This window comes from Protopterus annectens, chromosome 2.part1 (genome assembly GCF_019279795.1).
Source record: "Protopterus annectens isolate FY-2018-M chromosome 2.part1, PAN1.0, whole genome shotgun sequence".
NCBI classification, from domain to species: Eukaryota; Metazoa; Chordata; order Ceratodontiformes; family Protopteridae; genus Protopterus; species Protopterus annectens.
The window spans coordinates 852,965,457-853,037,545 of record NC_056729.1 but is presented as its reverse complement, the minus strand read 5'-3'; positions in this window follow the sequence as shown (position 1 = coordinate 853,037,545).

The window sequence follows — 72,089 nt, the reverse complement described above, 5'->3', positions numbered from 1 at the left end:
TAATTAAAGACATGACACATATATTTTGCTGCAATGTTGCAGATAATGCTGACTTACCATTAGGTCTTGTCTATGTATGGGTCAAAAAAGCCAAAAAACACAAATGTAGACTTCACACTTAAGGTCCAGCTTCAACAGCAAAAACAAATGATGCGGACCACCAGGCTGATAAAAAACAGACGTTTAATAAAATGCAGTAGATAATAAAATGCAGTAGGTTAGTGCTTTCAGATTTAAAAAACCCTTCTTCAGACAACATACAAAAGCTATGAACACCTTTTAAAATACATAACAGCCAAGCAAAGACTCAATAAAAAGCCCTCCACTTTTTTAAAAAAGGCTTGATAGGAATGACACCATTCAGGCCAGGTGCTCTATCAGCACCCTGATTGATTATCCATCTAGTTTCACTGCATTCTGTTATATTTTTCAAATTACCCCCCCCCCCTCCTCTTGGTTGGATGAATAACCTGCAAAACCATAAAAGAAAATACATGCCCAGGGTACTGCTTTACATGCTGATACAGGGCATTATGTATATTAGCTGTGCGTATAGCTGACATATGTTGTAACACACTGTCTTTCAATATACAGTTTGTTTTACTGACATAAAATGAACAACATTGCATACAGTCAGCCAAGTATATAATATTACTGGTCAAACAGTCAGCATATTGTTTCAATGAATAGTTCTTTCCAGACAGTGGATGGATGAATATGTTGTTATGTCTAATATCTTGACAAGCTTTGTAATGTCTACAGGGGAATGTCCCTTGTCACCCCATGACAGGTTTCCTAACTGCCTGTTGGTCTGTACAGAGCAAAGCCTTTAAATTCTTACTGAGTTATTAATGCCTTCACTCTCTCATCAGTTAACAAAATTTTCCAGTTTTGGCAAATAATGTCAAATATGCCCCCCACATTGTTACTATGGTTCAAAGTAACTCGAAGGGGCTGTCTGATTATATCAGTCTCCCTGTCATGCACCTGTACATTTCCAGAAAACCAGGGTTTTGCTTTGTTCAACCTCTCTTCTTTACTTTTATTAAATGCCCGCTGTATTATGTTCTGATTATATCCCCTTGCTTTTAAATTCAGCATAAATTCTGCAGACTTCTCTTTATATGTCTCATTATTAGTACATAATCTAGATGTTTGAAAATATTGTCCCTGAGCAATATTGTTAAATGTATATCTGGGGTGCATACTATCATAGGCTAGGAGAGCATTCCTTCAGCATTCCTTCCTATATAACAGTCTCAATCCATTGCTCTGTGTTTTTCATCACTCGGACATCTAAGAAATCTATAGTTGTATCTGAGAGTGAAATACTGAACCTCAAAAAATCAGTGGTGCTTTCCAGGTAGGTAACAAACTCATAAAGCTGTTCCTGTGTCCCTGTCCAAAGCAGGAAGACATCATCCACAAAATGGACATAGTAACTCAGGTACAAAAAAACAGAAGCAGCAAAACAAACTAAATAAATAAAAATGCTGGCAGGCAGAGTTTCACAGGCACAAATCACTCAGGTGATGATAAACCAAAGGTGTATTTAATGATAAAAATCCACAAGAAAAACAAATAAAATGTGAGCGCTTTCGTTAAACATGTGTTAACTTCATCAGGTACCCCCTTCATAAATGGTTTGCCTTGAATATTGCTTGATGCTCCCAATATGCCAACACTATGTTGGCATATGAGTTTGCGCAGGGGATGCCCATGGCCACCCCCCCTGCTCTGACGATAGAAGCAATTATGATATATAAAAATATTGTTGCTCAACACACAGTCTAACAGTAAACATACACTGTCAATATCAGTTTGATTCAAGATTTGTACTTGTTGCAAAAAGGCCTCAATGGCCATCAAGCCATATTCTTTTGTAATTACTGTGAACAAACTGTTTATATTCAGGGTTACTAACAAGTAATCCATACAGTCAGCATTGGGGCCTAAATGACTGTGTAAAGATTGCAAAAAATGAGATGTGTCCTTTAATATTCTAGGTGCAGAAACCAAACACTTTCTTAGATGAGCCTCTACCCATATAGAAGCATGTTCGGTAGCCCACCCTCTTCCAGATACATTTGGACACAATGGTGGGTTCCTGAGATCTTTATGTATTTTCGGTAAAACAGTTGAACAACAGGATGTTCAATCAATATAAACTTAAAAGTGTCTTCATTAATACGGTTGCTTAACCTTAAGTTGGAAAACTCATGCTTAACTTTACCAATAATCCTATTGATATCAACTGGTGTTAACTGTTGATAAGTATTTGAGTCTCTTAACAACAAAAGAACACTATTATGATATAATTCACTGTTCATGACTACAATCACCCCTCCCTTGTCAGCAGGTGTCCTTAATGCCTGACGTTGCTCCCAGTTCATGTTATGAAAAACATGCTTGTTTTTTGTGTTCAAAAACTTAAAAATATCATCTTCACAGACTTTTATAAAAGTTTCAGCCACTTGACTGACAGGGGGATTAAATGTGCTCGGTTGCCTAAGAGTACAGTCCCTAGGAACAGATTCTGCACCATAAATACATTTCAATTCAACATTTCTGGCAAACATTCTCAAGTCTAACACACAGTCACTAAAACTTTACCCTGTACTTGGAATGAATGTAAGTCCCTTACTCAAAACATAATTTTCAGCATCAGATAAAATATAATCAGAAATATTATATACATTACAGTCTCTATTGCCATTGGCAGTCACATGGATGTTTTTCGCCTCTTTGCATTGTGATTCAACGAACGACCTCTGTTCAGGTTCTCTTTCTTCTTCACAGGCACGACCGGCCTTAGGCATAGGCGAACTAGGCGGCCGCCTATGGCGCCGTACAGGTCGGCCTCAAAAGGGCACAATTTACAGACCGGAGTTCTGCTGTGACGACCCCTAACCGGGAAAAGCCGAAAGACAACAACAACATTTGTTTTTTAAAATTTCACCGCCGCCCATAGAGGCTAGCAATTGTACCCTCAAAAGGGCACAATTTGCAGACCGGAGTTCTGCTGTGACGACCCCTAACCGGGAAAAGCCGAAAGACAACTTCTAAGTTGGGAACTGCTGATTGAGGGCTCAGTGTCTGTTATTCTAAAAGCGTATTAGTTCTGGTTTAAGCACTTGGGCTTCAGCTTCAAGCCAGTTATTTTACATTAAGAAGGTTCGTGGTCTGCACTCTTGTGGGAGGAGAGGCTGGACTCTGCCCTTCTGAGCTGGGAATTTCTGGTTAAAGGCTTATAGTGCCTGCATATTTGAACTGTTTCTTACTGAAATTGGTACACCTTGTTTGCTGTAGCATAGACTAGATCCAGGCCTGCTGAATCTAGCTTTGTTTGTTTGCTTGTTATTTCCCTGAAACGCTAATTCCATCTAAAACGTGGCTTTTCAGCGCTTCTGTGGATCCCTAGTGATATCTGCATTGCTTACTGTACTTATTTCCTTGTTTCACTTGAAAGAAAGTTACTGTTTTTGCATTTAAGTTACCTGTAACACATTGCATTTAAGTTACCTGGCACTTGCTCACTAAAGCAATTATATAAGTCAGCACTAAAAAATTAAAAGCACTACACCCTCACAAACTCCCCTTGAGTACCTTGTTCCCCATTGGCCCTTTTTTTCAATTATAAAGGAATTTGCAATACTATTCTAGCATGTCCAAAGGTCAGTTGTCAATCTCCTCTCCAGTCCAGCTGGTGAATCTGGGAATCTTGAGGCAATGTTACAACTGCCTCATGTACACAGACAACCCTCTCCTCCTCCCAACAAATTCCAACACATGTGAGAGATGCAACCATATAGCCAAACTGGAGGTTAAGCTCTCTCAACTCAGTACTGGCGTAACCAGTCAGGAGGAGAAGGAAACCACACTCACTACAATTCCAGTCTCACATAGACCTACCACGACAGCAAACCAAACACATAAACACACAAAAACATACTCGGAGGCTCTAAATAAAAATGTGCCTAAGCAGCAGAGACCTCCAAAGCAGACACCCAAGAAACCGCTACCCCAAAACAAAACACGTGCAACACATAGCTCACAAAGCCAGTGTGCCGAACAGTCACAGCCCTTAAGGCTAAACAACACACCTGATACACTTGTAATAGGTGACTCTATCATCAAGCACACTGACGTCCTGCTCACCAGGCTGAACAAGGAGAAGGTCACGGTGAGCTGCCTATCGGGCGCTAGGATCCGCCACATAACACAAGCACTCAGGTCACTCCAAGGCAAGTACAAATATGACTCAGTCATTGTCCATGCTGGTGTGAATGACCTGAGATGTACCTCCCTGGACTACATGAAAAGAGACATAGAGGAGCTCTCTGAGCATGTAGCCCAGACCGGTATGACCCTTACCTTGAGTAGCATCTTACCCTCACCAAGAATGATGCCACAATATGAAGACAAGATGATCAATTTCGACAATTGGCTTAAGTATTGGTGTCATTCAAAGGGGATCCAATGCCTGTCAGCCTGGGATGACATGCTCGACAAGCCATGATGCTTCGCTAGGGATGGCTTGCACCTGTCACCCCTGGGCTTTCGGATATTGGCAAAGGCTCTTGCTACCCCCATAGTGCCTTTTTTAGGCAAGGCTCAAAAGACAAACCCACCTCCATAGGTACCACAAGGGATAAGAGACTAAGAGTAATGCTACTCAACGCCAGAAGTCTAAACCTCAAGATGCACGCACTCGAAACTCTCCTTAGCATGGAGAGCATCGATATCTGTGCAGCAACAGAAACCTGGTTCAAGGCTCCCGAGAGCACCCCAGCACTACCAGGTTATACCTCATACTATGCTTTTCGGCCCCAAAACTTGGACCGAACAACAAAAGGAGGGGGAGTATCAATATTCGTCAAAGATATCCACACCTCCAGGTTGGTGGCACAGCACGAAGCATCAGAGACTATCCATGTGCAACTAACAGTGGGTAAAACTGCTTTCCAGTTTATAGCCTGCTACAGACCACCCCCCCCAAACCCAGGAACCCCACTCGGCCTTCCTGAGAACACTGGAAAATATGAAGGTCTCTCCAAACACCATTATATTGGGCGACTTCAACTACCCAAACATAGACTGGGAGCATTACTCTAGCTCCAACACCCTAGCCCAAAGGTTACTAGAATTTATAAACTCAAATGCTATGGAACAACTTTTTACTACTCCCACAAGAGGGGAAAACATACTGGACCTGATCATCACCAACATGGGGACTCTATGCTCCAGACCAGAAGTGTATCCCTCACTGGTAAGATCAGACCATAAACTAATCTCACTGGATATTCACATCCCAACCCCACCCCCTGCCCAGAAAACCACAGTGAAAAACTTCTCTAAAGCAAATTTCACACTCCTCAAAACCGAGGTGGAATCCTTCAAAGCCCCCGGGCCTGTGGAAAATACAGCCCAGACCACAGAATCCTTTATAAATGCATTCTATGAACACCTTCAGGAATGCATGGATCATGCAATCCCAAATAAACCAAGACCCAATCCTCCAAAGGCAGACGTCCTGTCGGGTGGACCCCAGCCATAAACAAACTATGCAATAGAAGGAGGAAGCTACTACATGATAGAGCAAAATCAAAAAAAGGGAAGCCATCTCTGATCAGTATTAGCAAAAAACTACGGGCACTCATAAAATCATCTAAGGCCAGCTTTGAGAGAAAAATTGCACAGGACACTAAGGATAATCACAAGGCTTTCTTTAGTTATATTAGGAACCTGAGTGGGAATTCTCAGATATGCTCAGAATTAGTCCAAAATGACAAAAAATACACCGAACCCACAGACATTGCCAACATCCTAGCTGACAGATTCAGTGCAAACCCCCCCCACCAAAAGGGCAAATATCTATCCCAGCAGAGTGCTGCCCCCCCTGACATCTCAGATGCTCAGTTAAGAGCCGCCCTCTCCAAAGCAAAAAACACAGCATCAATGGGACCAGACGGTGTCCTGGGCTGCTTCCTACATGAACTCCAAGAAGAGCTAAACCCAAACATAAAACTACTGTTCAATCTCAGCCTTACTACAGGATATGTACCTAAAGAGTGGCGTACAGCAACAGTGGTCCCTCTCCACAAAGGTGGTGCCTCAACGGATCCTGGAAACTATCGCCCCATAAGCCTGACTAGCTTGGTCTGCAAAGCTATGGAAAGGATCATCATGGACCTCATAAATAAAGATATTGGGAACCTACAGACACTGGATCCTACCCAGTTCGGCTTTGTTAAGGGCAGATCCTGCCTCTTAAACCTGGTCGATTTCTTTGAAACAGTCACCAAGGCCATTGACGAGGGGAAGGTGGTCCACACAACTTACCTGGACCTCGCAAAAGCCTTCGATACAATATCCTACTCAGGCATTATAGATAAGCTCACCAGCTTAAATATAAACCCCTATGTCACTAGATGGGTTGCAAACTGGCTCAAGGACAGAACCCACATGGTTAGAATTGCTGGAGCCATGTCAGACTCCAAACCAGTTACAAGTGGCATCCCACAAGGCTCAGTCCTGGGACCTCTCTTGTTCGGTATATATTTCTTGGAGGTACACGCCAACACGGAAGGACTGTGGCTGACCAAGTTCACAGATGACTGCAAACTGGGCGCCATAATTGACTCTCCAGCCGACACAAGCATCCTCCAAACGGGCCTCATAGAAACAGACAACTGGTGCCAGAGCCATGGCCTCAAGCTAAACACCAAAAAGTGTATAGTCATCCCCTTTGGCAAAAACAAAGTGCCCACAAATTACCACATAGGTGGTAATCCATTAAGTACAGAAGAAGTCATTAGGGACCTGGGGACCCAAGTTGATAGCAATCTCTCATTTGACAACCACGTGGCCAAAGTGGTTAGAAAAACATTTTATATAGCCCACCTAATCATGAAGGGATTCACATCTAGATCAGGGGAGGTTATCGTGCCTCTTTACTCATCCCTCATCAGGCCCATAATTGAGTACAATGCCCCTTTTGGGATGTACCTTACCAGACACCTGCAGCAACTGGAAAGACCCCCAAAAGTACCTCACCAAGAGGATCAAAGGGCTCAAACAGATGTCATATGCTGCCCGGTTAAAGAAACTCCAGCTCTACTCAGTGGCAAACCGCCTGCTCAGAGGTGATCTGTGCCTGACATATAAAGCCATGTCCAACCCGGAATTAATGGACATGCTGTACCTCAGAAAATCCAAATCCCATCGAGCTACGCGTTCAAGAGACTTGAACCTCAGCACTGAAATAAATAGGACATGCTGGAGGGACAGATTCATAACCCAGAGGCTCCCTTCACTCTGGAATAAAATCCCAGTCCAGGTTAGGCAGAGTCCCTCATTGACTCTCTTCAAGAGGAATCTTGATGAGTGGATGGGAGATCGTAGGTTTACCCCAGGTATCACTTCTGTGTCACTGTTAGACAGAGGCACAGTATACTAACCTCGAAAAAGGGCATAGCAAAATTTATTTAAAATGGGTGGCGAAAGCCAAACACAATCTGGCTAGGCTTATAAATGCCCTAGGGCAGATAGCCTAGTATGAACCTATGAACCTATGAACAACAACAACAACAACATTTGTTTTTTTAAATTTCTCCGCCGCCCATAGAGGCTAGCAATTGCGCTCTCAAAAGGATGCAATTTATGGACCAGAGTTCTGCTGTGCTGACCCCTAACCAGGAAAAGCCTAAAGACAACAACATTTCTTTTTTAAACTGTGCTTGCTTGAGTGAAGCTCATGGCTAGTTACACTTATATGGACATGATGAAATGACTGGTCTCAGCAAGCTATTAAAAAAAAAACAGTGATAGTGCAATATTTGTTTGCAGCTGCTTGCTTTCACAGTTAATTGGTATGGAGTCATTGTTGCTCAGTGCATGTGCCTCACATATCGACTGTTTATTTCAAGATATGGAAAGTTTCAAAGAACTAAGAGAAAATTGCTTTTTGTTTCTCAGGGAACTAAACCAAGTCTAGAAAAGGGAACAATCGGTGTATGTTGAGTAAATGGTATGTACTGTGCTGCTATATGTTTTACTGCTGTATTTGACAACTCGGTCACCGCACGCACACTCATAACTCTATGTTTCAGGCAGAACTTTCACAAAATAAACAGCAAGTCATTTACAATGCTTGATGCTTGCTGTTGGTTATAGAATTTCTAAGTTTCTTGCAGAAGCCAGAAGATTTATTGATAGTGGTCTTCTCACACATTAACATATTATTACCTTGCTTCTACAACCAGCAAATTCTTAAAAAAAACAAAGGTTATTTTGAAGAGAATGCCACTGTCTTTCACTACAGAAAACATCCTTCCCACAACATTAATTTGTTTGACAGTGTACAACCTGTTGCTTCTTAACTATTGCTCATTTCTCTCAAATAAACTTTTTTGCATTTCCTTATGGCAGAAAGTCCTCTACTACAAGAAACTTAAACTCAATACCTGACCCTCCCTTGCATATAAAATTTTGATACTGAGTTTAAAAAACACATGTACATGCTATGGGGCTGTTAAAATAATGTACTTCAACAACCCCCCCCAAAATAAATTTTGGCTTTTTGTGCTGCATACTTCTTCAGGGGGAGGGAAGTTCAGTGCTGCTTATGCCATGTCTGTTTGTGTTAGTAGCAGAACAGGTAGAACACTTGCTTTTGCTGCAGAAGGCTGTGGGTTCTACTCCCACAGTATATAGATGGATTGCTAATACTCTAGTGTGTTGTACTTTTAAAGGGGGTGTATGCTGCAGTCCTAAGAATGTCTGCCTAGGCAGAGATACCTAGTAACTATGAACCTATTATCAGTTTGCCATCCATTCCCTATTGCAATATTACTAGTTTATCATTTTTTTTAATGTAACATAGGCAATTTATTCCTCAAGGGTAACAGTGGCACTTTATTTGTAGATGAAACAATGAAATATAAAGTTGTTTGCTAGCAGCAACCTCTTTGTTAGTTACAGATCTCTTTAATATGGAATTATTTAGATGACTTTTACTTCTGCAGAGGTTGTGCATATTTATGGATACTGGTGGACTGTAGAAGATTAAGTAGACTTTTATGATGGAAATGTTCTGAACTGGGCAGTTTTCTCATTATTGGTTCATGCATTTTGTTTCATTGCTTACTGGAAAAATGTTCAAAACAATAAATTTAACACACTAACAAGTTTGCTGTATTATATAAGGAATATAATTTAATACAATCAGGAAGGTGAATCAAAGAATGCATACATGTATGCATGGCCCTAAAAATGTGTTTGAAAACAGCCCAGAGGAAAGTCAAGGATCAAAATCATGGGCAAATTTTAAGCTTTACTCTTGTTACTAAAGCAATGGTTAAAGGTAAACAGTTCACACCACATTACCTTGACCTAGTCAAGCCTTTTGACACAATCCCCTACTCAGGTGTAGTACAAAAAATGAATAATGTCGGAGCAAACACTTGCATCACTAGCTGGATTGCCAACTTGCTCACAGGATGCAGGAGATCAAAATAGGGAAAGAGACCAGTCATTAATGGAGTCCCCCAGGGTTTGGTGCTGAGTCTTTTTCTGTTTGGCATATACATCTCAAAAGTAAAAGGAAATACCAAAGAGCTTTGGCCGGCTAAGTTTGAGATGACTGAAGAGCAGTTATTGAACCCCCAAATGACTTAACCATCATGCAGGAAGGTTTGTCTGAAATAGTAACTAGGGTCAAAATCATGACAATGCCCTCTGAGAACTGACCCAATTGTTTGGCATTTGGGAACTTGTGTGTACAGTGACCTAACTTTTGACCAACATGTGCCCAGAGTCATAAGAAAGCCTTTCTATATTGCACAGCTTATAAACAAATTGATTGTGACTAGATCTAGAGATGTTGTTGTCCCCCTTTACAAAGCTCTCATTAGGTCAATTATTTTGTATAATGCTGACTTTGGCATGTATCCGTCCAGACCCATGCAGCAACTGGAATACCTTCAGAAATACCTTACTAAAAGGATACAAGTCCTAAACAATAGGTCTTGTATGGACCACCTCAAAGATTTATTACTATACTCAGTATCCTACAGAGTGCCTAATACAGATGGACTATTTCTCATAAAATTTGTGGTTTTCTGGCAAATCACTGAGGATTTAAATAACTAAATGTCATCACCCTTCTTTTCCTTCAGAAAATGCATGCTAAGACAAATGCTGTTATTGCAGCAACTTTCTAAGTCTATAAGAACAATATTTATAATCTGCCCCTGTTTGGGGGCCTTTGTCTCCCCCATAATTTTTGCCTTTGTTCAGATTTCTTGTGCCAAGAGGATGAGAGGTATGGAAGCATGGTATGCAGTGCCCTAGTTGCTGATTATCTGGTGCATTTTAAGGGGGATAGGGGTTCTGCATTCCATAGTGTGCCCTCCTTTGTTTAGGATACCTAGTAACTATGAACTTGTTGGTTTCTCAGTCATCCTTTATTGCAATATTACCAGCTTACCATTTCTTTTCTTTAATTTAATGTAGGCAATTAATTCTTCAAGGGCAGCAGGCACTGAATTTGTAGATGAAATACTGAAATGTAAAGCTGTTTGCCAGTGACAGCCTTTTCATTAGTTACACATCATTAATGTAGAATTATTCAGATTAATTTTACTTCTGCAGATATTGTCCTTATTGACTGATAGTGGTGAGTTGTAATGACAGATGTTTGAGATGCCCTTTACGTTTAAAATATTCTGAAATGGGTAGTTTTTCATTATTGGTTCATACATTTTGTTTCATTACTTACTGGAAAAATGTTCACAACTACAAATTTAAAACACACCCCAACAAGTGTAAATGTTTCTATGTGCAACTAGCTGTTTTTTGTTTATCAAATGGCACACTGTGTTGTAAAATCTGAAAGCAGTGTTAGTAGCATAATTGCTTTTGGTGCAGAAGGCTGTGGATTCTACTCCCACACCATGTAGATGGAGTGTTGATATTGCATTGCCCATATGATTGTTGATTATTTGGTGCATTATAAGGGGGATAGGGGTTCTACACTCCTGAGTATGTCCGTTGTATGAGATGCCTAGTGACTATGAACTTGTTGGATATTTCCTATTGCAATATTGCCAGCTTACCAATTTTTAAATGTAATATAGGCAATTAATTCTTCAAGGGCAGCAGGCACTGAATTTGTAGATAAAACATTGATATGTGAAGTTGTTTTGCCAGTAGCAACCTCTTCATTAGTTACAGATTTCTTTAACGTGGAATTCAGATGATTTTACTTCTGCAGAGATTGTGTGCATGGAGTAATATTGGTGGATTGTGATGACAAAGTCTTGAGGGGTAGTTATGGGTTCATACATTTTGTTTCATTGCTTAAGAATGTTTAAAACTACAAATTTAAAACACTTTCTAACAAGTAGTGCTGTATTATACAAGGAATATAATGCAATGCAATCAGGAAGGTGAATCAAGGAACAAATGCACGTATGCATGGCCCTAAAAAATGTGTGCAAGAGATTCTGTTTTGAAAACAGCTCACAGGCAAACTTAATTCTTCACTGGCCAGATGCATTTTCCATTAATGTGGGTTTTCATGCCGTTTCAATGAATGTGAGTTTTTCTATTTCAATGAATGTAAGTTTCAAGGGCAGAGAAGTTTACTGCTTATGCCAAGTCTGTTTTTATTGTGAGACTGTATTGTTTAGCTGTGTTTGTGCTATTTTATTTTAATATCTGTAATCACTGTAGAAGCAAATAAGAGAACAGTATGCATGGTAACTGATGAGAAATAATCAAATAATGGAACACTGGAATGGCTGAGGAGGGGGCTGCTGCTGGGGGGGAGGGGGTTGCTGCAGAAGGGGCTGCACTGTTGGGGGGCAGTCTATTACCCTGCCTAGGGCCCCATCTGACTATGATCCGGCTCTGTTATTTAAAGTAGAAAATACTATGCAGAGGTAGTTGCAGTTAAAGATACCTTGTAATGTAGTTATTCTTCCAATGCATTTAAATATTTAAAGAAATGACTGGAGTGGCTTTCTTGGGGAGTGACCCTGTGGGTGTGGCTCAAATAGGGGTGTGTCATGACTATGGTGTGGGTGGGGCTTAAGGGGCACCAGAGCACTACTTCGCCTAGGGTGCCATTTCGGCTAAGGCCAGCCCTGTTCACAGGTACAGGTAAAATGTGAAAAGAGGAGCTCATGGTTTTTGTTCCAGCTCCCGGCACATTAGTACTGATTAACACCATCTGTGTGGTGTTAGAAGTCTCTTGTGGCATTGTCTGCTGCTGGTTAATCCCCTCCACAGTAAAGTCTTGCCTAGGTGTTGGGTCGACGTTTGATGACGTCATCACTTCCTTCCTGATCCCTCTATCAGCTTCATTGCCTCTTACACCTGAATTTAAGGTGGAATGTTCATTGGCCTGCTGATTAGATGTCACGGAAGTCTAATTCTGTGGAAGACATCCCTTGGCCATGTGAAAATATGCCCCTGCACAAAATCATTATAGTCTCTTGAATGTTTTTTTCATTTTAATATGTTGCAATTTGGAGTCATAAGCTGTCACCTACATAACAGGGAGTTAACAATTATGTTACACATCCAACATTCATGGCATATGTGATGAATACAAAAATAAAACACACCTGACAAGTCCTCCTGGGAAGATGGAGCAGAGGAATTGGAATAAACTTTAACTGTTGTAGGGAAACAATGTCACCATTATTAATCATATCATTGTCAGCATGGACCATTCCAACAGCAGTGAAACCTACAGTCAGTATTACATACACATACAACTTGTTTGTGTACTTGATGATGATGATCATCATCATCATGATGGAGTCTGTCCTATTAATGGGTAGAAGGACACAATATTAATAGAGGACAACAACAGGAATAACATCAGGAAAATGTTTGAAAGATAGGCAGTAGCATACTACTGACAGACTTCTGCTGTTGTGAGTTCATGTGTTGTACTGCAGATTCTGCAGTGGTAAGGTAAAGAGGAAGAAAACACAGTCATATCTGCAGGCAACTGAATACTGACAGGATGATATATATGTGACACAGTAGCAGGGGCTGCAAAAACTCATGTATATTGACCAAATGTTCCTGTGTAGAAATCCCGCAACAGTATTGTCATGTATCTCAGGTCTGCTACATGTTACTGCAACCTATAAACATGCTGTGCTGACAAACCTGTTCCGTCTGTAACTCTGTACTTGCACCTGCATGGTTTGGGCCACCAGGAAATGTACCTGTAGTATACAATGTTAGGGAAATATCAATATAACTGTAAATAGAAGTGGCATGACAAGTGGTTGAGGCAATAACAGGTAATGGTCACAGTAACACTGCATGGAGACACTCACCTGACATTTCCTGGTATTGTGCAGAAGTAGATGGATCTGAGAACATGAATGCAGACAACATTACACATGTTGGTTGCACTCTTCTGTCTGTATTGCAGTGATATGGCTACATGTCATTACACTTCCTTTGATCATCATCACCCTGTGTAGATCTCTGTGCACAATTCAATTCTGCTGCTGAAAATCAAAATTTACAATACATGAATATGCATGCAACAGCAATATGTGATGATTTTCTCTATAGTCATTCATATTATGCAAAGTAACACATACATGTTTGGCCTGGAACTCCTGCTTCTATCCCACCCCCAGGTATGCATCACTCCCCACTCGCCTTATGTAGGGATGCAAGAAAAATTGTGATCTTATCGGGGGTCAGTGGTGTGCTACCACTGGTAGCATCCCTCAATATTTCATACAGTCATAACTTGTTGGCTGCATGGAGGATCATGTCAGAGCACTGTCAGTGACAGGCCTCACGGAATCTGTTGTGAACTCCAAATGCATTAATCATGTTGGCCATGTCAGCCCACACTTCATGCCTAGATTCGTAGATGCTTTAGTCCCTGCCCATCCAAGCAGCCTCCATCCATGTTGTTACAGAGCATCTATTATAATCTCATTTTCCTATGGGATGAAATTGTCACCCTTAGATCTGTTTGCCATCTGAAAGACAGCAATATGCACATGTTCATATTCATGTGGAGGCCTACTTATGGAGATGATTATGTGGACAGCTTATGGCAGTGTAAACAGTATGCATTCCTGTGCAATGCAAAAGTCTATGAAACACTGACTGTCATATATAGTAATGTGACATATAAAAAATTACAACAATGCCTGCATACATAACTGTTGTAAAAGCAACGTAACGTCTGATATATTTAGAACCTGTCTGTGGGATTTGAACCCCTTGCACTGCATATCCATTGAATGCAGGTGCAAATGTAACAGCATCATGTCACATGAGCCACAATCTGCATGCATTTCACATGAAAGTACTACATAAACATATGTGTACAACAGAAATGTATGTTGCTGTAGCTGTAATGCAATTACAGCCTAAACAGAAAACTATTCAAACACAGCCTGTCATATGACATGTTATACATGATGACCTCAGATAAACACAATCATTCACTTCAGCACAGAGTATCTGTAAATTATCAACTGAACAACTTATGGAAAACATCAGAAAACCTCAGGATCCATAAGCAAACCACAGTTATTAAGGAATTTTTTTATACTGACCCATTAGTTATAAGACATATTTTAAGAATCATTAATGAATATAAGTATATATCCATGGCAACAAAGGCGATACATAGTACATACAGATACTGTTGGATACTGTTGGAATCCATAGGTACATACACCACAGAGAACAAAGAGTCACCAGCAAGCTTCAGGTACAAGCACTTATATTCCCCCTGCTGCTATCGGTGACAAGTGCAGTAACATCACTTTAGGATACTCATCTCCAATCCACAAGTCTTCTCCTTCACCTGTGCTCAGACACTGACTTACAACTCATTATGCAACTACAGGAATGTGACCCTAACTCAGGAAAGTGCCTTCTGTCAGCTATTCACTTTAGGATTCTCATTTCCAATCCACACGTGTTCTCTTTCACCTGTGTTCAGACGCTGACTCACAACTCATAATACAACAACAGGAATGCAACCCTAACTCTGGAAAGTACATTCTGTCCGCTGTGTATGTCTTTGCCCCTGTAATTCAGCTGTTAAGTTAACATTTTAATTTTAGTTTTGAGTTGAAGCTGAGAAGTGGCATGCACACTAGCTGGGACAATATCATTAGGCTCTTTTGCCGCTTCCTACACTATACTTTTGTCTTTTTTCTTTAATCTTTGAGTCAGAAAATAAAGTTGCTTGCTAACAACCTTTCTGTTCTAATAATTACTCTGCCAAACACTTTAGTTATTCCCATACAGTGCTTTAAAGTACATGCCTGCCCAATATTACACTTGGTCACTGACTGCTAATTAAGTAGGGAAGAAAAAAACATGAATTTACCTTTAGTTGGGTCACACTATAGTGTAATTGCAACACAGGAATTTTGGCACTGATCTGCTGTGATTTAGTATTTCTCTATTTACTCTCTTATTCCTGCGATTATCCCTAGACAGAGTGCAGCTAAAGTTGCGGCCCACCCCTCCCCTGCCCAACATCCAGATTGAATCTATTGATTGTAGCAGCCTGGCAGGCGTCATTTTTAAAATAATGTTTTAGATACTGTAGTTCCCAATGCATCCCTTGTGCAGTGTGCTTGCCATGTAAGTCTATATAGTGAATTGCATTTGTCTGTTTACTTAGGTGTTTTTTGTACTTATTTTACAATACTATGTGTAATTATCTCCAGTGAGTAATGTTAGATTTGTAAACAGCCAAGCTGACTGAGTGGTACAAGCACCTATATTCTCCCCTGCTGCTATCGATTACAAGTGTAGTAACTGTTTTTGTTAAATTACTTTAATGAGCTACATTTTTGAGTTATTTGCTGAAAACACCAATGGTTTAACTCTGTTCTCACACAGTTTTTATTTATTTAAGCCCGCTTAGTTCAAATGCTTGCTATACTGATCATTTAATGATAACATTTTATTGCCGAGTTCCTGCATTTACGGTTTTATCTCTAGAACTGTTAGACGTGTATTACTCTCTGTCTCTACATTTTAACATTCAGTTATTCTCATGTTGTTGTACAATCTAATTGTTTTAGTATATATCCTTTTTGCTGTTTTTCTGTAAAAGTCATACTTGTTACATTTTATTCTGTTGCATTGATACTCTGTTTCCCAACTTGGTTTCCTTAAAACACTGTACTGTAATTGTTCTTATACATTACTTAAGGTAGTTCTCCATTTAATCACAGGTATTCCCTCTAATCCCTTTTCTGTTCTACTCTTTTTCCTCTTACAGTCACTTTAGGATTCTCATCTCCAATCTAAAAGTGTTCCTCCTCACCTGTGCTCAGACGTTGACTCACAACTCATAATACAAGTACAGAAACACAACCTTAATTCGGGAAAGTACATTCTGTCCACTATGTATGTCTTTGCCCCTGTGATTCAGCTATTAAGTTAACATTTTAATTTCAGTTTGAGTTGAAGCTGAGGATTGGCATGCACACTAGCTGGGACAATATTGTTAGGTTCTCCATCCCCTTCCTCCACTATACTTTTGTCTTTTTTCTTTAATCTTTGAGCCAGTAAATTAAGTTGCTTGCTAACAGCCTTCCCATTCTAATAATTACTCTACCAAACACAACAGCTATTCCCATACAGTGCTTTAAGGTACATGCCTGCCAGATATTACACTTCGTCATTGACTGCTAATTGAGTAGGGAAGAAAAAAACACAGATTCAGCTCTAGTTGGTTCATGTTATAGTGTAATTGCAATACAGGAATTCTGGCACTGACCTGCTGTGATTTCGTTTTTCTGATAGTTTTCTGCAGTGTTTTGGTGGACAGGTTCTGCCTGCTCTATTCACCCTCAGTCTGCTCGAGCTCACTCCACTCTACTGCTCTAACCCCAATTCTCAACCACCCCCAATGCATCTAAACTTATTTCAAACTAACCACACCCACCAATTACTAATACCCAATCAGAATTGCTCCAAATAATCCACACCCATACAAACCCAGCCTATATCCTCTCACGTGTGCACCAAATTCCTTTCTACACCTTCCTCCTCTCATTATCCGGTTAATCTGGTACTAGTCACCAAACCTCACAACACTTCTCTACAAGTACTTATCATTCTAACTCACTCTACCTGCAACTGACTCCTTCCTCTCCTACCTAATGATAACTTCCCACTATCCCAAACACCTAAAGATGTTATCCTTATACACAATCTCCCTCACTATCCTTTCTGTAGCCAGTCACCTAACATCCTATTACAGTCAGTTATCCAGCACTTTCTCCTTTCATACCATTTCATTCCCTCATCTTCTCCACTCATTACCCATAAACTTTGAGAGATCACCTGACCTCTATAACACTACTCATAATAAGACACTTTTCATATAGATATGTATGTCTCTTTTTCACATCGTAAACTTTTCTCAAGTATAACAAACTCATAACAAAACTCTCAAAATTACTCTTATACTTTGCATAACATCTAAAACTCAGCGGTGATATTCACCCAAATCCTGGCCCAAAACTGATCTACAACAACCCATCAGCTCCCCTACACTACAGTGCTACAGAGCAATAATAACTTCCCCTAAAGGATCAAACCTACTACTCCTTAACATGAATCTCAGGAGCATAGTCAATAAGATACATGAACTTCACACCAGTCTTTCACACTACACCCACGCTGTCACAGTATTAAAAGACACCTGGCTGAAACCAGAAATAAACAGCAATGAAATTCTTCCTTCAAGTTATAACATACATAAGCTTGACAGAAAAACAAATGCATAGGTGGAATAACCATTATTTATAAAAAAAAAAATATATATCTCAAATTAGAACGTATAGAACCAAGCATCCCAGAATTCAACAATGATAAGATATTATTTAGAAAACTCAAAATGAACTCCAGTAAATACCTAACTATTATAGGTACTTATATTCCTCCTGGCAATAACCTCACTATAATTAAGGAAATTCTCCACTGAACATCCTTAATGTTTCTGCAAGAAACAATCATAATGGGTGACTATAACACTGATTGGTTCCCTTGCAACTCTGATAATCCCACTAATTTCATTAACCTGCATGGCTTTACCTAGGTTATACAATCTACTACCAGAGTAGACAAAACCACCAAAAGGCAGTCTATTCTAGAATGGATCTTAACAAACAAACCATCTCACACTTTCCACTCAGACTGTCTCCCTGACAGCATCAGTGACCACCTCCTAATATACCTACTTAGATAGCATCTTCACCCACCCACCCCCACCCCCAGAATTACTACCTACCATCAAATTCATAACAAAAAATACTTTTAACACTCAAACCCTCATCTCCATCCTGCAACTCTGTAACTGGACCCCACTTAAAACATTACCCCTCGATACCACCATGGATTAGCACCATGAAGAACTATAAGAGTAAATCAAACTATGGTCCTTGTCTAACAAAAGACAATAAAAAACTATTTAAACTAAGAGATAAAGGCTGGAGACACTGGCATACCAACAAAACTCAAGTCAACCTAGATCACTACCAACAGCTTTGAAACAAAGCCAAAACCCAGATCAAACTAAACAAAAAAAAAAAGTACTATAGTGATATTCAACAAAAACACCATAACAACCCACAAAAATTATGGTCTACCATAAAAAAAAAAAAAAAACTTCAGCCTGGCCAACCATCAGCACCAACCCCATCAGCCACTACCAATAAAGACAGTATAGTTACACAATTCAACACATTCTTTACAAATTCTATATTATCACTTTCTAAGAACTACAGCAATGCTCCTCTAACTATCCCAATACTTCCCAAGGAAACTAATGACACCTTCTCCTTCAAACCTATGCAAACCAACACCAGAAAAAAAATTGGTCTGCAAACTAAAACCCACAACTCTTGCAGCTAGCAACTTACATACAGAATTCCTTAAATTAGCAGCTAATGTCATCTTCTACTCTACCTCCATTCTGATTAACCACTCTGTCTCAGAACACTACATTCCCTTAACTTGGAAAATATCATACATCATCCCACTACATAAGGGAGTGAACTCTTCTGAGCTCTCCAACTACAAACCCATAGCAATTTTATCTCCCATATAGAAAAATGTATTCACACCCAGCTCATGAATTACCTCTTATCTAACAATTTCCTGTCTAATGCACAGCTTGGCTTCCACCCCAATCATAGTACCACAACTTCCCTTCTAAGTTTTACTAATACAGTCATCCATTACAGAAATGAAGGAAAACTAGTATCTTCCATCTTCTTGGACCTTCTAAAGCTTTCAACACTGTCTCCCACCAGAAACTCCTCACTGAACTCTCCACCCTAAAACTCAATCACTCATCTCTTGCATGGTTCCATAACTATCTAACTAGTCATCAACAAGCTGTCAAATTGCAACAAGAGCTCTCATCTCTTTTGTCTGTCACCATGGGTGTCCCCCAGGGCTCAATTCTAGGTCCTGTTCTTTTCAGTATTTTCACCAATAAACTTCATACTGCTACCCATATTGCCTCCATTGTTCAGTACACAAATGACTTTACAGTGATCTGCACTGCACCCACACTACAACAACTCAAAGTAAAGACACTCAGCTGTGGAATCCTGGATCTCAAACTCACAACTGATTCTTAATCTAAGCAAAACTAAACTTATACTCTTTAACCCCAGTAAATCCATAGACTCCCCATCTTCATTTCATATATATTCCTCCAACAATACCATAATAGCTACAGTATCCCAAACAAAACTGGTGTTCTAATTGGCAATAATATAAATTCTGACAAACACCTATCTCAAAGTATCAAAAAGACACATATAAAACTAGGTACACTATTTAGAATCAAACCATTCCTCACTAACACTACAAGACAGGCAATTGCCAGAACCCATCTACTCTCTACTCTGCTATATGCCTCCCTAATTTTTACCAATCTAAAGAAAACAGACTTAGCGAAACTTGAAGTTTCCTACAATAAAATAGCTAAATTTGCAACAAACTCCCCAAACAGATCCCACCACTGCTCTGCCCTACAACAGTTTAACTGGTTAGAATTACCCCACTACTTAACCTACACCCAGTACATTACTACCCATAGACTGATGCACCAACCAGATAAATCCCCTGCTCTCCAAAATCTACTCCAACTCTAAACCAACCTTTGAGTCCTCCATTCCTCAAATACATCACTGCTACAAATCACCAAATCCAACAATAGCACTGGGGACTTTCTCAACTCCAACTATGCCTCCAAAATTTGAAACACTATCCCTCAACCTATCGTAACTACTGCTGACTGAACTCACTTCAAAAAAACTACTTAAGAACCAGTTGAGTAACAACTGGCTTTGCCCATGGTCTAAATCTCATTCTCTTTGTCCATTAGCTTCCCCACCTACAGTCCTTCTACCTTTAATGCTCATCATATGTATTATATTTACCCTTTTACTACTATTACCTCCTCTCCCCCCACAAATAACTAACCATAAATCTATTCTTTCCATATTACCCTCTTACTAAAACCCATTTCATTCTCTCTCTTCCCCATCACCCTACTTAGCATACCTTTACCTGAAATATGCTCCCTCTCCATCTAACCCTTAACATATATATTTCTAACCTCTTGTTCTCTCCTCTTTCTCCATCTTTTCCCATCACTATACTTTCTCCTGACCTTTGTTTCCCCTCTTGCGTCTTCCCATTCATACTCCACACATTACTGTTTAATACCTAAGCTCCTATCATTTTTTTCCTCTGCAGCTCCTCTCCTCTCATCTATCATCCCCATTCTACATGAATTACAAAATAATCATACTATAATAATAATACCCATTTAACCATCCTGTAGCATATTTCTATCTGAATCATATAATTTGTCAAGTCCACTTTTCTCGTGGATATTCTCTCCTCGTATAAACCTTACCACAGTATCTATTGTGCAAGATTGCTTTGAACTATTGTATGTATAATTGTCTGTCCTATCCATCAATGTGAATTGTTGGTATATACAAATTATCCTACGCTAATGTGTATAAATCAATGTAATCAATGTAATTAGGTGATTTGCAAATAGTCTCTGGAGCTTTTCTCCCCGGGCCTCCACTGAAAATGGGCACTGACCCAGTCAGACTTTCCCAGTAAACAAATGTTAAATAAATAAATAAATCCATCTTTATGTACTGTCACTTTTACTATGTAAATCTGTCTGTGCAACTGCATATGGTAAATTGCTGCTTGTCCTTAATCCAGACGTCAATACCTGCATGCATATAGGTAAATCACACACCACTCCAGTAAGTTACAAACATTTGTCATAATGTACATTTTTTCCATAAAAGCAGAAATCTAAACAGATACATTTGAAAATGCGTAATGTTAATATAAGTGTATAATGAGCTAATATTCCCCAAAACAGAAATGCTAGTAGGTGCCAATTTACCTTATCATCTACCTATGACTCAGATATAACTGAAAGTAATGGCAGGTAATCCATCTTTTAAGTACCATTTGCACCATATATAATTGATGATACTTTAATTCCTTGGGGGTCTTAACACTGAATGTAACTGGAGGCATCTGATTTAATTTTCTATTAATTAATTTTTTAATTAGATAATTATTTGATTCATATATATATATATATATATATATATATATATATATATATATATATATATGTGTATATATATATATATAGGTTCATAGGTAGGTACTAGGCCATTGATCCTAGAGCCTATTCAAGCCTAGCCAAAAAGGTACCCTGGCTTTCACCACCCAAGAAAATTATTTTTCTGTGCCCCTGTCAAGCAGAACCACAGGAGTGATCCCCGGGATGAATTTCCTATAAAACATCCAATCATCAAGATTTTTCTTGAAGAGTGCTAATGAGGAACTCTGTTTGGCATAGATAGGTAATCTGTTCCAGAGTATGGGAAGTCTCTGGGACAGGACTCTATCCCTCCAGCATGTTCTGTTTATTGTGGTGACAAGGTTTAGGTCCCTAGAGCGTGTAGCTCAGAGGGATTGGGATTTCTTTAAGTGGAGCATGTCCAACAGCTCTGGGTTTGACATAGCTTTGTATGTTAGGCAGAGATCGCCTCTGAGTAGGTGATATGTGACGGAGTAAAGCTGGAGTTTTTTGAGTCGGTCTGTGTAAGGCATCTGTTTGAGGCCAGTAATCCTCTTTGTGAGGTGTTTTTGCGGCCTTTCCAGTTGTTGTAGATGTCTTGTGAGGTACATACCAAAAGGGGCGTTGTACTCTATGATGGGTCTAATGAGTGATGAGTAGAGGGGAACAATTACCTCTTTTTTTTGGATGAGAAACCTTTTCTGATGAGGTGTGCCACGTAGAAAGATTTCCTGGCCACTGTGGCGATGTCATTATCAAAGGAGAGACTACTGTCCACCTGTGTCCCAAGGTCTCTTATCATACTTTCGGTGTTAAGTAGACTACCGCCTATGTGGTAGTTCATGGGTACAGAGTTTTTACTAAAGGGGATGACAATGCACTTTTTGGCATTGAGCTTGAGACCATGGCTTTGACACCAAGCATCTGTCTCAGTGAGGCCCTTTTGTAGGATGTCCACATCATTAGGAGTTTCGATTATATCTCCTAGTTTGCAGTCATCTGTGAATTTAGTTAGCCAAAGATCTTCTGTATTAGCCTGTACTTCAGAGATACCAAACATGAGAGGACCCAGGACTGAACCCTGTGGTACTCCACTTGTCACTGGTCTGAAGTCTGATTTGGAGTCTGCTACTTTCACAGTGTGGGTTCTGTCAGTGAGCCAGTTGGCAACCCATCTTGTGACATAAGGATTTATACCTAGTTTAGTGAGTTTATCTTTAATTCCAGAGTGGGGGATGGTGTTAAATGCCTTGGCGAGATCTAGATAGGCTGTGTGAACCACCTTACCCTCATCTATGGCTTTGGCGACTGCTTCAAATAAGTCTATCAGGTTTAAGAGACATGATCTGCCTTTTACAAACCCGAACTGTGTGGGATCCAGAGTTTGGAGATCTCCACTGTCTTTGATTATGAGTTCCATGATGATAGGTTCCATGGCCTTGCAGACCAGGTACATCAGGCTAATGGGGCCGTAGTTCCCAGGGTCTGTTGTGCCCCCCCCCCTTTGTGGAGTGGGCACAAAGCCTGAAGTGAGGCTATGATTGAACATGGTACTTAGGTGGGGTGCCAGTTCATTCTGTAGTTTGTGTAAAAGGCAGCCTGGGATATTGTCAGGCCACATGGATGCTGTGTTCTTGGCTTTGGAGAGTGAGGTTTTTACCTGTGCAGCCATGATTACAGGAATTTTGCATTCTTCCGGTATAAAGATAGGCCCTTTAGGGGGTGAGAGGGGGGTAAAGTTTGCATTAAACCTATGTGCCAGGTTGTTGGCAATATCAGTTGGTTCTGTATATTTAGTGTCATTGTGCTGTAACTCAGAGCAGATCTGAGTGTTGCCATTGAGATTGTTGACATAGCTATAGAATGCTTTGTGGTTGTTTTTAGAATCAGTGGCAATTCTGTTTTCATGACTAGCTTTGGAGGATTTTATGAGGGATCTCAGCTTCTTACTGAGGCTGACCAGGGAGTTCCTCCAATCATGGGATTTTACTCTTTTTTGCAACAGTTTCTTTCTTCTACTGTAGAGTTTGTTTATGGCAAAAGGCCACTAGATTGGCTTCGTTTTTTTGGAGGATAGCATCTTGGTTCTGTTAGGTTATAGCACGATCCATGCACTCGTGTAAGTGCTTATAAAGTGCATTTGTGTAGGATTCAGCAGTCATACCTTTATTGTCCATCTGCATGGATGTCGTGACATTTGCCACTTCTGTCTTAAGAAGCGCGAAGTTGGCTTTGGAGAAATTTTTTACGGTTGTTTTCCTAATGGGGGATGGGAGTGGGATGTGGATGTCTAGGGTGATTAGCTTGTGGTCAGATCTGACCAATGAGGATCTGACCTCTAGTGTGGAACACCGGTCACCCATGTTGGTGATGACCAGGTCTAGGATATTGCTGCCCCTGGTGGGGGTGTGGATAAGTTGATCCAAGGCATTGGAATTGATGATTTCCAGAAAACGTTGAGCAAAAGAGTTGGTACATGAGTAGTTTTCCCAGTTAATGGTGGGGTAGTTGAAATCACCCATTATTAGGATGTTGGATTGTACCTTAATATTTTCCAGTGTATCAAGAAAAGAGGAGTGGGAATCCTGGGGCATGGTGGGGGGTCTGTAGCAAGCTACAATCTGGATTGCGGTTTTGCCCAGAGTTAGTTGAACTTGGATAATCTCGGATGCATTATGCTGAGCAACTAGCTTGGAGGTGTGAATATCCTTAATGAATATGGACACACCTCCACCTTTAGTGTTTCGGTCCAGGTTTGGTGGCTGAAAGGTGTGGTATAAATTATAGCCTGGTAATACCGGGGTGCTCTCTGGAGCTTTGAACCAGGTCTCTGTCACTGCACAGATATCGTTGTTCTCCATTTTAAGGAGTGCCTCGAGTGAGTGTATTTTGAGGTTTAGACTTCTAGCATTGAGTAGCATTACCCTCAGATTTTGCTTGCTTGTACCTGTTACGGTGGTGAAGTTGTCATTTGAACCTTGCCTAAAAAAGGCACTATAGGGGTGGCAAGAGCCTTTGCCAGTATCCAGAATCCCAAGGGCGACAGGTGCAGGCCATCTCTGGCAAAGCAGCGTGGTCTGTCGATCATGTCATCCCAGGCAGACAGATACTGGATTCCCTTAGAATGACACCAGAAGTTTAGCCAATTGTTAAAGTCAATCATTTTGTCCTTGTACTGTGGTATCATTCTGGGTGATGGCAGGATGCTACTTAGGGCTAGGGTCATACCTGCCTGGGCTACAAGATTGGAGAGCTCCTCCATGTCTCTTTTCATATAGTCCAGGGAGGTACGTCTCAGGTCATTCACACCAACATGGACAATGACAGAGTCATATTTGTACTTGTTGTGGAGTGACCTAAGTGCGTGTGTTATGTGGCAGATCCTGGCACCTGACAGGCAACTGACAGTAACTTTCTCCTTGTTTAGCCTGGTGAGTGGAACATCAGTGTGCCTGACTATAGAGTCACCTATGACTAGAGTGTTGGGTACGTTATGCCTTATGGGCTATAGTTGAGTGGCACACTGAGTATGTGGGCTATGTGTCATTTGGGTTGTGTTGGGGGGTGGAGGTTGCTTGCATTTCTGCTTTGGAGGTCTCGGTTGTTTGGGCAGATTTTTACGGAGAGCCTTCACGAATGTAGGTGTGTGTTTTGTGCTTCTGTGTGTGTGTTTTGGTGGTGTAGGTTTTGAAGGACTATGTGATGAGTGTGGTGCGGTGCAAGTATTTACCTTCTCTTCTTGACTGTCTAGTCCAGTCTTCGGTGAAGACAGCTTTGCTTCCAGTTTAGCTATATAAGTGCATCTCTCACAGGTCGTAGTGTTGGGTGGTAGGAGGAGAGGGTTGTCTGTGTACATGAGGCAATTGCTGCATTGTCCCAAGATGCCCAGATTCATCAGGTAGACAGGAAAAAACACCGGGAGCTGACCTTTAGACATGCCTGGATAGGTGCTTATTTATTAAGTACTAAAAACTGTTTTCATCTAGACAAGTGAGGAAAGTTGAGTGCTGTAGTAATTTGTAACTTATTTAGTGCTTACGAGTTCTGAACAAGTGCCGAGCTCAAAGAAACAGATTTGAGTGCTAAAACTAAAAAGCTGGCTAGTTGCAAGGGAAAATTTGAAAAGCAGACTTTATGGCACCAGGAATAGTTTAACCCTAGTTAAGTGGGGGGGGGGGGGGCTCAGGAACTCACAAACAGTCCTGGACATGGCAAATCTGTATCTGGACAAGACCTGCCACAGGAAAGGGGGGAAGCAAGCTTAGAATTTTTTTTTTCAGTAAAGTGGAAATGGAGAAAGCTGGAACAGAAGTTAATTCAACGTTAAGAATCTGAGTGGGTTGGCCTTCACAAATGTTCTCTATTAGATTGAATGAGCTAATGACACTAGACTGGGAGAAGTGTCACAGATCAAATATACAGTATGAGCGGGCATCTGCAAAGCCACCAAGTATAAGAACACTACAACACTAGGCAGGGTGGATGAGAAGCATTACAGTTCCTAGCTGTAGCCACTAAATGAAAGTTTTAAACAGATCAAGGAGCAAGCAGACGCTACAGAATGCTTTTAACTGTAAACAGACAATTATAGTAATGCACACTATTACAGTTCCTAGCTGTAGAACAAAGAAACCTCAAAAATCAAAAATGCACAGAAAAGCTTGGATAGAGCACTCACAAACAGAAAATACAACTCTCAGTATGAAAAAGCAGTTTCCAGTTAAGTAATTCAGTAAACATGCAATTGGAGTAATGAAACAGTATCTAGCAATGAAAAATACAATTAAAATAGTATAAAACAGTACATAAATCCAGTGAAACAATAAAAAAGTTTTATAAAAGTGCAAAATGTAGTAGATCAACTGTATAGCACAATTATAAGCGTTTCAGAAGTGCAGTTCAGTGAAATAAGTGTAAGAAATAACTTATCCTGCTCTTGGGATCTTAAGGAATTTCCACTTAGTTTCAGTAATGAAATACAATCCACAGCCTGATAAATACAAGCACAACCTTTTCAAGACACATGGTTTATATACCAGTAAGGATGGAAGAGTTAGAAGATCTAATTATTACTCAGCCCCTGCTATTACCCAATCACTCGTACTACAGAAGGTCAGGAGGCCTTATTACTCTCAATAATAATGAAGACAGACTATCAGCAGAAAATGGCTGCCAGAAACACAGGAAACTCCAGCAAAACTACCAGGCCTAAACAACAGGCCTCTATCAAAATTATGCCACCTGAGCAGAACACAGAAACCTCACTTTAAAAGCATAGAAAGAACACTCACAAAGAGAAAATACAAGTCTCAGTATGAAAAAGCAGTTTACAGTTTAGTAATTAAATAAAAATGCAATTATAGTACTGCACATTATTACAGTTCCTAGCTGTAGCCACTAAATGAACGTTTTAAACAGATCAAGGAGCAAGCAGACTCTAGAGAATGCTTTTAACTGTAAACAGACAATTATAGTAATGCACACTATTACAGTTCCTAGCTGTAGAACACAGAAACCTCAAAAAATAAAAAATGCACAGAAAAGCTCGGATAGAGCACTCACAAACAGAAAATACAACTCTCAATATGAAAAAGCAATTTACAGTCAAGTAATTCAGTAAACATGCAATTAGAGTAATGAAACAGTATCTAGCAATGAAAAATACAGTTAAAACAGTATAAAACAGTACATAAATGCAGTGAAACAATAAAAAAGATTTATAACAGTGCAAAATGTAGTAGATCAACTGTATAGCACAATTATAAGCGTTTTAGAAGTGCAGTTCAGTGAAATAAGTGTAAGAAATAACTTATCCTGTTCTTGGAATCTTAAGAAATTTCTGCTTAGTTTCAGTAATGAAATACAATCCACAGCCTGATAAATACAAGCCTAAAATGTGCTGGTTTGTTATTCTTACTTCCTGTTATAGGTTCATGGATTAGTACTAGGCTAACTGCCCTTGTGAGCCATTTTAAGCCGCAAGTTTTCAAAATCTGGTACGTTAACCAATAGCTCAACATAACAGGTAGGTGCTCTGCCCAAGTATTCTTCTGGAGAATTTCTCCCTGGGCCTCCGCTGAAAACAGGATCTGTGGAACCTAGTCGGAATTTCCCGGTCAACAAATGTTAAATAAAAAATAAAATAAAAGTATTCAATAATTATCGATAAACGGTACCATGTGTAGCACGTTCCCATTATCTGCTAATGATCTGATAATATGACATAAGCACCACTTTTAAATATTGATTTTGATACTTTTACAGATCAAACCATTGCTACCTGAGAACTGAGTGGGACCTCAGTGAGAAATTTTCATACTTGACTACTTTTTCTATTCGAGTGTCTACATTATTGAGATGACTACTTCTAGGAGGCTTCAATGTGTCTGAGCCCCCAATTGGACTGATGCGGAAACTACCTATGTACTGACCGTCCATGCTGGAGTGGAACATCACATGGAGCCAGGCCACAGAACTTTGTGATGATCAGCATTTGGAACCAGATTGCAAGGGATCATCAATGATGTACAGGAATCTATCAGGCTGGAGTGCAAGCTCACCACCTCTATGACAACCTGCATCAGAGGGACATGGAAGAGCTTCATTGGAAGGTCACCGAGGTGCATTGAAAGCTGATGGATGTCTACAGTAAGTGTCATAATATTATGTATACCTAAGCATTCCTATGAAATTTTGAGATATAACTGTATCACAAGTATATCGGATACACGGCTTTTATAAACATTAGATAGCTGTTCTGACAATTAGCTCATGTGGATAATTAAGAAGACGTGTAACTGCTCTCTATATAAGTATGGATTCTATTCCCATTCTGTTAATTTATTTACTAATGGTCATAATGTACATAATACTGAACTTTGTATATGTACATCTGTTTTGCAACATATAATCACATCATTTCACATCCACTATAGTCATGTATCACTGATGCCTATGGTGCTTACGCATTTCGTGGTTATCAGTAATACTTTGACAGTATTGCCTAGTCAACCTGTCTATGTGTAACTCATAAATAACTTCTTTACTTCTTTCCTCTTAATAAAGTGAACATTATTATTATTATTATTACACTCCTATTTGTTTAAGCCAAGAGGAATGCCTGGCCGACTGCTTACAAATATCTTTTCATTAGTGTGTTGATAGCTGTTATTTCTTTAGATTATAATAGCCAATTGTGGTTATAAGTCAGATGTTTCCATATTCATCCTTTATCTACAGGACTATGGATGTGTACATGCAGTAACTGTTTGTTAGGAAGAAATGTGTGCTGTAAAGAAATACGCCAGCATGCCTATATTTTGGTGGGCTATGGGTTCAATACCTCATTGTTATCTTTGTATTTCACACATTGTTGAATATTATTTTCTACATAGCTGCTTATTGACATTAATGGTAATTTTGTGCATGCTTATGAAGAACTCATTCATTGAATATCTATGGATATTTTTGTAATCAATAATGTTCTGTTAACAGCAATTTTTAAGTATAGAGTTATGTGTAAAATTTGGAAAAGACTGTTATATTTCTGACAAAAGGTTTTGTGGAATATGACATAATTTGCATAAGTGCTATCAAGTGTAGTTTTGACATTCATTATTAAATTCAGTTCAACAACCACCTCGTCCTTATCTTCTGAGGGATTCAGATGATCAGACTTGCAGTTGAAATACAGAATAGGGAGATACACTGATGTATGCATTTGATTTCTGATGTGCACTTTGCCAAAGAATATCTTTAAATGTAGTCCTCCCACACAGTTTACTGTGTCCCTGATGTAACGCACTTTTTATGTCCCTGTTAACAGAAACTATGTGATACATGATACCGTCCCAATGTCTGAGGGATTATTGTTTTCACCTGCTGTTGCTGGTTGTGACCACTGTGTTGACATGAATTCATTCTTGCAAATTATTTACCCAAATACCCAGCATGTTGTCCTTTTTGGAAATCCTAAGCCATGATCCATATTAGTAACCCATCCCAGCACATTCATAAACCCAAGTGTTTTCACTGCAGTCATAACACACACCCTCAGGCAAGATGGATTAGCTAGACAGGTAGGTGTCAGGCTTAGAGTTTGGCCATAGAGTAGTGTTTCAGGTCTTCCAATCTCTATTTATCTCTGTTCAAAGATGTAAAGAACTGTGTGTGTAACACTGCAAAATGCATATGGTGCTTCTCTGATGCGCTTCAAAACTTGAACAATGTGTATCCCTGTTATTTGAGGACTACATCATTCATAGTTGCTCTTTTATTTATTTATTATTTTATTTTATTTTATGTTACATTTGTTTACTGTGAAAGTCCAACTGGACAGAGGTCCTTTTTCAGCGGAGGCACAGGGGAAAAAGCTCCAGCTATAAATATAATATTAACAGATTCACTTTAGAAGCTTGAAATACTGAAATATCGAAATTCAGTATTTCAAGCCCATAAAGTGGAATCCTGAAAAGAACAAAAACTCAGAAGTGTGAAATTCAAACTCTCGCATACCGGAGATTTTGAATTAGTGCTTCTGCTGTACACAAACATGCACCTTCCTCCCGACACACAAACACAAGCTCTGTCCTACATAAAAAAAGGGAGGCAAGTCCCCCTGCACCCCCACACCCCCCCTACTGAAATATTCTAACTGTGAGGTCACACTACATACAAAAACACCACCACACAAGCTACATTTTCCTTGCACACACACATCACAGCAACAAAACACATTAATACACACCACAACCCCTACCCAAAACCCTTAACACATAAACACTTACCTGAATCCATAACCAAAGTGAAACACCAGAAGCGCTAATTCAAAATCTCCGGTATGTGAGATTTTGAATTTCGCGCTTGTGAGTTTTCGTTCTTTTTAGGATTCCACTTTATGGGCACAAAATACTGAATTTCAATATTTCAGTATTTCGAGCTTCTAAAGTGTATCCAATATTAACATATACTAACATTCATAGAGTAACAGTTACAGATATTTCAACATTTAACGAACATACAGGATACTATGTTGATGGTAAATAATACAAAAGACATACATTTCGCTTTATGGCAAAAAGTTTTATTATGTCACACATTGCTACAGCTATAGTAGAAATAATTGAATGGGTTAAAAACATGTACAAATGTAGTTGCTGCAAGAGTGCTATAAATGAAAAAGAGGGCTATAAACTAACAGATGAGGTTACTACATCCTATTGTTAAATAAATACGGAAGAAGATTGCATGGGCATCAGAAAGGCCTAACCAGAGGAGTAACAAGAACATAGCCAGGTGTCCACTAGGTGTGATTTGAGGAGCTTTTTGAATTGTGAGAGGGAGCTACTAGATGTTATTGGGGTTGGCAGCTTATTCCAAATTTTAGGAATATAGTTAGAGAAAAGAGACTCCTCCGCTGAATTGTTGACTTTGGTAGTGTCTAAAAGTTGTTGGTTGCTGGGGCAAAGAGATTGGGCTGAAGTGTACGGCTGAATGAGTTTTTGGAGAGAACGGGTTCTATCGGGTTGCTGGAGAATTTTGTAGGCAAAGGTTAGTTGATTAAAGTGTAGAAGCTGTGGGAATTCAAGCCAGTTGAGCTGTTTTACTGCTGTAAAGTGATGTAATCTATGTGAAGCTCCAACAGCAAATCTTGCTATTTTATTATAGCAAATTTCCAGGTAGTTTAGGTCTGTTTTTTGAAGATTGGTAAATACAGGAGAGGCATAGAGGTGGGTTGAGAGGAGATATGTGCGGGCGATGGTAACTTTTGTGTTACTTGTAAGAAGTTGTTTGTTTCTATATAGGAGACCTAGTTTCTTGTGAACCTTTTTGATGGTTTGTGCTATGTGAATATTGAATTTCAGGTTGTCAACAATTTCTACTACAAGCAGTTTAGTGTTAGTGCTTGGGGTGATCATAGTTTTGTTCCTGGAGAAGATGTTAAAGGACTGGAAAGATGGGGGCATTCTTGTTGGGCTGAAAAGAAGGAGTTTAGTTTTGTTAGGATTTAGAATTAGATGGGAGTTAGTGAACCACGTTTCTACTAACAGAAAGGAAAGTTGGGTTTTGGTGTGGAGGTCCTCCAGTGTGGGGGCAGCACATATTAGGGTGGAACCATCAGCATATTGTACTATAGAGGATTCTGCTGTTAAGGTTCTGAGGTGGTTACTGAATAGAGAGAATAGTAGTGGTCCAAGAATTGAGCCTTGTGGAACCCCTAAAGAGACTGGAAGAAGAGGAGAGAGTTGGTGTTGCCAATGCACTGCTTGCAGTCATCCTGTCAGGTAGCTTTCAAACCATGTAGTGGTGGAATTGTTGAGGTTTAGAGAGGAGAGAATATTGATGAGTTTATTGTGATTGACCATGTCAAAAGCCTTGGATAAATCTAAAAATATGGCTGATACAAATTCCCCCTTGTTTCTAAGGTGGTTAACAGTGTTAGTAAAGGATAGTAATGCTGTGGTGGTGCTGTGAAAGGGGTGGAAGCCATGTTGGGTGCTTGATAGTTTGTATGTGAGAAGGTAGTCCATTAGTTGGGTGTACACAACTCGTTCTATCATTTCAGATAAGGGAGATAGTGTGTGTAGTGGTAAAATGTGGGAGGTTTTCCATATTACAGGTACGTGGAATTCAGATATTGAATATTTTATGAGTATTACTACTGGGTAGGCTATTGCTTCAACTGCACTTTGCAGAAATTCAGCTGGAACGTTGTCAGCAGCTAGAGTTGTTGGTTTAAGTTTTTGAAGTAATTTTTTATAGTTATTACTGATATTGGATATAGGTTAAAGTGGCAGGTGATTTGGGGTTATCCTGGGAGGCAAGATGGACTGAGTTACTGTCAAAGACTTGAGAGTTTGCTAGGGACTGAATAGTTTCTGTGAAGAATTTATTAAACTGGGTTGCAATATTATCTGAATTGTTGGTTGTTGTAGGGGCAGGGGTGGTGGATTTTCCTAGTTGAAGTAGGTTATTAACTGTTGCCCAGAATCTTTGAGGGTTTTTAGTTTGTTTATTTTGGATGTTTTGGTAATAGTTTATTTTGTCTAATTTTACTAGTTGTTTAGCTTTATTCTGAAGTTCCATATATGTTTGATTAGTTGTTTGTGTTTTGTTTTGTTTTTTTTTTTAATTATTGCCAGGCTTTGTCTCTAGTCTTGAGTAGGGCTCTACATTCTTTAGTTAGCCAGGGTGCATAGTTAGATTTTACTTTGACAAGTTCTAGGGGGAGCTCAGGAGTTTAGAATATCTAAGAATGTGTTGTTGAAAGAGCTAACTGCTTCGTCAAGAGGTAACTGTTTGAGAGATTCTCAGTTAAAACTATTTAGAGTGGTGATGAAGTTATTTAAATTTAATTTAGTTTTGTTTCTAATTAAGCACAAGGTGGGTTAGATGACTTGGTGAGACCGGGTTCTAAGAAGAAAGGTTGGCTGATGGTCACTTAGGCTGTCAGGCAGACAGCCTGACTGAGATGTTTGAGAGGAGTTGGTAACTAAAATCCAGTCAAGAATTGACTGCCTTTTGGTAGATTTGTCAGTACTTGTAAGGGAGGTGATGAGTTGATTAAACCCATGGAGGTTTATGTGGGAAGATGGATTTTCTGAGGAGCAATTAATCCAATCCAATATTGAAGTCTCCCATCAGAATAGTTTCATGAGGAAGAGAATTGGATATCCAGTACAGAATACTATATGTTTTTCAGGCAACAAGGATGGGACCCAAAATCATGCCCTGTGCATCGAGTGGATGCTCAGGCTTAAGGAGGAGTGGAGGGAGAGAGATAAGTTGCTTATGTTTTCTGTTTTGTTAAACAGAATGCATCAGATCTTTGTTACAGACCTGTATTCTCTACATTAACATTGCTTAGAATGCCAGAATACTCACCATGCATCAGTAAGGTAAGTTCAATAATCACACTATACCTGTGCTTAAAAGTCTGACTGACACGCAAATATGTTGAAACATAATTTAGCAGCAAGCCATGTTTTCAGAAAATATTTTTTAAAATGTAGGCCACAACCTAAATGACAGTCAGGTTTGTGTAGCTGTCATGCATATGTTGAACTGGATTTTTTATATAGCAGTTTTTAGTGCTTTGCCTGCTGTTTATAATGCATGTGTTGGCACATTTATATGTTGGAGGTGTTTCCCAATGACCGAGCTGTTGCATTGCCTGTCTATTCACAGAATGAATGGGTGTCTGCTGTGTCAGTGCTCAGACTGTGTGGCATGTCCTTCAGTTTAACATTGGTATTGAATCTGCCTACAACATCATGGGTGTTTTTGTTACAACATACTTGTATCCTGTGTTTATGGATAGTTGTGCTCATAGGCATTTATTTGCACCATTTCATAATCACCAAGCAGCATCAGGATGTTTGCATTTTGCAGGTTACCCATTGTTAATAAATGTAGATAGGTAAGTATGTCATGCATACAGTTGTAGACAGACAATACTGTTTGTACAACATATACTAGATGCTCATGTGTCTCAAACTGTGACCGTGTTTATGACTGAACATTATTACAATTTGTTACTGTTGCATTTCTAATATTGATGTGTGGTCAGCCAAAAACCATGCTGCTTGGCTCTGATGTTTGTCATACATTTTCCAATGATATTGTCATCTCACTTTGTCTTTGTCTTCATTTTAGCAATGTTAACTGGTGGCTGTTCATATGACTCATCACATGCAGAGACTACAATTTACATTCACACACAAACAAGAGAACACATGCAAGGGAAAAATGGAAATAATGAAATCCAGTCAGACATTCAGGTGGACAGCTTACTGAGGCAGACAACATTATTAATCAGTGCATGTCCCAATAATAATGTTATCTTGTCATTTACAAGCTTTTATTTTGTCAAATTTCATTTATGGTAATGTTGCATGAGGCAGTGTCAAGCATGATTCCATTCAAATGTCAGGATATGTTACATGTGCTTGCTTTGCATATGCTTGCCATGCTTAATGATGGCCAATAAACAACTGTCAGGTCATGTCATGATTTCACCTGGTAAGCTACGACCTTGACCGAACTTTTCACATTGTGTGATGGGTACATTCTCCCTGACATGTTCTTTTATTGGACATGTCCATAAGTACAGTTAAAGTAACAAAGGGAAGGTGTTGTGTGCATGAGGAACCATTCACTAACAGCAATTCTGTTGATTATAGTAGTGCATGTAACTAATTTTTGCACTATTTAAACTTGAACTGTGTTTTAAATATGAACTTCAATGTATGCTAATATACCTCCAGTCTCATATTCATAGATGCAGTATTCACATGTGAATGGGATGTTAATTAATGTATCATAGATTGCAGATGTTCACACCAGTTTCATTTTAAGGTCAGCTATGATCTTCATGAGAATGTGCAGTGTGATAGACGTTTGCTTTTCAATTTTAGGGTTTTGACTACTGACATACATCGCATATGGTGGTACACTGGACTATCATGAGGACTGTCTTCTGCCTGTTAATTGTGTCATAGTGAGTATGTTCTGCAAACAGGTACTATCAAGTATGCAGATGCAATTTCTTTCCTGTGTTGCGATTCATCTTGTCAGAGCATGGGACTGTTGGATGAACATCAATCAGACATGGACGATGAGTGCATGCCAGGCCATTGACAGAGTCCTCAGAAGACAATTACGATGATGATGAGGAGGATACTGGTGAGGGAGCTGTACCTGCACCTGCAAGAGCCATCAACCCTGCTGCACCCCAGAGGAGACAATGCCAGGAACAATAGAGAGAAGATTATCAGGAGCAAATCCAGGAGGTTGTAACCAATGTGTTTCAAGCACAGATGAACGACATGATGGAGAATTTTTTCCAGGACATGGCACAGGCTATGCATGACTCATTCAGGGAGATAGCTAGAGAAATCATTCTTGATGTTTATCTCCATCAGGGTGGTCTCTCAGTTCCATAAGTATTGTCTGTGTGCTCCAATTGTGCAATGCTACCAACATGCTGTTTGCCATATAATTGACTGGCCTGTATATGCACTGTTCTGCATGTATACTATGTAGCTGCAATGCATTTGTGTTACATGCGCAAACATGCAATACAGATGTCATCATGTGACATTTAATTATGTTTCAGTTTGTGCATGATACACATTAACACATTACACTTTCCTTCCAAGTACAGCTGTACATGGATTGTGGCAGTTAATCTGCAGCTACTGGAGCAACAATTACCCTGTAAACATGTGTTTTACTTAGGGAAACTGACAGCCAACATAAGCTGTCCATAGTCCAGCAGTACCACAGTGGTGTAGTTAAGATTTGTGCATTGCAATATTATGTATGTGCAACAGAAGGACATGTCATTGTCCATGTGTTTTGGATGACAGTTGTCATGCTGTCCCACTGGTATGATGTCATGTTGTGTGTCATGTGTTTGCAATGCGGATGCCATGTTGGGTCATATAATGACATGTCATAAATATGGACAGTCCTCCTTTCCTAACTGCATTGAATGACAATTTAGCATTTATGTATACACAGTGGTAGGGAAAATGTATTCAGTAACAGTACAGTATGCTGTGTTTGTTGTATGTTACATTTCCACATTCATTCCTTATTTACATAAGTTCATACTTTCCAGCAATATTTGTACACATTTAACTGATGTCTCTGCACACAGACCAATCCATACTGAAATACCATTGTACCTTTGAAATATAAGTATTCACTGACTTATTGTTGATGTGCTGTAATGATGCTCCGAGGAGTGTCCTCTGCTCATTAATGAGCAGAATGAGTGACACACACCTGCGTATGTTTATTCCACATTGGCATGGCAGTATACATGCATCTTGCTTACATATGCCTTTGATGTTACAAGATTACAATTTGTGTGTGTGTGTGTGTGTGTGTGTGTGTGTGTGTGTGTGTGTGTGTGTGATTTATACATATCCGGTTTGGTGGACATCAGCAATGCAGTCTGCCCATGTTACATACATTTGCTTAAATGTCTTTTTAGAGCTGGCTTCAATGGCATCCTATGTGGTGTATCCATGCATTTGCAATGTGTAACCTTACCTTGTTGTCCTGCTTCATCATTGCCTTCCTTGATGTGGGCCCAGGTTGTCTATCTCCCTTCCACCTTTGTTACATAATATATTTTGCAGATATGTTTGCCTTTATTGCAATTGTTATCCATTGTCATGCATTACATCATTGGTAGTATGGTCAACATGTGCCAACTGTGTGGCTATTTTACAGATGTAGGATATCTGCACAGTAGTTGATGGCTACTGCTTACAATACATCCTTGTTCTCTTTATACTTGTGTGTTAAACAGTGTACATTGTTGAAATTCATGTGCACAACCTGATATATTTTTTAAGCTGTAGTTAGATTTTTACAAATATTCTTACATGTCATTGGTGTGTGTATGTGTATTGATATTGCTTTCATGTACGTTCCATTTACTCCACTGACAGTCATACATAAACTCCTACACCTGCATGCTGCCTTTGGCATGGCATATATGTGTCACATATATGCATTCCATTACACATTTGTTTGGGTTGTGTCAGAGGTTCACTTCTGTCCTTTGCTGGGATTATCTAGCATTCTTAGATCTGCATTTGCTCATCTGTGATGTTACTTGGTTTACACTTGCACTGCTGACAGACTGCTTTGATATGTATTTATTTATCCAGTGTGTACTGTAATCCTTATTTATTACCTACAACACACATCTACCATTGGCTATACACATCAAAGTATGACTGCCACACAGTTTGTAACATGTCGTAATGTGATAGCGAATAGGTAGATATGTTTTTCTACATGTCACCATGACTGGTATGCATCCCCATTCTGTTTGACAACTTTACATTGCCTGAATTGTGCATTGTGTTATCTGTGTAACTTACCTGTCCTTACTGTTTTTTTTCCAATGTTTGTCTGTCATGTGTTGTGATATTTGTTCTATGAGTATACCTGTTTTGATGGCCTTTTCCTCCTCTCTCCCTGTCTTTACCTTTCCTTCTATTGTTAAAAAAAATAAAAAAATGGGGCCTACTTCCACCAAAAAAACATCATCTGTGCCCCTCTGACGCTCCCTCAGATTTTCCTTTTCCAACATACATCTTGTATGTCCATCTTCTTCATCCATATCCCGTGTCTTCTTTTCTATCTCCCAGTTTCCTTGGGTGTGTGCGTTACCTGTGTTCCCCACACAAGTCCTGCACCCATTGTTAGCTACTGTTAGCTGTAGTAATGTGGCCATGATTGACCTTCACACCTTTAATAATTTTTTTATTAGAAACTTCATGGATTCTATCACAATCTGTAAGTGATAGCTAGCATATTTTAATAACAGACTGACAGTGATATGCCATAGATGTCTTTAAGCTTACTGTAGAGATTCTGTTATAGATATCTATTTATGACTGTCAGGCTACTTAGATGGTGAGATTCTTTCTGTAACTTTGTAAATGTACATCATGCTTTGACAACAATTTTTCATTACTTACAAATGATATACAGTGCGCCAATACTACTATGATATTCCATTGTGCACCAAGATATTCTGAGATCATTGTGAAGTATTTATATATTTCATTGCTATCTGCTGCTTTGCCACTGATAGCGGCATAATGCCACAGATTCTGCAAACGTTTACAAAATCCAGCCCAATGAGTTTTGATAGCCTAACACATCACATTTCATGAGTTTTCTTTATATTAGTTAAAACTTGATTAGAAATACTAATTTCTAAACAATTTCGCAAGCTAGTATCTGACAGTGGAAAATTGTTCATTCTTTTTATGATAGTTAGGCAAATTGTCTTAAATACATCATTCCATATTTAGAGATGCTGAAATAAGCACTACTATTTTTCTGCAGTCAATAACAGTGATAATATATAGTACTCCTGTTTTAATTCAGAGTTTGTTTTATTGAAAGAAATAGCTTCGTTGTAAACATCTGCACACTTCTGAAATCTCAAATCAGCAGGAGAAAAAATGGTTGAGCAGAGATGAATATGTTAAACAATGTAGGTGCCAAACCAGGAGCCTTATGATATGCCATTGGCAATAAAGTCTGTAACGTTTTGTCCCTGTTACACTTTTCTGCTAATACCTCTGCAGTAACCAGTTTGTTATTTATTATCTGGTAAATGTGTTCATTTTCAGGGCTTCCATAATTCTAAACATATGGTAATGTGGGACTATGTCAGAATCTGTGATGAAATCCAAGAAAATGTGTACAGAGAATGTTCCACTTAAGACAAAAGTAACTGTAGCATGACTATGTATTAGATTAATAACACTAGAGAAAGTTTCATTAGAGTATGCTCATGAAAGATGGAACAGATTATGACACAAGTGTTAATTCAGTTTATTCATGTTTATTTCTACATTATTCGCAATGGAAAAGAAACTCATCATTCTGTAATTCTGTCTACAGTTTCAAATTTACAAAGTGCCTGAAGCTTAGCTGCTTCCCATATTTGCAGTTATCTATGTTCCCAAACAGACTCATATCACAGGCTTATGACAGGTATAAACAAAACATCACTTTGTATCTCAGGAAACAGAAGGGGAATGCCATCTGGGCCTGGAGAAAAATTAAAACTAATAATATTAATATAGTCAGTGGTCTGAATCTTGGATTTTACAGATGGCAGAGTCCATGAACAGTGATATATACACTTTTTTTGTTGTAAACAAAAACAAAAAAAATTAATCAAAACTACCTGCCAGCATAAGCTGATCATTAAGCATGTCATCCTTAATTAATGTAGAATCAGTGTCATTACTAGTGCCCTTGTACAGATCTGCATAATTATGTTTTATTTGAACTGCTGTATTAGTTTTCATTTTAATCCTTGCATGACAGGTTTATTTTTTTACTTTTCTTACTGATTCACTGTATTTAGTCTTATTATAATCCTCAGATATTTACTTTCACATTTTTAATTTACATGTTGCATCTGATACCCACATTGCATCTGAAAATTCAAGAAAATAGGTAACCTTTAACATGAACTGTATTTTTTTCCTTGTACTCTTAATGCATTGTGTTATGTGTATCTAGCAACAATGCAAAGGCTTCTTCTGTGCCAAGCTTGTCAGTATTAGAATTACATAATGTCTTGCACACATATCTTACTTCAATAAGTTGTCCACATTTTTAAAATTATAAAAAACAGAATTGTCCCTTTTTCCTTAGGTCATATGTCGAAAGTCCACATAACATAAGGTTACTCATGTAGTGAGTGATTTACATAAAATTATCGCTTAAGCATTAGGGACGTTGTTTAACCATACCCTGGTTTTAACTTACATACACATACGTTGACCTTTACCACAGAGAGTGAGTAATAAATGTAGGTTCTTCATCAATCCCTCCCACATTGAAGTACCCACCCATCTGTATGAGTAATGCAAATCAAGCTTGATTTTTTCTTAAAAATGTTACTTTCCTGGAAGCATGCCATAGTGATACGCAGGCAACCACAATCCCAGGATAATAAGCCAATATGCAATTGTGAAGTTCCTGTGAATCTGTAACTAAATAATCACAGTCTTCAGTTGGTCTTGAACTCATGCTGCCTGGAATTTTATTTTCTTTAAATTAATTGGTTATGCCAATAAGACAGCTGAATTATGCTTTGTCTTGAGGTTTGTGAAATATATCATATATATGTATGTATGTATGTATGTATGTACGTGGGTCTGTTGCTTTTACTGTGGCTGAGCTTATCAAAGGCAAATCTGATGACTGCAGTATGCCATTACACCAGCTGACCACTATAGTTAACTGAACTTGCAAAGACAATTTTCAAGATGATGACTCAGGCCTCATACCCACACACTCGATTTCTAAACATGCTATATCTGAGTTCATTCCAGCATGGAGCAAATGGAAATTCTTAATTCCCTATTCTCTAAAATGGAGTTATGTCAGAAATGGCATATTCTGAGGTCAGAAGTATAATCCCAAATCAACAGGTTATAGTTAGGACTTCATCTCATCTCTGCACAATGGACAAATTCACCCACATTCTATACCTATTTCTAAGTATGCTAGCCAACAGAACTTCCAAGGCTGTTAAAAATTAGCACTCTGGATGGAATGAGTTTTAGTTCTGTCCAAATCACTTTCATTCGCTATGTTTGATGTGTGTGTGTGTGTGTGTGTGTGTGTGATAATTACAAACACCAAAATGGGTAGCAAAGTTTATTTTGTTTACGCAAGAAAAAAATTAATTTTGTTTTCTACTCCCATGAAAATGTTTGTGAGATATAAGAATTCAGCCCAGTGAGGCCTGAAGTAAGGCACAAATTTGAAGGTTTCTTCAAACCAGCTGAAACAGTCTTGTTTTCCTGTGTGGCATTTCCATGACTTCTGTGGACATCTTATGCCACAGGTCTTGAGGGGTTTAATGGTTATACATAGGGATCTGTTAAGGCTGTGTTGTCCAAAGCACTAAAGGCATTAATTCCCAAGAATCCAAATAAAGACCTGCCTTCACCTAGAAAATGACAAGAAGTAAATATACAAAAAAAGAAATAGTAAAACCAAGGACTTGTGCAAGTAAACCAAGTAGGAGGATAGGTCAAAAATTCTGAGCTGCAATATCCATGCGAAACTCCCTATAAACTTAAAGCTTCTTGTGCCAAATGAAAATTGTTGCTTCCTTCTTTTACAATAACACTCATACAACGGGCAGGATCTGTATAATAAAGGAACCTAATATGGATGACTGCAGACATGTTCAATCCAAATCAAAATAGAATATCTTAAAACTGAACACAAAAGACAGCACTAGAAGGAGAATAATTTATTAATAAAAAATGTTAAGTGCTTTCATGCTCAAAGGCACTTTTTCAGATGTTAAAATATTACAAAGCAAGTCTTTAAATACATAAAATTGATTATATGACAAAAATCAGTGTAATAAGCCTCATTGAGATAAAACAGATTTTAAAGGAATAGAATCATTTAATCCTGGAAAAGCCAGGGCCCGTAACCTAATAGTCCATTCAAGCTCAATTCTCTGTCTCTGTAGTATTCAAAATATCACCACCATGTGGAGAAACATTGATCACTTGTAGCACAAAAACCTTAAATGATGTTCATTGGCTGTGGATATCATATATTTAGATAAAGCATTGATGGACTTCAGCTTTTTATATCATGGACATGTTCACTTATCCTCTCCCTAAAAGCCCTGTTGGTTTTACCAACAAAAAAGAAATGCGTGACTGACACTGTGCAAGGTATACAATATTCAAAGTGTTATAGTCATCTTAACTGTTACAAGTATAAGATCTACTGGTTACTGGATGAGTGAAACCAGATGTTTTTAATAAATGTTAACCAATAACAGCAATGGGGAGATGCACAGTTTTATTGTGTAACCACTATTTTAGGGATCGAGAATTCATGAAAGCAAATAGCGAGGAGGGGCAAACAACAGATTTTGCTAGGTTATCTGTTAGTAAACACTGTCCCTATGTAGTCCGTATCCAAAGGGCAGCAAAAAAGCAACAACCGATTAAAACTAAATTTATTAATTAAGCTCTTTCTTTTCAATACATTAGAAACTTCTTCAGAATGAAAAATGTTTGCAACACCCTTTTAAAATCCCTCCATAAAAAGGGTTTTAAAACAGTGTTTCAAATGTTGCTTTTCATTCTGAAGAAGTTTCTAATGTATTGAAACAAAAGAGCTTAATTAATAAATTCAGTTTTAATCAGTTGTTGCTTTTTTTGCTGCCCTTTGGATACGGACTATGTAGGGAGAGTGTTGATTTTCAGTTTGTCTTCATTTCCTGGTTCCAGTTATTTGTTTTTGTGGTTATCTGTTAGTAAAGTAGGCCAGTTCCATTTAATAATACCACAGACATTTTTACACTCCTAGAATATGTTATGAGAATGAAAACTAGCAGCATTCACATTAGTTCCTTGAATTTTAAAATCACCAAAAAGGGGCTAGTAACTGAATCCCTAAGACTCACTACTACACTGTTACAAAAAGAAAAGAATGTTATTACACTTACAGGAATAGCTAAGAGAATTAAACAATACATGATGTAAACATAAGAGGTCTGAGTATGAAAGATTTTGAATATAACAGACAAACTGTTTCTGAAAATAGTTAACATGAATAATATATCACAATGGGATAAAAATATGACTTTTAGGTAAATGAGTAGCAAGCCTTTATGGGGAGACTTCAGTGGTGTCATGAATACAAAGAAAAACATACAACAGTTACTCCCAAACAGTATGACTATCAGTGCCAGAATTTACTCAAGACAATTAATCAAATCTTGTCATAGACTAGTTCAGAACTTTTGTGATTGAATACTCAAAGGAGAGAAAGGGTAAAGGGGGGAAACTGGGTAAAGGTGTATAGACCTACAGTAAGAGCAAGAGGCACAGCATGCAAGTATGATAAGTGAAGAGATGTATGTTCAGCCTAGCTTAGTACAAGAGCAGAACCAGTTATTGGTTAGGTGTTTCTTGAGTAGTAGTTTGAATTTGGAAGTGTTAGTAGCAGTAAGTATTGTCTGAGGAATTGAATTCCAGGGCTTTGGTATTCGGTTTGAGAACAAGATATCACCGTAGCTATTGGATTTGGTTACTTTTAGTAGGACTTTGTTAGTTGATCTTAGGGATCTACAATTGGAGTAGGGCTGAACTAGGTCTTTGAGTGCAAGGCAGTTTGATGGTAAAAGATGGTATGGGTTAAAGTTAATTGGTCGAAGGATAAAAGATTAGGTGGTTCTGTCCATTTAGTTGGTGTAGTGCAGTACAATTGTGTGAGCTGTAAGGGAGGTTTGTAGTGAATCTGGCTATTTTGTTATAACAGGACTCCAATTTATTTATGTCAGATTTTCTGAGATTCATAAATATTGGTGAGGTGTATACCAGGGTGAAAAGTAATTGAGTTTTGGATATGAAATGTGTGGTACAGTCAGTTAGGAAAGACTTTACTCTGTAGAGTAAACCTAGTTTAATGTGGATCTTTTTTGATAGTTACAGGTATGTGTTTGTCAAATCTAAGATTATTGTCAAATGTGACACTAAGGAGATTGGGGTGATCAACAGATTCGATTTTAGTTTTATTAGAGGAGTAGATGGTGAAGGTTGGAAGAAGAGCTAGTGTTTTTATACTAGTGAACAATATGAGATTTGTTTTATTAGGATTGAGAACAAGTTGGGAGTCAGAGAGGTGGCTTTCAATGACAAGAAAGGCTTGCTGGGTAGTTTGTAGCAGTTCTGGAAAGGAGGGCTGAACATATGAGGGAGGAGCCATCTGCAGAGGAGAGATTTGGTAGCGTGTTGAGTGGATGAGCAAAGTTGGTTAGTGAAAATGGTGAAGAGCAGTGGACCGATTATTGAGTCTTGAGGCACACTGACAGAGACAGGTAAAAAGGTTAAACGTTCACCTTGCCACTTGACTGCTTGTTGGTGGACAGATAAATACCTGAGAAACCAGGAGAGGGCTGATTTAGAAAGGTTTAAGGAGGCAAGCTCATTGAGCAGTTTCTGATGGGAAACTGTGTCAAAATCCTATGACATATTAAGAAAGATAGAAGAGATAAGCTGGTTGGAATTCCTGAGATGGTTGATAGAATTAGAAAAAACAACAAGAGCTGTAGTGGTGCTCTGTTTTGGTCAAAAAAACATGTTGGGATGCGGATATGAGGTTATTGCTAAGCAGACAGTTGAGTAGTTGTGTATGGATGCATTTTCAAGAACCTTGGTGATGGGGGTAATACCAACAGGCCTGTCATTTGTGAACTCAGTAAATGATCTGCCTTTCTGCAGAGGAATGATATAAGAGACTTTTCAGAGCTTAGGGATATATTATTCTGCAATGGACTGGTTGATTAGGAGAGATATAGGGAAGCAGATGACATCTGCTGCTAATCTCAGAAATTCATTGGGAAGTTGGTCTGCAGTGAGGGATGAAGGCTTTAGTTTAGAAAAAAAGTTTTCTTATGGTGTTAGTTTGCATTGGTTTTATAGAGAAGGATTTGAGGTTTTCTATTGACCTTATAGGTATAAGTAGAGAGGTAGTGTTGTGTTTTACTAGGGATAGAATAGAGTTGATAAAGTGATAATTAAGTTGGAAGGCAACACTGTTATTGGCGGTTGTTGTGGTTGGAGCTAGGGCTGTGAAATGACCTGGTTTTAGCTATAAATAGATGGCGTCCCAGAATTTCTGGGGGTTATTATGCTGCTTTTGTTGGACAGTATAGATTTTTATCATGTTTAATTTGCATTTTGGAGAGGTTACACATTTTACAATAGCTGAGAAGTGAAGCTTGTTTTTTGGTGTCAATAAAGTTGTACCAGGTTCTATCCCTTTGTTTCAGGAGCTTCTTGGTGTCACTGGTGAACCATGGTATACGTTTGACTTTAGCACAGATTTTTTTAGGGGGGTTAGATTGTTTAGAATGCTAATTAATTTATCACTGAGATATTGAACAGCCAAGTCTAGGTGGAGGTGTTTTAGAGGGGACCAATCACATTGTTGCAGGAGGGTTTTAAAGATTTCAGGGTAGAAATTTCTTTTGTTAAGGATATGTTTATAGATGATGTTTTTTGGGGGCATACTCAGTGTCTAAGCAGGTAGGTGGGTAGGTGATCACTTAGGTTGTCAGGGAGGCAGCCAGACTTGTGAAAAGGGAGGGTTTATTTGGGAGGATCCAGTCTAGAACTGAGTTTTTTTACTGTGCTTACCAAACCTGGTAGGGGATTGTACTATTTGAGAGAAACTGTGGAGGTTAATAAAGTTGGATGGATTGTTGGAAGAGTAGGTTAACCAATCTAGGTTGAAATCCCCCATTATTATGGTCTCCTACCTAAATGTTGTGGCACACCAGTAAAGGAGGTCTTCTATAGTGGCTGGGCTGTTGCCGGGGTACATAAGCGACTATGATAATGCTGTGCTTATTAAAGTTAATATGGAGGTGGGAGATTAAGATTTTAGAGTTCTTGAGGTCTGGGGGACTGATTCCTAGTCATTCTTGTTTGAGATTATATTTATAAATTATGACAATGCCACCACCTTGCTTATGTGTCCTGTCAAGTCTGTGGATGTTGTACCCATGGGTTAGGATTTCAGAATCTTGTATGTGTGGTTTTGGCCAGGTATCTGTTAATATTTCTAAGTCTGAAGAGTATTGGGTGAGGGTTGCATGAAATTCAGGAGTTTTATTTATTTAGTATGCTTCTTAGGTTAATGTTTAATATTAAGAGATCATAATTACTATGTGGGAGTTGAGTGATGTTTGGAGTGAATGAGATGCAAGAAGAGAGGGGTATTTGTTGTAGTGGTTGAGGGCCATGGTTAGGGTGTATGTCTCTGCTTAGATTAATTTGAGTTAACTTGTCTGGAAATAGGTGGGTAAGTTTGATAAGTAGTCTAGCTTGGGAATGGAATTAGTTGTGAATGTACACATATTTATATGAGAAAAATGGTAAAATAATAAAGTTGGCAATAGTAGTAGGGGGTGGGGATATGAATGGGTTGGTGGGAGAGTGGATTTTGTTGACATGTTGATTTTTGACAGCATGTGTAGAGGTATGTAGTACTGAGCAAGATCCATAATCTGAAGTGTTGGATTAACATTATGTGTGCATTTTATGGTGGTGGTTAGGGCTGGCTTGATAAACATGGATGGTAAGGGTCATTGTGAGTGTTGAAGCAGCTCAGAAGAGGGGTTAAATATAAAGTGTGTGGTTAATTAGCTGCAAGTTTGGTTGTAGTGATTGGCTGATAGTGAAGGGAGGTGTGTTCAGTGATTAGGTATAAATGCAGCGATAGTGGGGATGGGTGAGATTTGGGTGTAGGGTAGGGGAGCAGAGTGAGCCAGAGTGGAGCTTGGGTGAACAGAGTGGGCTGGACCAGGTCACACTCATGGCAGACAGTAGAAATAAATCGACCACTATAACCATAAGTAGTGGCAGAGAAACACTATGGCTTTCATTTGTGTTGCAATAAAGTAACTAGACAAAGATGGTACATGCGCCTATCTATGGGTCAGGGGTTGCATTAAACAGACCAGGGGATAGAAGATATGGTAGGTTACAACAACAGCAATAAGCAGATTATAGAAATTAAAAAGGAGGGTGGGGGAACAGGAAGAGTTTAGGTTTAGTTTGATTATAGTACAACAGCTGCTCTCCTAACAGACCTGATGAGGAGAAACAGGACAGATAAGGTAGTGTGGACCCCAGCATGGGAGCAGGCATTCCAACAGCTTAAAGGGGCTTTAGGAAGAACCCTTTAGCCAGTCCAGATTACAACAAAGAATTTTGTTGAGTAGATGGATGCTTCAAACCATGGGGTTGGGGCTGTTCTCAGCCAGGTTTCCTCAGAGGGAGAAGAACACCCAGTTGTATATTGCAGCCATAGACTCCAACCCAGGGAGGAATGCTATGCAGCCATAGAAAAAGAATGTCTATCCATAGTATGGGCACTGCAGAAACTTCAACCCTATCTGTATGGAAGGAAACTCACTGTAGTTACAGACCCCAGTCCCTTAACATGGCTGCATTGAGCCATCCAGGAAAAAATGCCAAGTTATTACGTTGGAGCCTAGGGTTGCAGGCATATGATATGACACTGCTGCACCATAGTGGGGTCAGCAATGCCAATGCAGATGGACTGTCAAGACAGGGAATAGGTTAATGTATTTCCAGACAGGCTCATACCTCTCAATCAATGTTTCTCTAGGATCACTTGAGAAGCTAGCTTGAGTCTTCAAAGGGGGAGAGATGTGATGATGTGAGGTATTGCCAGCTATGCCAAGAAAAGTAAGGCAGTGGATGTGTAACATATGTCAGAATTATATGTCATTTGTATATTAAACTGATTTGTACAGATGCTTGTGTTGAAAAATGTGCTTGTAAAACTGCTTGTGTTAAAAATTTACCAACAGTGGGTCCTACTGGAATAAAAACATACACCTGTATGTCAGACTGTATTGTAACTGTTGAAATGAATATATTGTAACATAGGATACTGGAAAGGAGAAGTTAATCTCAGTCCAAATAATTTTGCAAAATAGTCTAAAATTAAATTACCTGGTTTAGGCCATAAAGATTGTATCTCACAGTTCTGACTGCAGCCAAAGACAAAATGCCTGTAAGAAGCCTGACTTAGTAGTTCTATAGGAAGAGTAGAAGTGTTAAAATTGTTTTACAGCTTCCAGCTGCTGTAACACATCTTAGAAAAGCTCTATGTGTGCGTATTATGACACATATGTGCAAGATCCTGGCTCAAATTTCTAGTAAAGGGGGTAGTGTGGGAACCAGAGTCAGGTGACCAGATCTGATATCATTCTGTAGCAGCACTGAAATTATATTTAGATATTAGTGAGAGATGTCACTAACTCAGCAGTCTGTTTGAGAAACCTGACAAGGAAGCTCACTCACCGATGTCATCTTGCCTTGCTCTAGTAAATGAAATAGGGAACAGTAATTCTTTAATCAGTCAGGAAAATATAGTGAGATTAGTTAAATATTGTTTTTCTGTATATGTGTGAACCCTTCCATCTGTGTTATTTTTAATATTTCCTATGATTGAAACTCTGGTGTTTATTGTAAATAGATATTTAGTATTTTCATGTTCTTTTATTATTTATTATTAAATATATTTAAACTTTTCATTGTGGCTGGTCTTTTAAAGAATATTTTAACTTTTGAGAGTACTTATATTTATTTGGTGACACTGTGGCCGCTCCTGAAAGCCTTGCTGTTTGGTCAGCATTACCATTGGTATTAGTATTAATTTCATGCACTATAATGAGATACCTTGTTAAGAGCCTTAAAGTACCTGGCTGGTGGCAGTGTAACTACCTTATAGTCTGGGCACAAGTGGTAGAGCTGGTAATCTTTGCCAGCCATTCCTGGAGGGGGTGAAAATCATATCTCAAAGAGTGTGTATGTGTTTCAGCTACTTGGAACAGGAACACAGAGCTCCTTAGTGGTCAGTGGGGATTCTTATTTGGGGACTGGAGAGAGAGAGAGTCCAGCCCCAGGACTGGAGTGTGTTCCCTGTGTGCTCTTAAGGGATATTGTGCTTAGTACAGACAGCTGCATCTGAAAATACTGTGTGTCTCTATTTTTGTTCCAAGTGAAAATCCCTCAAGAGTGTCAGTGTTGAGGATTGAGACACCTTGATTACTGGCCCAGAGGAAGGACTGTCACAGTTTGAATTCTTGCTGAGCCATTACAGCTGTATAAGGAGATTGATGGAGTTTCGGAGTGGGCTGAGGGGTGTTCCACACTGCTAGTTAGCTGGGAGGTACAGCCCACAAAAAAGGAAGAATTAGAGTAAGTTATGTGAGTGAGACAGAATAAAAAGAAAATTTGCAGGCTTTAGGGAACAGAGAGTGGTTTACAGAAAGTTGGAGCTGTAAGGTTGACTGGAAAAGTATGCAAATAAGTAACACTGTAATGTATTCAAAACAACAACACACATAGCATAAAATATAGCTAATGCAGTGGTCCAACAGTAGAGTAATCTAAGATGCAAGCAAAATAACATCAATTAATGACCAGCACAGATGAGAGTACTATGTAGGTAAAGGCAGAACATTGTATGTATAAACAAAGCTCTACTCTAGGTAACTATTAAGCATATAAATAACAGCACCAATGTCAGTTTGAACTGAGATTACAACAGAGCAGTGCTGAGAGGTTAGTATGGTAGCAAGCTGACTGTACAGCAGACTTCAACATGCTGCTCATCCATCCAGTTAAAACTTTGAACAGAATAAGGATAACAATGTACTGCTCACTCTTCCCATTAAAAAGATAGCAATGTACTGTTCACCCCACCACTAAAAGAGTGGATTGTGTAGCATTACGTATAATAAGTTGACCTCAGAAATCAAAAATGGCTTAGAAAAACACACCAGTAGTATTCTGTGGGAGCACAGCTAAGGAGATGCTCAAGTTACATATAGCTACTTGCTTGAAATACCTTTGCACACATTCAGTGCTTAACATTGGTACATGACTACAAGCAAGAGGTAAGTGAAGAATATTCCAAAACAAAAATTAAGAGTACCTTATGTACTGTTTTACCCTTGAAATCCAGATAAAAAGAAATTACTTTTTCATTTCATTTAAATACAGCTGCAACACACCACCAGGACCATTACGGATAGGGGATAGCAAGTTAGATAATGAAAGAGATGGAGTTAAATGCCAGCAGAGAATTTTGAATGCCGAAAGGCATGATGGAAGAATAACATAAGACTTGAGATATGCATATGGGAAGTGCAGGAAGAATTGTCAGATGTTCTTTCATCCCTGTCTGAGACACCAGGTCGCATTCGTGGCAGACTGTAAAAATACAATCAACTACTACAGCCGTAAGTAGTGACAGAGAAACGCTATGACTTTCCTTTTGTGTTGCAATAAACTAACTAGACAAAGATGGTATATGAGCCTATCTATGGGTCAGGGGGAGCATCAAATAGACCAGGGGATAGAAGATATGGTAGGCTACAACAACAGCAATAAACAGATTATAAAAAGTAGAAAAGGAGATGGGGGAACAGCAAGAGTTTAGGTTCAGTGGTGTGCCTGCAGCTGCTAACACACAGATAATGACAGTAATAATTCAGGATATAACATACATTAAAACTTTTAAATTCTTGCTGAGCTGTTACAGCTGTGTAGAGGAGACTGGTGGAGCTTTGGACTAGGCAGAGGGGTGCTCCGCAATGCTAGTTATCTGGGAGGTACAGCCTTATTTATTGTTTTACCCTTGAAATCCAAATGCAAAGAAATTACTTTTCTATTTCATTTAAATACAGCTCTAGCACAGCACCAAGACTGTTACAGGTAGGGGGGATAGCAAGTTAGATAATGAAAGAGATGGAGCTAAACGCTAGCAGGGAATTTTGAATTTTGAAGGCGGGTGGCCCCTTTATTATATGTTCCACCCACAGGGTGTTACTGAAGTGTGCATGGAAATAGAAACGAAAATTAGGTGAAAGCCTCCCAACCACAGTATGAAATATTGAACAAGGATAGGGATGATGTCTGAAAACCATCCCACCCACCCTCATGAAGCATTTTGGGTCATTTCCCAGACTTCCACAAGGGAAATCTAAATGTGTTGTGTGCCTCATGCAGCCTCCCTTCCCTCCCCACCCTCTCAGGATGGGTTTGCCCATTCTCTCTTGCCAGTTCCTCAGATTCCCAAGCTGTAAATGAAATGTAGTTTGCCTACAGGTAATAGTCAGGACTTCATCCCTCAGCAACTTGTTACTGGCTAAAATGCTTATGTCTTCAAAAAATGGATTGGCTGCATTTCCTACAAAGCTGTAGTTGAAGGCAAGGATGCAGTGAATGTAATTTTCTAGGATGTTCTACTACTAATGTTATGGATTCTGTTAAGCTCATCTTGTGTAAGTACATGTATGTGCAGAATCTAAGGACATTTTCTTTCTCACCACCACCATTTCATCATACTATAGCAGTTCTTCTTGATGTGATACAAATCTTCCAAAACAGATCTGATGTTAGTATAAATACTGGAAACCAGACTAAAGGTAAACATCCATATGTAATAATCTGACTTCTTCGGCATGATCATAATTATTAGCATGTTTCATTTTATAATATACTTAAAAAGATGGTCAATGTTAATTAAACATTTTAATAGAACGTAACCAGTGGAAAGGACCAAGCTGCCAATTAGTATGAAGGGAGCCGCAAACCAAATAATGCACCGAGTGTCATAAAAGAGGAGGTACTTTCAACTAATCATATGGAAGAAGGGTCAGAGTAGGCAGACTAGGTCAGCCCAAGTAGCCAGTGAACGATCAACCAATTATAGTGGGCAAGCTGATATAAGGGACCAATCAGCGGTAGTGCAGCTAAGCCAGGTATTTTCATGATGAAAACAGGCCAGTAGAAAGCGCATTTCAAAAGTTGCACACTTAAATGCTTAAATACAGTGGCTCAACATATTACATTTTTGACCAGGGAAGTTGACCATCAGTGAAACTGGTGCTTCTCTTCATTCAGCAGATTTACCAAACCACCATGCTCCCAAGGATTTTCTTCAATAGGGGGTCAGGGCTGACAAGGCAGACTAGGATTACCCGATTTGAAGGAGTACAGTTAAGATTCTTGTATATAGCACAAGCAGAAAACTATAATTCAAAGTGGGAAGGGATGATGATGATACAGGGGAGAAGCTCAAGAAACAAGGAAAGACTGAGATATTGGATCCTTAAGGAGAATGACAATAATCTATTATATATAATCTATATATAATAATCTATTCCTAATACTCATAACTTCAAACGGCTCCTTACAAAATATTTCTCAAATCACTGGTTATGCTCCTGCACTTCCTCTGGCTAAGCTATTTTTCCTACCCTGCTCTTGACTTCTCTTATTCTCCTCACTCTCTTTTTGCTCTTGGCAATATTACTCTGCCATCCGACATACATTACTTAAATTAACTCAAATTTGTTTTTTATTTTTATGTTGTTTCTTTTTATTCTTATTTGTACTTAAGTGTTCATGATGATCTTTGTTTCTATCTTGCCTTTATTGTACTATGTATTATGTTTTTACTTTTTAGTAACCTTATGTACTGTACCATGCATTATTATTTAAATTATTGTAACATTATTTGGGAGCTTTTCTCCCTGGGTCTCCACTGAAAACAAGTTTTTTTTTGCCCATTTGGACACTACCCAGTTATCAAATGTAACTAACTAAATAAATAAAATAATCATACATGATATTATATTCATAAAGTAGCAGAAACTATTTTAAGAACTAAGTCATCACAGTAATGGAGAAGAGAGATTCTTCCAGTAGGGATGACTGCAATTAGGGATACAGACAACAGGCAAGAGGGGCTGGAATTTATTGGAGAAACCTGGCAAAGGTATTGGGACCAAATAACTAGAAATGGAAAGGTAACAGAATGGGAAGATGCCAAGAATTTATTTGGACTGCAAATTAGAGATTGCCTTCCCTATTAAGGATTGATACCAGACTATAGGCAAAGAGAAAGAAATGGGGGGGGGTCGGGGTTTACTAAATGAAAGACCAGCGCTGGTAGTCTTTTTAATAGAATCTAGAATAGAAGCTGGAATTAAAAAATGAATAATTTGTAGAGCATATAAAACATTGCATGACAACTATAAGAATCAATCAGAGGAGCTTAGAAAGGATTGGGAAGAGAGATTGGATAAGCAATTCACAAAGAGGCAATGGGAGATATATGTTTATCTTCCAAATATGCAACAAAGTCTAGAAGATTTGGAATATTTGCTTGGAAGTGTTTACATAAGTATTTTTATACTCCAAGTTGACTCCAAATAATTTTTCATCAGGGAGACAGCACATGTTGGAGGTGTGATGGGGAAGAAAGAGGTAACTGGGAACATATTTACTGGGAGTGTAATGAGTTGGCAGACTTCAAAGATTATCTGCAGACTGCTTTGTCAGAGATACTGGGTGGGCAAACTGGTATAACTGGGGAAATTATCTTTTTGAGCTATGATACAGAATCAGAATTGCCTAGACATTGTAAGGCTTTGCTGTGTCTAATTATGGTGGCTGCCAAAAAAGCAATTACTAGAAAATGGAAATCAAAATCAAAACCAACTTTACTAGAAGTAGTAACTATAGTAACAGAGATAAAGCAACTGGAATTGGGATCTTTAGAAAAGGGAAGGAGCAAATTACACAGGAAACAATGGGAATTGTGGGAATATTATATGCAGAGGAGGAACGAGGTTTAAAAGAAAGCAGGATTTGAATGAGCTATGTAATATTTGACAATGACTGGATATATTATAAGTGATGTATAATGCTTGCAACTACAATTGTCTCAAAGGGGTCTGTGATGCATAATGTTTGTAACTACAATTGATTAATGTGGTTTGTTTTTCATTTATATAAATGTAAGATTGCCTATGTCATGCATAATAATTTAATAAAGATGTAGGCAGAGTTAAACGAACCTATTCAAAAGAGAAACTGTTAAAATTAATATCTTCATTAACATGAAAAGACCCTATGGAAAACAAAAACTCTAGTAATAGTAATCTTGCAGAAAATAAAACAGACTTGCAAAAAAGATCAAAACTGCTCTCATGGAATGCAACTCAGATTGCGTTTGTGGTTTATTTTCATTTATATAAATGTAAGATTGCCCATGTCATGCATGATAAATTAATAAAGATGTTTCTTATTTTAAAAAAGGGATCAGGACTGAAAAAAGAGATCAAGGCATTATGGGTCCTCCTCATATTTTTGCTGGGAGTGCTTCGCCTTAATTTTCCTTCACTTCCTCATGCACACTTCTGTATCACCCTGTGAATGGCATGTACAATGAGGGGACCATGCCAACCCACCCCTCCCTTCCACAAAGGGATGTCAGTAAGCAACCCTGCTCACCCTCATGAAGCACTTTGGAGTAATTACCCTGGCCTCCCAAGGGAAATCTAACTGTGTTGTGTGCCCCTTGCATGCTCCTTTACCACCCCAACCCCAATCAGGATAGATTCCCCCATTTTCCCATTCCAGCTCTTCAGATGCCTGAGTAGAAAATTGAACTCAGGTTGCCTGCATTTTAGACAGGGTTTTTCCCTAGGGTGCCTAAAATGCTTATATTTTTATAAATGATGGAATTGTGCTGCATTTGCAGCAAAGCTGCAGTTGAAGCCAAGGATGCAACAAATCCAACTTTCTAGGGTGTTCTGCTACTAAGGTTTGGATTCTGCTAAACTGATCTTGTATGAATACTTCTATATGGGGAACCTGATGACATCTTCTTGCCCACCAACATCATTTTATCAAACTATAGCATTTAAGTTCTTCTTGATGTGACTGAAATCTTCAAAAACAGATTTGATGTTAACAGGATCAGAAGTTATTTGAACTTGTTTAGAAGTGCTTGATGTACTGCATACTCTTCCATGGCTGTCCTTTTTTTTTCTTATTTTATTAACTTACACCACTAAAAGTACATGCTGAGAAACAAGGTTATGTCTTCCTAACTACGTCTTTTTGCTGCATTATAATTGTTCTGCTCAGGAGCAGATGCCGGTAAGCAGATATGTTAGTGTCTTGCATTGACACAAAGATGCATTTTCACATCTTTACATGTTAGGCATGTTGGGCAGTGTAGGACAGTAACTATTATTGTTTTGTAGTTCATAAGTAAGCAATTTATTATTTTTATTTTGAATTACCATTTTGACTTGTTGGACAAGTTTTGCCGAATGACCTTATACCTAGGGGTTTAGTTAAATGTAGTAATTATAATTTGTATGGTAAAAGTTGTTTAGAGGTCACTGGTGGTAGTATCAAATGCAGTGTTCATAGGTAGGTACTAGGCTATTAGCCCTAGGGCCTATATAAGCCTAGCCAAAAAGGTACCCTGGCTTTTGCCACCCAAGAAAATTATTTTCCTGTGCCCTTGTCAAGCAGAACCACAGAAGTGATCCCCGGGGTGAATTTCCTATCTCCCATCCAATCATCAAGATTTTTTTGAAGAGTGCTAATGAGGAGCTTTGTTTGATATAGATAGGTAGTTTGTTCCAGAGTATGGGAAGTCTCTGGGACAGGAATCTATCCCTCTAGCATGTTCTGTTTATTGTAGTGACAAGGTTTAGGTCCCTAGAGCATGTAACTTGGAGGGATTGGGATTTTTTTAAGTGGAGCATGTCCAACAGCTCTGGATTTGAAATAGCTTTGTATGTTAGGCAGAGATCGCCTCTGAGTAGGCGATATGCGATGGAGTAAAGATGGAGTTTTTTGAGATGGTCTGCGTAGGTCACGTGTTTGAGGCCAGTAATCCTCTTTGTGAGGTATTTCTGCAGCCTTTCCAGTTGTTGTGGATGTCTAGTGAGGTACATACCAAAAATGGTGCTGTATTCTATAATGGGTCTAATGAGTGATGAGTAGAGGGGAACAATGACCTCTTTTTTCCTGGATGAGAAACCTTTTGTGATGAGGTGTGCCACGTAGAAGGATTTCCTGACTACTGTGGCGATGTGATTATCAAAGGAGAGACTACTGTCCACCTGTGTCCCAAGGTCTCTTATCACACTTTCAGTGTTAAGTAGACTACCGCCTATGTGGTAGTTCATGGCTACAGAGTTTTTACCAAAAGGGATGACAATGCACTCTTTGGCACTGAGCTTGAGGCCATGGCTTTGACACCAGGCATCTGTCTCAGTGAGGCCCTTTTGTAGGATGTCCACATCGTTAGGAGTTTTGATTATGGCTCCTAGTTTGCAGTCATCTGTGAACTTCATTAGCCAAAGACCTTCTGTGTTAGTCTGTACTTCAGAGAAGTAGATATCAAACAGGACAGGACCCAGGACTGAACCCTGTGGTACTCCACTTGTCACAGGTCTGAAGTCAGATTTGGAGTCTGCTACTTTCACAGTGTGGGTTCTGGTTTTTCTTTGAATGTTAATAAGACAAAAAAAATGACTTGATGGGATAAGTCTTGAAACTTTTTGGTTTTTTCATTTTATAAAATTTTGTTTGCATTATGTGCCTAACCTCATATCTTTTTATGTTGTTAACTGACAGTCAATATAGTTTAAAAATAATAGAATAACATTAAAGATGAATAATTGATCTGACTGGGGTAGTAAACTGGGAGAGTAGTTGTTTCACTGAGACATGGAACTCTACACTGATGGACATGATGTAGATCATGATTTTGATTGATATTGACATTTATTTACTCAACAGGCAGAGGAACTTTACAGAACTTCAGAACTTTTGTGAAACTCATGACTTTTGAAAATTGTCAATGACTTTGAGAATGAACATAAGATTCATTTCCTTTGATACTTTTTTTTTTTACATGTCTTCCTTTGACTTTCTTTTGGTTCGACATTTAAGGTGGAGAGAGTTCTTAAAGTAAGGACAGATGAATGTAACAAAGCGAATGTACTTTGTGCTTGTAGACTGCCTGCTTGCCTAGTGCTCAGGTTTGACACAGTTTTTAAGTGCTTTTTTAAAAATTGATTTTACTTCTGATTTTCTATTTATTTTTCAATTGTTCCATTGCAGACTCGTAAGTTGTTGGCCAGGAGAAGTCAGTGAGGGAGTGAGGATCAAGTTCTCAGTTTCAGGGCAGGTTTCATTTTGTTGGTCAATCTAATTAAGTAAAAAAGTATTATTATGTAAGTTATCATTGAATATGCACGATTAGATACTTATCGCCATATCTTTAAATAGCCTTAAGCTGATTTGCACAGAGCTCTACAGTGTGGGTTCTGTGAGTGAGCCAGTTGGCAACCCATCTTGTGACATAGGGATCTATACCTAGTTTAGTGAATTTATCTATAATTCCAGAGTGGGGGATGGTGCCGAAAACCTTGGCGAGATCTAGATAGGCTGTGTGAACCACCTTACTCTCATCCACGGCTTTGGTGACCACTTCAAAGAAGTCTGTCAGGTTTAGGAGACATGATCTGCGTTTTACAAACCAGAACTGCATGGGGTTCAGAGTTTGGAGATTACCAATGTCATTGTTCATAAGTTCCATGATGATACGTTCCATAGCCTTGCAGACCAGGCTCATCAGGCTAATGGGCCAGTAGTTCCCAGGGTCCGTGGTGCCTCCCCCTTTGTGGAGTGGGATAATTGTCACTGTGTGCCATTCAGTGGGCATAAAGCCTGAGGTGAGGCTATGAATGAACATGGTACTTAGGTGGAGTGCCAGTTTATTCTGTAGTTCGTGTAGAACGCAGCCTGGGATGTTATCAGGTTCCATGGATGCTGTGTTCTTGGCTTTGGAGAGTGTGGTTTTTACCTGTGCAGCCATGATTGCAGGAACTTTGCATTCTTCCAGTATAGAGATGGGCCCTTTAGGGGGTGGGGGGTAAAGTCAGCACTTTACCTATCTGCTAGGATGGTGGCAATTTCAGTTGGTTCTGTACATGTAGTGCCATTCTGCTGTAACTCAGAGCAAATCTGAGTGTTGCCATTGAGATTCTTGACATAGCTATGGAATGTTTTGTGGTTATCTTTAGAATCAGTGGCAATTTTGTTTTCATAACTAGCTTTGGAGGATTTTATGAGGGATCTCAGCTTCTTACTGAGGCTGACCAGGGAGTTCCTCCAATCATGGGATTTTACTCTTTTTTTGCAACAGTTTCTTTCTTCTGTTGTAGAATTTGTTTATGGCAGGGGACCACCAGATTGGGTTCCTTTTTTTGGAGGATAGCATCTTGGTTCTGTTAGGGATTGCACGATCCACGCACATAGGATTCAGCAGTCGTACCTCTACTGTCTGTCTGCATGGGTGTTGTGAAGTTTGCCACTTCTGTCTTAAGAAGTGTGAAGTTGGCTTTGGAGACATATTTTATGGTGGCTTCCCTAATGGGGGGTGGGGGTGGGATGTGGATGTCTAGGGTGATTAGCTTGTGATCTGATCTGACCAACGAGGAATTGACCTCTGATTTGGAACACTGGTTGCCCGTGTTGTAATGACCAGGTCTAGGATATTGCTGCCCCTGGTGGGGTTGTGGATAAGTTGATCCAAGGCATTGGAATTTATGAATTCCAGAAAACACTGAGCAAAAGAGTTGGTACATGAGTAGTTTTCCCATTTAATGGTTGGGTAGTTGAAATCACCCTTTATTAGGGTGTTGGGTTGTACCCTAATATTTTCCAGTGTATCAAGAAATGAGGAGTGGGAATCCTGGCGCATGGTGGGGGATCTGCAGCAAGCTACAATTTGGATTGCGGTCTTGCCCAGAGTTAGTTGCACTTGGATAATCTCGGATGCATTATGCTGAGCAACTAGCCTGGAGGTGTGGATATCCTTAATGAATATGGACACACCTCTGCCTTTAGTGTTTTGGTCCAGGTTAGGTGGCCGAAAGGTGTGGTATGAATTATATCCTGGTAATGCTCTCTGGAGCCTTGAACCAGGTCTCTATCACTGCACAAATGTCAATGTTCTCCATTTTAAGGAGGGCCTTGAGTGAGTGCATTTTGAGGTTTAGACTTCTAGCATTGAGTATCATTACCCTCAGATTTTGCTTGCTTGTACCTGTTACAGTGAAAAATTTGTCATTTGAACCTTGCCGAAAAAAGGCACTATAGGGGTAACAAGAGCCTTAGCCAGTATCCAGAATCCCAAGGGTGACAGATGCAAGCCATCTCTGGCAAAGCATCGTGGTCTGTCAATCGTGTCATCCCAGGCAGACAGATACTGGATCCTCTTAGAATAACACCAGAAGTTTAGCCAATTGTTGAAGTCAATCATTTTGTCCTTGTACTGTGGTATCATTCTGGGTGATGGCAGGATGCTACTCAGGGCTAGTGTCATACCTGCCTGGGCTACAAGATTGGACAGCTCCTCCATGTCTCTTTTCATGCAGTCTAGGGAGGTACGTCTTAGGTCATTCACACCAACATGGACAATGACAGAGTCATATTTGTACTTGTTGTGGAGTGACCTGAGTGCGTGCGTTATGTGGCGGATCCTGGCACCTGACAGGCAGCTGACAGTAACTTTCTTCTTGTTTAGCCTGGTGACTGGAACATCAGTGTGCCTGACTATAGAGTCACCTATGACTAGAGCGTTGGGTATGTTGTTATGCCTTATGGGCTGTGGTTGAGTGGCACTCTGAGTTTGTGGGCTATGTGTCATTTGGGTTGTGTTGGGGGGGGTGGAGGTTGCTTGCGTTTCTGCTTTGGAGGTCCCTGTTGCTTGAACAGATTTTTATTGAGAGCCTCCATGAATGTAGGTGTATGTTTTGTGTTTTTATGTGTGTGTTTTGGTGGTGTAGGTTTTGTGGGACTATGTGATGAGTGTGGTGTGGTGCAAGTGTTTACCTTCTCCTCTTGACTGTCTAGTCCAGTCTTGGGTGAAGAGAGCTTTGCTTCCAGTTTGGCTATATAAGTGCATCTCTCACAGGTTGTAGTGTTGGGTAGTAGGAGGAGAGGGTTGTCTGTGTACATGGGGCAATTGCTGCATTTCCCCAAGATGCCCAGATTCATCAGGTAGACAGGAGAAAACACGGGGAGCTGATCCTTAGACATGCCTGGCTAGGTGCTTATTTATTAAGTACTAAAAACTGTTTTCCTCTAGACAAGTGGGGAAAGTTGAGTGCTGTGGTAATTTGTAGCTTGTTTAGTGCTTACAACAAGTTCTGAACAAGTGCTGAGCTCAAAGAAACAGATTTGATTGCTAAAACTAAAAACTGGCTAGCTCTAAGGGAAAATTTGAAGAGCAGACTTTATGGCGCCAGGAGTACTTTAACCCTAGCTAAGTGGCAATGCATAAAGTGTATTTATTTTTTGTTAGATAAGCTACCTAGTGCTTACCACTCCCACTGATAAGCTGGAAGACTTCCCTCCAACACAGAAAGGCTTGGGGGCTCAGAAACTTACAAACAGTCCTGGATACAGCAAATCTGTATCTGGACTAGGCTACTTATAGGAAAGGCAGGAAACAAGCTTAGAAGTCCTATAGATTTACCTAGTGTAGGTGGTGAAAACAGGAATGATAATGTAAATTGTGAACATCAAAACAACATTACTCAGACTTCTAACAAGAGCTGTAATAATGTTATTCGTATCTCTACTCTGACTGATTTTAGTGATATGGCAATACGCTATTGTTTGTCAGATACTGGTACTCAGACTACAGGTACTGAAGGTGATAAGTGTAAAACCCTGCACTCTTATGGTGAACAGTGTTTTAGCTAAACTTAGTAATGATTCATCTACTCCAAGTAAGGTGTTAGATGATATAATCTGACATTCACATATCCATGACCATAAAAAAAGTCCACAAAAAACTAGGAGCGTTATACAGAAATAAGCAACTTCTCACCAAAGCAGCAAAGATTTCAATAGCAAATTCCCACCTTATCTCCACCCTACTTTATGCCTCTCCAATATATACCAACCTAAGGCAATGCGATCTAAACAAGTTAGAGACCTGCTACAACAAAATCACCAAATTCACCACAGGGGCATCCTACCATAGTCACCACTGTCTCTCACTTGCTGAACTGGGCTAGCTTGAACTCCCTCACCTCCTTCAGTGGTATCAACTCTCACTCGCCCACAAACTAGTAAACCATCCACTAAATATCCCATCCCTCCAGAATCTACTCCAACCCTATTGCATCACCAGACCACTAAGATCCAGCAACAAAAATCACTTGCAGAACACTAAAGCCAATAACTCTGCTGGTGAAGCATTATTCTCTTGCACCATAGCCAAATTATGAAACTCCCTCCCACCCACAATTACCTCCATACCATCATGCACCCATTTCAAAACTTTACTAAAGTGCACCTAAAAACATGCTGGCTATGCCCTTGCAACTCCCAGTCTAATATCACCCACCCCATCCAACCACTACCTTTCTTTCCACTCCACTAACTACCTTGGTTATAGCAAGCTCAGATGCTCATAATCCTAGTACTGTCTGTTTATTTTAACTGTGGAGCTTTTCTCCCCGGGCCTCCGCTGAAAATGGACCTACATCCAGTCAGACACTCCCGGTCAACAAATGTAAATAAGTAAGTAAATAAATAAATAAATATAACTGTAATTTCAAATGAAAGTAATGCTTGCAAGGTTAGCTATAATAACAATATTGTTCTTGTTAATTTAAATAGCAGCTCTCCTTGAGTGAGGAAGGTAATATGGATGATTTTCAGTTGATTAAGAAGAATAAATGTAGGAGGGCTTTTGATGGTAACTCCATCAACCTACCCATTGATTTATCTGGTAGGGTACATTCAAGTGATACTGCTGATAATCTACATATAAACTCAACTGTACTGAGAGGTAAAAAAATCTTAATCATAGCAGATTCCTTGTTAATGGTTTTTAAGAATATTCTATCCAGGATTCACAGACAACAGATAACAGTACCTTGTTTGAGTGGCTGTGAGTTGGGTGATATAAGGAATAGTATAAGAAAATTATGTAATAGCCACCTGTGGTATGATGCATTTATTGTTGTATGAGGGTCTAATGATGCAATTTGGTCAAGTGAGACCAGTTTTCATAAAACTGTGGGTGACATATTTGATACAAGTAAAATCTACATTTTCCTGCTCCAAGATTTAAGGGTTAAATGCATTTAAAAGATAGACTATTGGCCAATTTTATTGGAAGAGAATCCATGAAGTGTTATGTGAAATATGTCCAACTTTGAGAAAATTTTAATAGCAAACATGGTTACTTTGCTAATGACTTGCTGCAACTGATTCATGTGGGCAACAGAGTTTTGTACTTATGTGACCAAATTGGTTAAAACTTTTAGAACTCATCACTGTATCAACCTGAATCAACTTGGATGGTTAGAATTGCCAAATCTAATACTTTTCAATCAACTAATAGCCCATAAGATCCATATCTACCTCAAAATACACCCATACTTACATCCCTAGTCACCCCCTATAACAATCTCAAAACCTTACGCTCATCTAATAAACTACTTGTACAAATATCTAAATCCAACAATTCAGCTGGTGACACTCTTTTCTCTAATACAGTAGGTAACATCTGGAACAGCCTCCCAAGTCAACTAACCTCACTATCCTCAGTTAACCTATTTAAAAGCAAGCTCAAACCCTACCTCAAATCACACTGGCTATGCCCCTGTGATAACCCAGACTAACCACCATACCCTTTTCTAGACTCCCTTGATTCCTAGCCTCTTATGAACATTACCTTGTGTTTACGCACTGATAATAGTGTGCTTGACCATCCTTAAGATTTTTCCTCATGTAAATATGTATATACAATTGAATGACTAACCATTTTCATATAAGACTGCAACTCTTGTGAGACTGAACACTATAATTGTATCCTTGTATTTTGCCTTTGAATACTCTATCCACTTAACACTAGAGTTTTTCTTTTGATATTTTTCTGTGACTTTAGAATCTATAGCATCTCTTAGATATAATTTGCATTATTAATTCAAACTACTGTTGCATCTAGGTTTATTTTACAGCAGGTTTTCCCTTATTGGATTACAGAATATAAAATCCTCCCCTGGATTCACAAATCCTCCGTGTAAGACTTAATAAGTCTTACTCGGAGGCTGCAGTTGAATGGTATGACGTCAGTGTGCCATGAATATTCATGAGGGCACGCTGACTCAACTGTAACTCTTACACAGACCGAGTATGAAAGCAGGGGGTGTGTCCGACTGCCGAGCAGTCTAAATGTCCACGCCCCTGCAAGTGTAGTAAAAGCAAAATGTCAACACACAAGAGCGAGTTCGCTCAAATGTACTTGCACCCAACACCACACTCCCTGACACTGTAAACCCCCATCACAGTTATAAAAAGTAAAATATTTATTTTTTTTTTTAAATCCACGATATAGCTCCCCGTATTTGCGCGTGTGTGCCCAGGTGTGCCCATTGCTTAGCTATAGTTAGCAATTCCGACATGGAAGAGCATAAGAAAGAGTGTTTATGCAAATCACACCAAATTGCAATAGCGTAATGGTAGAGCATATGCACAAAGAGGAGGCATTCACGGTTCGAGTCCCACCACTCCCCCTTTTATTTATGATTTAAATCAGTATTTGAAATAATACCAGACATATATGATTACAATTTTATTAAAAGCAGTGAAATGGCCAATGTATCAGTGAACAAAATATATATTTTTAAAGGATCCAGATATATAATAGCCTGCCGTTAAGCAACGCTTTACCCAGCTAAACAGAGGTGCCCATAGATTAATAGCGCTTTACCCAGCTAAACAGAGGTGCCCATAGTTTAATAGCACTTTACCCAGCTAAACAGAGTTGCCCATACTTTAACAGTGCTTTACCCAGCTAAACAGAGTCGCCCATAGTTTAACAGTGCTTTACCCTGCGCAATAGAATTGCCCAAAGTTTAAAAGCGCTTTACCCAGCACAATGTGTTTGCGCGGATGTGTGCGCCACGCCAACCAGGGCACCGTAGGGCACCAGGGAGCAACGTAGAGCTAAGTTGCTTAAACGCAGCCACACCCCCTAGCCTGTCTAGACAGTATTAAAATAAAAGAATGACAAGGTTCAAATCCAGGACCCTGCGCATCATAATCAAAGTACAGAACCACTAAGCCATGACAACATAGGGGAAAGCAGCCACTATTAACATTCATAAACTTACGAATGGTAGTTTAACCATTACTAAGCAGGTCTGCAGTCAGCCGAGAATTTTACAAAATGGCCAATCACAAAAAAGTGCGGGGAAATGCGGCATATTTAAGCCCCACAGGCGGGAATACATGCCATAACTGATTGTAGCTCACATCTGCAGTTAGAATGTCTGGAGTCAGAGAGGGAACACGCTTCCGAGCGCAACGTTGGGGCATTGAGGAGTCCAAATACATGGTTTGGCTCTTAGTCCACCATCACTAGACAAGACTCCTGCAGGGCCAGTTCCAAGGGACGGAGTACAAGGCAGAGGCTTGGAACCAGTTAGCTCGTGACCTCACCAGTGCCACAGGCATTCCTCGGACTGGTGAGCAGGTCCATCAGCACCATGCAGACCTGAACAGACAAAAGCAGGACCGCCTGAACCAGTGGATACAGGTGGCCTGTGGGATGCAGAATGCCCCACAACTGAGTATGTAGCCATGGAATGCAGTATGTAAGAATTGATAATGGAGTATGTATAATGGATAGGTATGTCTCAATACCCCTTCATTTACTTTACAGCTGCAGGTGACCGTGCTATAAATCAGCAAGCCTATGGTGATAGGCTGCTAAGGCTGTGCCACCAGGCAGATTAGTGATTATTCTGCATGTATTGTTATATAAAATATGGGAGAGAGCATGAAAGAAAGTGTTGTAGTCCAATAAAACAGCCATAGAATTGCCTGAATAAGTCCTCTGCATGTACTGTCAGATAAAAACATCAGAGAGGCAGAAAAAGAGTGTAGTAACCCATTAAGAAAGGTAACATATGTCTGGAATAATATCTCTGCAGGCACTGTCATATAACATAAGTAAGTGAGCCTGAAAAAAGATTGTTCTAACCTATTAATAAAGGTATAATATGTCTTGAACATGTCTGCCATAAACACCATTAAAACAAATAAAGGAGTGAGCCTGTGGAAAAGTGTTCAATGTCATTAATAAAGATCTAAAACCCAGAGTGTGTCTGTGTCACAGAGTCTGAAATGTTATTGTACCCTTGCATTATACAAACAGTACTGTTTGAAAATGTGCTGGCAACCCAGAGTTATGCAGTCCCATATAAAGTGGGTGATGGAAGTGCTAGTAGCTGTGAAACATACATACAGTCCACAATAGTCAGTTACTGGCTGGCATGAATAAGTAAACCTGGCACACATGTAGCATGTAATTATTCACCAGAAATGTGAGTGTGTGTCAAGAAATGTAGGGTTATATACAAATCGAAGTGAAAATGTCATGTGAAAACATCCCAGATATGTAGATAAAGAAATATAAATGCAATCAAGAAATATGTAGCAGTAACATCTGCAGCCTGGACAGTTAGTATGTCAGATATAGGTCAGGCATATATTGAACTAGCCAAACCCATGACACAACCTGATGTATGGTGGCAAGTGTAATAATACAGGTAGGGGATATACACTTGCAGCCACTAGGAATGTAGTGTAGACCAAAAGGTCATTATAAGATGTTAACCGAGGTTTTTTCTACATCCTACTGTATGTGCATAAACCATGCAATTCCACACCTCAATGGGTATGTGTAATCTTAAATATTTGTTGGGACATATGTCCTATTGTTCTATAAATATTTACATTCACGTTGATGCATGTGCCCTGTTTAAACACCACAATCATGGTGGGCTGTTGCTACCAAACATCACTGCATGCTGTTGGAATAACCACTGTGGTTCAACATATGCATGAGTTATGCTTGCTGTTCAACTGTTGTACCCTTGGTGTGTTGGGTTAATGGAAATATTATTGCATGCTGTTACAACTAATCTGGAATGCTGTTCTGCTTATGTAGTAATTAAACACACCTAATCACAGAACATATGGGAAGGCCAGTCTCAGCGGACCCACCTGTCCCACAGCAGCCGGCGAGTGCACCTGGCACCAGCAGGTCTGGTGCCCAGCCCGGGTTCCCCTCCTCCATTGGTCCTGTGCCACCTTCGGGTAGAAGTGCTGCAGGGGATGGGGCTCATCCCCCCCCCCGTGCAAGAGTGGGTGGAGAAGGGCCACCTGTCACCCTTCGTAGGGTCCAGGCTGTGGTGTGTAGGGAGATCCAGCGTTCAGTCGCTGATCCCCTATGCCAGCTTGAGGCAAGAGTGGCACATCTCTCGGGTGAGCCTGCCTGTCCTACTCAACCCCCAGCACAGCCACCCTCGGGGCTGTGAAGGTGCAGTGGTTACTGCCCATGGGTGGGGATCTCAGTTCCACTGTTACCATCTGTGGGCTCATGGGCTTGCGATTTCCAAACAACCTTCCCCATCAATTGTGTTCACCCACCCTTTGTGTCAAATTCTGCCCCTGTATGCATCTTGTTTGTCTTGTCTGTTTACCTCCCCAACCTACCTCTCCAAATATACCTACTTCCGCTACCTCACATTCCACTCTCACCTAAAAAAAAACAAAAAATAAATGGGCAATCTATTCCCACAAAAAAAATACGCCCCATACATAGCTGCCCATTTCGCACACATGTCTGATGGACATGTAAACTTATAATTATAATTGGCAGTACAACAGACTTTGTTGTCCTCACCCCTCTCTTAAGAGTGGAAGGTTGCAAATTTCACACCAAATTACGAACATATGCACAGCTGTTGCTGGTAAAGAAATGGGCAGCTATGGGCCTTTCCTACACCTTTCCTGCACATCCCAGCTGGTTTCCCTACTGTCTTTCCCTCTTTGTGCCCCTTTTTTCACCACTTTCCTATCTCCCCATTTTCTTTTCTTTCAAAGAAATTAGTGTGGGGGTTAGCGGGAGTAAGCACTTTTAAGCAGTAGTTAGCGGGGAGTGCGCAAGTGTGAGCTTGTGTGTACTTAGCTAAGCATCGCTAAGCGTCACTCAAACCCGCTTACAACTGCTTAAAAGTGCCTTAGTCACTCTGTATGACAGGGCCCTTGTATTGCTCAGCAGCAAAATAAAATACACCTGTCAGTCTCGAACCCCAGACCTTGGGCTCACCAGTCTGCATGAAGTACCACTACACCACAGCATTTATACAATAACTGGGTGCTGAAAGAAATATATCATGCATTACAATGAGTGAATGTAAAGGGAGAACAGGAATGGCAAAACCCAAATCATGTTCTGTGGCCCTTAACCAGCAAGTGTTGTGGAATTGCATGACATGAATGTGAAAAGAGAACCAGCCATGCAAGTAGGGAATAATGTTACAGTAGCACCTTACAAACCCCACACAGTATCAGAGCAGGATAAACACTGGCCTGAATAGGTCTGAGGCCAGACCTCCCTACTGTGAATGGTTTACAGGGATGTCCCTGATTTGCAAACAAATGTAGTAACAATAGGCAGAAAGGTGGGGAATGCCACTTAATGATACATGTCAATAAGTGAGAGTAGACACTGCTTGCACGTCAGAAAAGGTGTAGTAATACACATGCTTAGAATCCCCCAAAGTCGCAACTGCAAAATATCTGAAATATATCACAGGTGTATCCCACTGACATGTACCTTTCCCTGAGGCTGTTCAAATATATAACTGAGAGTATCTGAGGCCTGGAAGAGTCAACAACACACAGGCATATCAGCCTGTCTGCTGTTACACACTGCAAATAGCTGTAGAATGAATTCCACAAGCATGTCCTTATGTAGGAGTACAACACAGAAATATCAAAGGATGTAGCCATGTACTGCTAGCAACCAGCTGTGACAATGCCATTGTTCAGATGCTGAAAAGACTGGTGTGGTGCACAGTCAATGAATACTAGGCTAACCTCTGTCTACCATCTGGATATGTCCACAGGTGGGAGCTACTCAGACAGATTACTAGCCTTTATAGACTTACAGGTACACAGCAACTCTGCATGTTCAGTAAGATAAACATCACATGATAATAAATAATGCACTCTGCAGTTCTGCACCCCTACCCAAAGGTACTATATACCCATGTAGTCAGGCACAACCAAGGGTGTAGGTAGATATACACAGTAGTGAAATATGTCCAGTTGTCCTGAGCAGACTGTGCTAATGTCAACACAAACAAACCACAAACTGTTCAGAAGTGGGTAACGTACAAATGACAGTGTAGCAGTTCACAAACAGTGCATGTGCCTGATATTCATAACTGGTAGTACAACATACTTAGTTGTCCTCACCCCTCTCTCAGGGGTGGAAGGTTTCAAATATCCCTCCTAATGTATTGCATATGCACAGCTGTTGCTGGTAAAGAAATGGGCAGCTATGGACCTTCTACACATCCATCCTGTACATCCCAAGATGGTTTCCCTACTGTCTTCCCCTCTTTGTGCACCCTTTATCACCACATTCCTATCTCCCCATTTACTTTTCTGTCACAGAAATGAGCGCAGGGGTTAGCGGGAGTGAGCACTTGTAAACAGTAGTAAGCGGGTTTGCACAAGTGTGCGCATGTGTGTGCTTAGCTTAGCATTGCTAAGATATGATAAGCTAAGCCAAGCTTAGCTTAGTATTGCTAAAATACAATAAACTAACCTAAGGTTAGCTTAGCATCGCTAAGATATGATAAGCTAAGCCAAGCTTAGCTTTGCGCGCAAACCCGCTTACAACTGCTTAAAAATGCCTTAGTCACTCTGTATGACAGGGCCCTTGTACTGCTCAGCAGCAAAATAAAATACCCTTGTCAGTCTCAAACCCCACACCTTGGACTCACCAATCTGCATGATGTACCACTAAGCCACAGCAGATATACAATAACTTGGTGCTGAAAGAAATATAACATGCATTACAATGAGTGAATGTAAAGGGAAAATAGGAAAGCCATAGGAATACATTGCAATAACTACTGTTGTATGCCAGTTAATTCTCTAATTCGAAAAGAAAGTACATACTCCCATGTATCCAGTGTTAGCATTAGGAGGTGTGAGTAAACCTACACACTGACAAGAGTGTACTGGAAGAAGCAACAGTCAGGTTTCAGTACAACATGCATTTCACTGGCTACAACCCAGCTTCAGATATGAGACATATACCAACCTTCTGACTGAGACAACAGTGTCCACACCAAACAAGCATGGTCCCCACCTTGCAAAACTGAAAGGGCTATGCCTACCTAACCTATCATTTTATAGCAGTGTCCTGAAATCACAGTGAGAACTGCTATTACCACACAGCAGGCTGCATGCAATTACTAAATGGTGGGCACCAACTGGTGCAGAGGCCATCACATGCACATGTGCAGATACCTAGAAAAGTAGCCTGTATCTGCTGTCCACACATGCAATAATATCATTGCAACAACTGGGAGAGAGAGCACAAGTGAGAGAGAGAGACAGAGACAGACAGACGGATACAAACAGGCAGTGGGAGACAGACACTGAAAACAAACAGCAACAACCAGAGGAAACCAAAACCCAAAAGAAAAAAAAAATACAACACCTACAACAGACGGAGGTGAGGAATACAAAGGTAAGGTATGTCACAGATATGTATTTGATGACATCCGAAAGATGTGTCTGAAAGGTACCCTACATACTGTGAATCATCCATATGTGACAGCAGTCCATATCTATATGTACATGCACATTTGCATAGGGCAAGGGACATACTGCAACTGTTAGTGAAGGCCGGACATATGTATGTTGCTGAAGGCTGCTATATGCACATATGTATGTAGGTTGTAGTGTGTGGCATTGCAGAAAGCAAGCAGTGCCGGTATATGGCATGTAGTGTTAAACACTGTGGGACTGAGCTACAGGCAGTGAGGCCTGCTACAGCTATACTGTCTGAGGACAGCAGAATGCATTCTGTACAACATCGTGCAATAGTATTGCATAACCATATGTATCACAACTGTTGCATAATTGACATCCCCACCATGAAAGATGGGCAGTATATGTGCCTATATGTGCAGCTATATGTACAGCAATGGATGTTTACATGTATGTGTATATATACATATATATATATATATATATATATATATATATATATATATATATATATATGTGTGTGTATAGATATATAGATATCTATATGTATATATGGGTATATATGGATAAATATCGATATATATAGATATATATATATATATATATATATATATATATATATAGATATATGGATATATATGGATATATGTAGATATGTGTGTGTGTGTATATATATATATATATATATATATATATATATATATATATATATATATATATATATATATATATATATATACACACAGAGAGAGAGAGAGACACGGGGTCATATGTACTGCAACAGGTGCCTGTTGTCCAAGGCATGGACTGAACACCAGTGTTGATACTGCAGTGCCATACCCCATTCCAAAACACCTTATGCAGTAACTGCCACATAGGTGGTAGCCTGCTTAACACTGAAGATGCCAGAAGGGTACACGGGACACAGGTGGACAGTAGGCTCCCCTTTGATAATCACAGTGCCACAGTAGTCATGTAATCTGTCTATGTGGTATGTGTCATCACAAAAGGTGTGTCATCTAGGGAAATATAGGTCGGTGTTCCCCTCTACTCATCACAATGCCCCATGTGGTATGTACCTCACATGACAACTACAGTAAGTGGAAAGGCCACAGACGTACCTAGCAAAGATTAATACTGACCTCAAACACATGCCCTATGCAGACTGACTCACAAAACCACAGCTAGAGTGTGTTGCATACCGCCCACCCAGAGGTTACCACTGCTGGACATACAGAGGTATGTCACACCCATAGCAGTCGGCCAACCACCATGACAACACCTCACAATCCCTCCGGGCTACATGACCTTGGGCCCTAATCCTTGTCACCTCACTAAACAGCACATGCTGGAGGTACAGGTTCTTATCCACAAATATGCCATACTCTGGACTAAACCACCCAGCATTAACAAACAAGGCTCCTCATTAGCAGATGTCATACATACCCCTGATGATTGTTTTGGAGATAGGTAATATGCCCTGGGAGTCACCTCTGTGTATCTGGTTGACAGGAGCAAGTGAAATCACATTACATGTGTGTCAAAGGCCAGGTGTAGCATATGGCTAGGCTGCTCTAGGCCCTAGGGCCAATAGCGTATTATCTACCTATGACACAATGCACACACACATGTATTCAGTGCAATACCTGCTATGTGAGGTGGAATGAGTGTGACAGTGACTGTGTGCAAGGTTTGTAAAGGTGTGATAGCTTAGTGTGAGGTTGTGTCTGTCCAGGTAGTTTGTGTCCTAGGTGTGAGGCCAGAGAAAGATGTGTCAGTTATTGGGATGCCGACATAGTAGGATGGCATATGTTGTGACGTAGTTCCTTGTGTACGACTGTGGTGTCCCAATGTAGGCTGAATCAATACATGTATGTTCAGTAAGTGGTACTGCTGGTGACTCCAGCTCACATATCAACTGCTGTACTACCTGAAGCTGTAGGCCTAAACAGCACAGTATGGTGCATGTTCACAGTCCCTGGTAACACTGTCTTGTGTGTTTCCTGTGGTCTGCACAGATTACATACCACAGGCATAGTTATCTGTAAGTAGGGGCACACAGTACTATAAGGTACACAGGTAATGCTCATCTGTGTCGGCATACATCTGTGTGTTGTATGTATGTCTGATGTGTGTTTAATGATGCCTGTACCATGCCTGCAATCACATGTGTGTTACAGGGTATGTGTGTGTACCTAGCAACATGTATACTCTGTTACAGCAGTATGCCAGCTATATTAACAACCGTGCACATATGTTAGGTAGGGGTATGGCATCAAAGACTAGGGTGGTTTACCAGTAATACTGCAAATGTACATTACATTCATTACATTGGATGACATATTTCTTCATGCATTAGCTTGATATATACCCCCGGTATGCACAAAGCATCACAGACCATACATATACAACTACCATTGTGCAAAACTGCCTTTTAGTTTGTTGCCTGCTACAGAACACACTCCCAAACTCAGGAACCACACTCGGCTTTCATGGGAACTATGGAGAATATGAAGGTCTCCACAAACACCATTATATTGTGTGACTTCATATACACAAATATTGACTGGGGATACTACTCAAGCCCCGACACCCTCACCCAACAGTCGCTACAATTTGTATACTCATATGCTATGGCACCAGCAGTCAGCACAGCCACAAGGGGGAATAAATATTGGACCTGATCATCACCAACATGGGGACTCTATGTTCCACACCAGCGATATACCCCTCATTGGTAAAGTCAGAACATACATGTATCTCACTGGACATACATATAC